We start from the raw sequence: 72,089 nt of genomic DNA, 5'->3' as shown, positions 1-72,089 counted from the left end.
CCCAGCGCCGAGTCCTGGAACACAGAGATGCAGACACACACTGCTCCAGCGGTGGCTCCAGGTGCGTTTCATTTAAAGGGTTGAAATCGTTAGCTTTGGTTTAATTCCTCTTTCGTCCCTGTTGCGCTCTTGATTCGTTGGCTATTCGGTGATAAATCTCGTTTGTCCACCTTTTCTCAATGAATTGTCGTCCCCCCCATTGTTCCCTTCGTCATATGCCGTGTGACTGGGCCATAACAATATTAACATGAATGGAATTGGGCAGGAAACTAGGAAATAAAATGAAAGACCTAAAAAGAGAACAGCAAGAAAATAAGACTAAACTAGAACAGAACACACTGTGGCTGAAGTATGAATACACAGAAAAGAAATAATCACAGTGAACTAAGACAAGACTTGAGTGACAAGAGTAAAGACAAAGAGAGGATCAAAGTGTGAAGCAGATGCAGACAGGGGTCAGAACGTAACAAAAGATCCAAACATGAGAGGACATGGGACCAGGCAGGGCCGGACCTGACAGCGTGACGGTGCTAGCAAGGTGTACCATTGACTGTACACTAACATGACTTATTCTTGTCCTTAACATGTTTGTGTACCTTACTATGTTTATTCTACCAAATACTTTGCATAACTGTGGTATGATTAAGATGATTCCTTCTGTGTTTTCATGCAGAAGTTAGAAGTTGACTAAACAGAATCCCATCAATATTGATCCCTGCTTCTTGATACAGTATACTCTTAAAATACATTGTGATCTTTCACTATCTTGTGGCCACATTGTGGAACACTTGGAATAAACCAGTTCTGGATTTATCCCACAAAGTGATTTTTGGTTGCCCTTCTTCAAAGTGACGGGCATTTTAGGTAGTAATCACTCACCTTGTCTTGCAGTATACAGAAATATACAACTCCTGGCAAAAATTATGGAATCACCGGCCTTGGAGGATGTTCATTCAGTTGTTTAATTTTGTAGAAAAAAAGCAGATCACAGACATGACACAAAACTAAAGTCATTTCAAATGGCAACTTTCTGGCTTTAAGAAACACTATAAGAAATCAGGAAAAAAAATTGTGGCAGTCAGTAACGGTTACTTTTTTAGACCAAGCAGAGGGAAAAAAATATGGAATCACTCAATTCTGAGGAAAAAATTATGGAATCATGAAAAACAAAAGAACGCTCCAACACATCACTAGTATTTTGTTGCACCACCTCTGGCTTTTATAACAGCTTGCAGTCTCTGAGGCATGGACTTAATGAGTGGCAAACAGTACCCTTCATCAATCTGGCTCCAACTTTCTCTGATTGCTGTTGCCAGATCAGCTTTGCAGGTTGGAGCCTTGTCATGGACCATTTTCTTCAACTTCCACCAAAGATTTTCAATTGGATTAAGATCCGGACTATTTGCAGGCCATGACATTGACCCTATGTGTCTTTTTGCAAGGAATGTTTTCACAGTTTTTGCTCTATGGCAAGATGCATTATCATCTTGAAAAATGATTTCATCATCCCCAAACATCCTTTCAATTAATGGGATAGGAAAAGTGTCCAAAATATCAACGTAAACTTGTGCATTTATTGATGATGTAATGACAGCCATCTCCCCAGTGCCTTTACCTGACATGCAGCCCCATATCATCAATGACTGTGGAAATTTACATGTTCTCTTCAGGCAGTCATCTTTATAAATCTCATTGGAATGGCACCAAACAAAAGTTCCAGCATCATCACCTTGCCCAATGCAGATTCGAGATTCATCACTGAATATGACTTTCATCCAGTCATCCACAGTCCACGATTGCTTTTCCTTAGCCCATTGTAACCTTGTTTTTTTTCTGTTTAGGTGTTAATGATGGCTTTCGTTTAGCTTTTCTGTATGTAAATCCCATTTCCTTTAGGCAGTTTCTTACAGTTCGGTCACAGATGTTGACTCCAGTTTCCTCCCATTCGTTCCTCATTTGTTTTGTTGTGCATTTTCGATTTTTGAGACATATTGCTTTAAGTTTTCTGTCTTGACGCTTTGATGTCTTCCTTGGTCTACCAGTATGTTTGCCTTTACCAACCTTCCCATGTTGTTTGTATTTGGTTCAGAGTTTAGACACAGCTGACTGTGAACAACCAGCATCTTTTGCAACATTGCGTAATGATTTACCCTCTTTTAAGAGTTTGATAATCCTCTCCTTTGTTTCAATTGACATCTCTCGTGTTGGAGCCATGATTCATGTCAGTCCACTTGGTGCAACAGCTCTCCAAGGTGTGATCACTCCTTTTTAGATGCAGACTAACTAGCACATATGATTTGATGCAGGTGTTAGTTTTGGGGATGAAAATTTACAAGGTGATTCCATAATTTATTCCTCAGAATTGAGTGAGTCCATATTTTTTTCCCTCTGCTTGGTCTAAAAAAGTAACCGTTACTGACTGCCACAATTTTTTTTTTCTTGATTTCTTATAGTGTTTCTTAAAGCCAGAAAGTTGCCATTTGAAATGACTTGAGTTTTGTGTCATGTCTGTGATCTGCTTTTTTTCCACAAAATCCTCCGAGGGCGGTGATTCCATAATTATTGCCAGGGCTTGTATAACTTGGCCCATCTCCAGGTGTAAGTCACTATGATTGGAAATTTGGAAAGGTCATTGCATTTGCACAGTGGTGTAGTCTACGTGGAACGCAGGTAGACGCCATCTACTCACCTAAAAAGACCTGGAATTTCCGTCTACCAACTTCAAATTGCCCCGGGGAACGTGACGGTGTCAATAAAATGAGCGCTTATTGACTGTAATTTTATTTTCTCCCTTTAAAAGACAGCCATCTCGCGTCCATCATTGCAGAGTGCACCGTATGTGTCCCATCCCCTCCCTCATGCTCGCTCTGCTAGATAAGAGTTTTAATTGGCTCATAGATAGATGGGGGCTGGGCTACCAGCTAATCAGCGCGAAAGCCGCACACAAAGAAGAAGAATACTAGAGAAAGTATCGATGGTGATTATTACGCGAAAAAATGAAAAGAAAACAGGCCTCGATTTTAGAATTTTTGGAAAATGTCTACCTGCTGCTTCAGGGCCAATTGATGAAGTTTGCACCCTGAGTGGAGGAGATAAACCTGGCGCTGTCTGTACTGCTGGTAAGTGGGCTATGACAGCTAGTTTTTTTATTTGTTCACTAAGCTAATGGGCCTTAAAACAGTCTAAAAAGCATTATTTTCAATAAGACGCGTTGTTTTTAGATACGTCAGAAGCGTCGCGTCAAAAGCTGAGCTAAACCGACGCTTCTGACGGGAGCGCGCATTGCCGGTTGTCGGCAGGCTGACACATCAAAGTTCAATCCAAACCAACTTTCGATGCTCTGAACTGTGACGTACCTTTGCGTTGTCCAATAGGAACGACGCGTCGGGCCAAAACACGGAAGACTAGTGGCAGAAACCACTGATCTGTTGGGAAAGTGTAGGAACACGGACCCACCACAGGGGGCGCAAATGAACGGACAATGGAGTAAGTCAAAATAACAACGCTTTACTGTTGTGAATGTGCACAACGAATACAACCAATTACAGAAATGGACAAAAGTCAATACACAAAGGTGTCGTGTGGGCAGGCTCGAAGATAGGAGACGCCTCTCCAAGGTAAGACCGGAACCACACGGCTTCCTCCGCCACAGGACCCTGGGAATACTGGAGCCGCCAAGTCCCGAACTCCCAGGTGGCCACTGCCTCCGCGTGTCGGACCTGGTACTGCTGGCGAGGGAAAAAGAACAGTTAGATGGGGGCGCGTTTGCACCCAGAACTCCGAACGGCAGGAAAGGTACCTCCACCTCTCGTTGGAACAGTAAACCAATAACTAGCTCAGTCAAAACTGTGTACTCAGTAGGCTTTGATATGTTACCTCTCTGGTAGAAACGATATCTCGGCAATGAGGTGGAGATGCCGTCCTGCTGATATACCCCACTGATGATTGCCGTCAGCTGTCTTAGGTGATGGGTGACAGCTGTCACCGAGGCTGCTCCCGTGAGGCGGCGGCGCCCTCTGGTGCCTGGAGCCCGCACTCCAGGCAGGGCGCCCTCTGGTGATGGAGGGCCAGCAGTACCTCCTCTTCAGCGGCCCACACAACATGATCTCTACAAAACAAAGGTGTCACAGGACTGTTCATTTATGGAGCAGTTTTCTGAAGAAAAATCCTTGGAAATGTTTTTTGTTGTTGTTTGTTACCTCAGAATTTCTGATTACTGTTAAAAAAAAAAGTTTAGAACAGTTGTAATTAAAATAGCTAAATTAATCAATAAATGGTTCTTTAGAAACCTTTCATCTGTAAATTATTTCAGATTAGATAATTTCTTGTTTAACATAAGGAACCTCGGACATTTATTTTTAGACAAAATAACATGGAAATTTGTACATTTTTTTAAGTCTGGTAGATTATTTATATCTCATTTCAACCAGAAAAACAGACACTGTAAATAAATAGAAATGTTTATTATAAATGCAACAGGAAATAATTTAACAGTGACTGCAGTGATTGTAAAGTAGGATTTCTGTGACATAAACCTCATGATAAATTTTTTTAATGGTCATTTCAACTTGTAATTTCGCCAAAATATGTAATTGCCTTTAATGTTGTTATCAGGACAGAGTCATTTCTAAAATATGAATTTGAGCACAATAAGTGGAGAGCTTCTACTTGTGCAAATGTCTTTTGACTTTGATTCGTGGACATTTTTAATGATCCGTTCATTTGTTGTTAAAATATAAAATGAAACAGCTTTTTAAAAAATAATAGAGATTTGCCTGTAATCTACAGATGTCTTTTGAGCTTAAGTCCCATTGGCTATTGGATAGTGTAGTTTTAAAATGACTGGAATTGGTAAGTGACATACATTGGTAAGTGACATACATCTCCGGTATTAATTGCATGGTTGTCTTCATACTATACTTTTGTGCCACTGATTTGGCCTACAGTGTTTTTGTCATGGGTTGAAAAGGTTTCTGCAAAGTAAAGCATCTACCATATTTTCATTGTTGTATGTGAATTTTCTGGGAGCTAGCTTCTGTCCTTCAGCCTAGCTGCTGTTTTAATGTAACTTAACGTATACTAATACTAGCTTGTTTATACTGGGTAGGTTTCCTTATGGACCACAAAGCCTACAGGTTCCACTCCCCTCTCTGGACCTGATGATGGACTGTCAACTTCAGAGATTGTGGTAGGAGGCATGAGGCTATGCAGCCAGTGCATGCTCATGTAGACCGGTGTGTTCTGTTTGTTTTTGTTTCTGCGTCTAAACTGTCCACAAACAACATGGGGGCATGCGGATTATATGAAGGGTGAATCTCGCAGCTGCTGAATTTGGCAGTACAGGCTCATATCCGGTACTAAATAGAGGGAGGAAAAGTGAACTCTTGCAATATACTTAGTTGGGAGGCAATAATCTGCTCCTTATTATTGTTAAGAGAACTTTTCTTTCTTAATAACAAGGAGTCACAGTCACTTTTTTTTGTTTTTTTTGTTTGAGTGACTGTGACTTAAAGTTGTCTTATTTACTGTTAAACAATACACAGTAGAATAGAATAGAATAGGCTTTATTGTCATTGTACAAGTGATACAACAAAATTGCAGTAGCTTGCATATGATACTTTTGGCTGGATTTAAACATTGTTTATTCCTGGTTTATGACCTGATTAAATTTCTTTGTTAAATTAGGTTTTCAGATGCCAAAAAATAAATGTATTTGAGCTTTGTATTTTTTAATCACTCTTTTAGATTTACTGTTGCAAATTACTTACTTACATTCTGACACATTTCTCACATTTATAGTGGCAAATATAGAATATAAATGATCAGATGGAAAGTATAGATCTATTTGTTGTTATGGTGTTAAAATGTTAATAACCGGAGCACATACGCACGGGGTTGATGACGGGCAAAAAACACAGTCTACCCACTTCAAAAATGTAGACGGCACCAGTACACTGAAGAATAGACAATTTGAACAATTTTGTTGGATAATCAAATGTTGTCCAACATGACAAATTCAACTGAGCAATCCGAGCTCAGGCTCTCTACCACAGGCCTGGGAGCTTGAGGGTACTGCACTCTTCTGGACCTGCACACCTTCAAACATGTTGTTGTCCGTTTGACTGCTCCAGTTTGTTCGGGGTCGCCACAGTGGATCTAGCCAGATCCGCATTGGTATTTGGCACAAGTTTTACATTGGATGCCCTTCCTGACGCAACTCCAGTTTTACCTGGAGAAACACACACAGCCTCTGGTGTTCTGAAGAGGGCTCCCATCTACATACTAATCAGGCCCCACGCTGCTTAGCTTCTGAGATCTGGCGGGATCAGGCTTAAGCCTGGTTCACATGGCAAGGTAATTAGGCCGATATAGGACCCGATCTTCCCCTACGACAATCTGAAGGATGCCCCTACAATAGTGATGACGCTAAAGATAATCTTATCAGATATTCCTGTCATGCATGGTGTATTAAGAGCACTCGGATCTGCTTGGAAGGACGTCAGGAGCACTTTGATCGCAAATTGGGGATATTCGACATGTTGGATTGTCTTGTCTTGGCCCGATATCGCAGTCTGTGTTGTGTCCCTCCAGCCACAAATGAGCACGCAGCCTGCTAAATGAGACGAGTAGCCAATCAGAAAGTGAGGTGACGGACGTACAGAGCGGAAAATAAAATCAAAACAGTTGTTCTGACTTGCCAGAAAGTCCAGTGGTAGCACTGTCTCCACTCCTTGAAAGAATGCTTTTTCTTTTTGTATCATCCCCCCCCCCCCGTTTTAAATAATCCACAAACTATCTCCGTCTGTTTATTCCGAAGTCATGTTTAATCTAGAGAGATTTTGTGAGATTTCCTGTCTGACATGGGAATGTTAGTGTGTGAAATCTGTTCGTGTGTGGTGTGTTGACTTCACCGTGTGGCTGAACACCACACACTGTATGACCAAATCTGTTAAATCTATATATATTTTTTTTATCTCCATGTGTGTGGTCTCTCAGGTTTTGGAAACCTACAGATAATTTTAAAATCCTGCTGTGTGAACCAGGCATTACACAGAGCCAGGTTTTGGACACCTGCTAGACATATTGCTGCCCCACCTCATTTAAGACATCAACCAACAACAACTGTACAACTGTAAGAAAATAGAAAAAAAAGACACATTGTCTTTTTTTCTATTTTCTTACAGTTCTTATTTTTTATTGTGTGTGTGTGTGTGTCAGATTTTTTTTTAGATCATGTGTATTTGTTTTTGTATTTTTATGGATGCTACAGGATATTTAAATTTCCTACAGGATGAATAAAATTCTATTTTATCTTGTAGAAGAGAAAAGCAGCTGGTGCAACACAGAAGTAGGTGCTGAAAATTATAAAGGTGCTGAAAACACACAAAAGAGATGCGAAAATCACATCTTCATGAAGACGTTTTTTATTTATAAGCTTTGATAAAATCATTTTAAATGCCACCCTGGTCTTTATAGTGACACCAAGGGCTCTGATATGCTTACAAGATTATGTAGTATGTCAAAAAAGAAAAACATCTCTCAGTCAGTTACAGACTGTCCCGCTACCTTGTGGCACATAAAGGCACATAAAATGCAGTAGGAGCTGTCTCCATCTAGTGGCCACATTGCACAGCACGTGAAATAAATCATGCAACTAATATCTTGGAACATGTAGAAACACTTTGCATTTAGTTCTTGTTGTTGTTTTTTAAGTAAATGAATGTTAAACAAGCCACAGAATCACTGAGATAACACAAACTGCAGCTTGAATGTAATCATTTTAAGCCCCCCCTCTTTCTTTTTGTGATCCGATGTCATCTGGTGTAGGGGATGCATGTGCTTTTTTATAGCTCTGAGAAAGAAAGTAAGAGAGTCAGTAATGTTCAAACGAAGATGTCAGGAAGCCACAAACTAACAATCTGCTTTTACCACGACTGAGCAGCCTCCTGGATGGACTCCCATCCATCCAGGGGTGGACAAGTGCTCACTCAAAGCCTGCTCACAGGCGAATGACGCAACCGACAGGCGTGAAAAAACTCACGCATGCGCACGAAGGTTCAAGCTTGGCTGATGCAATCACACCTGATTCAAATCCATATGGTTTTTGCAAAAAATAAAAGGTCCGATACTTTTTGGACAGACCTCGTATTCTCATTTTTAATGATGTTTTAAGATATTTGACCGTTATTCATCTCGTGATCTCATAAATCAGTCTATGACGCGCACATGGTCTGAACAGGTCGGTGCCGTCAGAACCACACGTGTAGAGAAAGTACAGGAGAGTAAAGGCAGCCCCAAGGTTTGTTTTTTTTTTTGTTTTTTTTAAACATGTTCACTCGGGTTAAATCCTCTCTCTCTGCTCCGCGCGCTCGTGTCTTAAGCTGCACTGATGGTTCACAGCAGAACGTTCAGGAATCTCACTGTGCCCTCACCTGCTCCCATCCCTCGCAGTCTGTAGCTAGTTGACTACGCCGCGCGCACCACCACACACACACACACACACACAGGCTTCCTTCGGTGTATACCTGCTCATTTAAACGGCTTTGAATAAGACGGCCACTGTTTTCATCGGCCTGTCTTATACAAAATTTGAACGTCCAAATGACGGCAGGATGGCTGCCTAAAACTATGAATTGTAGAGGAAAAACAAAGACATTAAAATAAAATAATGACTCGTCAACTACTAAATTAGTTGTTAATTATTTCAGTCGTCATCGTAGTCGTGACTAGTCGACTAGTCGTGGCAGCCCTACTTAAAACCGAAATGCATCCACACAGGGGCATGCTGGGAACATTTTTCAGTCCGGGAGTTTCATATCCAACCGGCTCCCAAAACCGCCAGCGCACAGCGATAATAAGAGTTCTGCGGTGGCATTTCAATCCAGCATTTATGTGCTGACTGGACTGTGAAAATTGGGGTGGCTTATAATAGAAAGTAAAAAGCTAGTTAGGTTAAAACAAGACGGTATTGTTAACTCACCATTTTTGGCCCTTTTTCAGCCAATTTTTCACAGTCCTGCGAGAATTTTTTGGGATCGCGCTCGAGTTTCAGCTTAATCGTGCGTCCCGCATCGTGCAGTTACATGGAGTACCGAAGCTGCGGTTTAACATCTCACGGCCACCTCCCGATGGGGAATCATATGGGCAGATGAATATCAACCGTTTGATATTTTGATCGGCCGTCGTGACTCGTGAGGGTTCCGCGCTGTTGAAGCAGCGCTCAGAGCGTCTACGTGCTGATTACTCGCGCACTGTGCTGTGTGCAACACCGGAGAGAGCAAACAGTGATCTCATGTAAAGTTCTTGTGTTTTTTTAATTTTTTTTATTGCGTTCCCTCGTAATAACCTAATATCATATTAAAGTTCATGCTATCAGCGCGCACAGTGAGTGGAATCAGGTGGGGGGAGACTGAACGTATATGCACGCGCACACACACACACACATATCAACATACATACACACACACACACACACACAGCAGATCAACAACAGGGATTCACGACAGATGAGGGAATAAGTTGCTTACACCTTGCGCAGCTGTTATGACTCCGTATGAAATAAAGTTTATTTATACAAGGTCTATTAGACAATAAACCGACCCTTTTATTTTGTTTTTTTAACTATATGGATTTGAATGATGTGCGATTCCACCAATCATGCTTGAACCCTCGTGCGCATTGCGTGAGTTTTTTCACGCGTGTCGGTGACGTCATTTCCCTGTGGGCAGGCCTTGAGTGAGATGTGGTCCCGCCCTCTCGGCTGAATTCCTTTGTTTCACATGCTGCTCGAGATGGCGCGCGTTGCTTATTAACATTTTTTCTGGACCTGTGAGGAATATCCGAGTGGACACTATTCGAGAAATTAAGCTGGTTTTCGGGTGAAAAGTTTAACGGCTGATGAGAGATTATGGGGTGTTTCTGTCGCTGTAAGGTCTTCCCACAGAGCAGGACGTCGTGCAGCGCTTCCAGGCGGCCGTCGTCGGCCTGTTTCGACCTGAAAACATCCTAATTTAAGGCTTAATTCACCCAGGACGTCGTGAGAGACAGAGAAGATTCAGAAGAGGCTGGCATGAGGACTTTATGCGGACATTCCACTGTTTAAAGGACATTTTTAATGAAAGACGTGCGCGCAAATTCGCCGAGTCATTTCCGTGACGACTCGGCGAATCTGTGTGCGCCGCGACAGGAAAAACACCTCCGTGTTGAAAACCATTTGTAAAATTCAGGCGGCTTTTGATGGCTTTCAACAAGTCAGTAACTGAGAAATTGTTTAACAGCTTGGGCATGTTCCAACTTGCCCGTTAAGGTTTCCAACAGAGGTGTTTTTCCTGTCGCGACCCCCCGCGGTCGGGTCCGGCCCGACATGCGACTCTGCCCGCACGTTCTTTCATTACAAAATGTCTGTTAACAATGGAATGTCCGAATAAACTCCTCATGCCGACTTCTTCTGAAAGTTCTCTGTTCTCTGACAACTTCCTGGGTCAACAGAGCCTGAAATGTGAATGTTTTCAACTTGAAACGGCGAGACGCTGCCGCCTCGAAGCGCAGATCGCCGTCAGGCGCCGTGGGCCATCCTTACGGCGACACTACCAGACCAAAATCTCTCATCAGCCGTTAAAATTTTTACAGAAAACCAGCCGAATTTATCGAATGGTGTCCACTCAGTTGTGCCTTAGAGTTTTGAAAAAATTTTGATCAAACAAAGCAGCAGTCTCTGAGCCATTCCTAAACAATGAAAAAAAACGACGAGAGGGTGGGCGACTCCTCACTCAAAGACTGCCCACAGGTGAATGACGTAACCGACAGGCGTGAAAAAACTCTTGCATGCCCACGAGGGTTCAAGCATGTCTGATGTAATCACACGTGATTCAAATCCATATGGTTTTTGAAAAAAATAATAAGGTCGGATACTTTTCTAATAGACCTCGTAGATTACAATTTGTTCATGTAAATGGGGAATCTTCTTCACAGACTAAGGTTGATTATGGAGTTCCACAAGGTTCTGTGCTAGGACCAATTTTATTCACTTTATACATGCTTCCCTTGTTATGAATGTTTGTTTTCTTTTTTGTCCTCTCATGAATCACGTTGCTGTGTGCTGTGTGTGCGCGCGCGCATATGCGCTCAGTCTCCACCCACCTGATTTCACTCACTGTGCACGCTGACAGGCATGAAATAAATTTCTTTTTTTAAAAAGAAGCGCGACCCCGACGTGTGGTTTTTGAAGGTACAATGTGAGCAGTCAGATCGCATCAGAGCATCGGGCCGTACAGCGTGAGAACATGAATCGTGCGCTCTGAACTTTTAAACCCTGCGGTTTTGTCGCACAGTTTGAGCTGGAGCTGAGTACAACGATTGAAAATATCGTACAGTGTCTGCCCAGCTAAGTCATTGTCTTTTTCTTTTTCTTAATCTAGCTTTTTCAGCTCCACCTGGCTTTTTTCTGTCCGTCTTTTTCTTCATGGGCCACTCCTCCTGTACTTGCTAGTAGCGCAAGTCCCATCTGAGTGCACAGGGCTTGGTTGGACTGAACTAACTGTAATGAATGCATAGGGGTGTTAAACGTGTAATGGGATGTCCCTGCCTCGGGCGTAGGAAAAGATAACGTTGCAAAAGAAGCAGTCTTAAGTTATTTTCTTATGAATTTTCGTGATTGTAAGACATTTATAACACTTAATGTCTTCTCTTTAAGATACAGCAGCCCAAGTGTCTTGCTGTGTAGCCTCACAGTGGTGGTCATATATGTATGTATATATTAACACCCCCTCAAAACGGCCCCAGATTGGACCAGCCCACCGGGAAAACTCTTGACTCTCCCGATTACCCAGCATGTGGTAGCATCCACAGCGTTGCCGTGGTACGTGGCTTTGGAACCAGAACCTCCTCGCTGTGCTTTAAACCCTCGAGATTAAAGCTGTTTATCGTGATAGATGTGTAGCAGTTGGTTCAGTGGATCTGTATCTTATACCAGATAGTGAATTTAGTGGTGATGTCACGAACTGGCCGACAGTGTCACACTGCAGTATTGTCTGATCTCTCTGTCTGTCTGATCTCTCTCAGCGCCACGGTGCCAAGCCTGTAAAGGTGAGGGTTCTTCACACCGACGGTAGCCAGAGTGCTCTTCCTGACGGTCTGTTTGGTTTGGGCCATATTAAAGCTTCCTTCAGATCTGCTGAGCCAGGTCCCAGGCGGGGATCTGAGCTGAAGCAAAGCCGCCCAGACCTCCCGATCCACACACACCTCCCCCAGCTCCTCCGGGGGAACCCCAAGGCGTTCCCAATCCAGCCGAGAGATGTAGTCCCTCCAACGTGTCCTGGGTCTTCCCTGGGCCTCCTCCCAATGGGACATGCTGTCATATGATGACAGAGGCTCACTTCCTCCCTGCCAAAGTAGCCTGTGGCAGCATGTAATCAGAATCAGAAGAAGTTTATTGCCATTGCCAATGAACAGGATTCACAGACTAGGAATTTGCTTTGATATAATGGTGCAACATTAAGGAGAGAGTAATATAAAATGCTAAGATAAAATATAAAATATGTGCCAAAATAATATGAAATATGAAAGGCTGTGTGCAGCAGAAGAACAGAAAAACAGTGCAGTGGGAGGAGTGCAATTAAAAACCAAAGTACATTGTCTAAAGTGACCCGTGATAAAATGATAAAGTGACAGAGTTAAGGTTAAGGTGATTGAGTTATGAGGTGTTCATGAGTCTAACGGCAGAGGGGAAGAAACTGTTCTTATGGCGGGAGGTTCTGGTCCGGATGGACCGTAGCCTCCTGCCCGAGGGGAGTGGTTTGAATAGACTGTGTGCAGGGTGAGAAGGGTCGGCTGTGATCCGACCTGCTCGGCCCAGAGTAAAGTAAAGAGGGTAAACTACCAAGTTGGCATTTGGAAAAAGTCACACATTTCATTGCCTGAATTACCAACCCCTTCTGAAGCAAACGGCTGGGAGATGAAAGATGGGCATTTGGAGCCTCTGTGGACTGATGAGGAAATACTGCCAAAAAGTCTTGTAGACATTTATATTGATGAAAACACTAGTGACTCTGATGAAGATATTGACCAGGCACAAGAAGAGGCATATGATGACTTTGAAGATCTTTATGATTAATATAGTTTTGCCCAAGTCATGCTTTTATTCATATGCGTAACTACTGTATAATAATTATGTTCTATTTTTTATAGTTACCATAGCATTTTGTTCAGTAACCTTTTATGCAGCTGTATTCACTTTAATTGTGGGCAGCATAGTGTTTAGAGTAAGAGATGCAAACACAATGCTCTATTGTCAGGATGTAAAACGTGTTATGTGGGCCGCTGAAGAGGAGGTACTGCTGGCCCACCACCACCAGAGGGCGCCCTGCTTGGAGTGCGGGCTCCAAGCACGAGAGGGCGCCAGACCCAGAAGAAGTGACAGCTGTCATTCATCCTCTGCACCAGCTGTCACTCGTTCATCATCATCATCATCATCACCATAAAGGCCGGACTGCAACTCCACCTCCTCGCCGAGAAATCGACTACTGAAGAGGTAATTTCTCTGCTGACTCATACGTTGTGTAATAATCTGAACTTCTGTTCTGTTCTAGCCGTTTTCCTGGTGTTTTCCTTATCTGTGGGATTGGCGTTTGGTGTGACAGCGACGGCTTCGCCTCACACCCCAAACCAGATAAGTGGTTAATCAGGAGCTGCACAAGTGTGTGATTGGAGGTGGAGGAGCTCCCTCCTAACTGTGTGCAGACTGTGGATTACTGAGTGTGCGGACTCACACTCATTCATCTTGTCTCTGCTTTCTGCCAGCAGTACCAGGGTCGACAGCCGAAGACAGAGGCCACCTGGGGACTCGGGACTTGGCGGCTCCGGTGTTCTTCAGACCGTTGGTGGTGGAAGCCGTGTGGGACGCGGCTTCTCTCTCGTCGGGGGTCTTCTATCTTCGAGCCTGCCCATACGTCACCTGGTGTTAATTGACTTTGCAAATTTGTGTAATTAGTTGTGTATTATCACAACATTAAATTGTTACTTTTTGGCTTATTCATTGTCCGTTCATTTGCGCCCCCTGTTGTGGGTCCGTGCTACGACACCTTCCCAACAAAACGTCTGATATTGCTTACACAGAACCTCTGTCTATTAAAAGCTATTGTCAGTATAATAAATAATCTGTATTTACATGGCAGCCATATTTAATTTGTTCATAAATGCTTTTCATTTGAATGGTTTTGTCATTTATAAAGTGATGAGAACAGCAGTAATAAAAAGTCGCGGTGGAGCCGCATGGCGCAAAGCAACGCCGTGATGATGAAGCCTTCCAGGACATGTTGGGGCATGTCCAGCTTATGCACAATCACAATCGGATAATCACACGACTGAAAAGCAACCGGAATCCATCTGAAATCCACCTGAAAGCCGTCCTGTGAGACCAACACCGAGGTGGTTTTGTCCCGCGTAATTAACGGCTCCGTGGCGCATCACTCCTCTTTTCTTTCCATGAAAAAAAACTCCTGTAACAGTGGAATGTGCCGTTCATTTCTAAACTGGATGCTGTCTTGATCCGGTATGTAGTCTGACTAGCACAGGAATTGTGAAAAGACGTGGACATCAGCACTTTTTTGGCACGTTAAGACAGACGTGCAGAGGAATTCCTCGAGTCGCGGTGGAGCCGCATGGTGCAAAGCAACGCTGTGATGAAGCCTTCCAGGACATGTTGGGGCATGTCCAGCTCATGCACAATCACAATCGGATAATGCAACTGGAATCCATCTGAAATCCACCTGAAAGCCGTCCTGTGAGACCAACACCGAGGTGGTTTTGTCCCGCGTAATGAACGGCTCCGTGGCACGTCCCTCCGCTTTTCTTTCCATGAAAAAAAACTACATTTTGGATATTATCTGCATCCAGATCTGGATTCTGGATCAGGATTTCACTTTGTAGACTTTTAAGGATTACGTCAAAACTACTTCACAGATTTTTAACGGATTTTCACCACAGATAGATATTAGAGCCAGGGAAGACTCCATTAAATTTTGGAGGTGATCCGGATTCTGGATCCATTTCACTTCTGTAGGATTTGAAGGACTATGCCAAGATATCTGGGAATGGAAGACTCCACTGAATTTTGGAGGTGATCCGGATTCTGATTCTAGCTCTGGATTTATTGGGAGTATCCAGATCAATATGCAGGTTCTTCAACAGAAAGATACGACATCATGACGTAAACCAAGATCAGAAGACACGATTTTGTTTCAGCTTGTGAATTAAATTTCAGATTGCACCAGTAGCAGTATGCAATTATTGCATTGTGTTGTGGAGTAAGATAAGATAAACTTTATTGATCTCACAGAGGAGAAATTCACATGTTACGTCAGCTCTTAAAAAACACACAAGATGGGTGCAAGTAGAGGAAAATGTTCATCAAGCCGCATGTGCAAGGATAAGCAATAATAATAATAATAATAATACTTGTAACAGTACAATAAAATAAGAAAATTAGGTAGAAATAGAATATGTATGTATGTATATATATATATATATATATATATATATATATATATATATATACACACACACACACGCATACACATATACACACACATACCTATATACATATGCATAAATATATGTACGTAACATATATAAGTACATATGCAATGAATTCAGATCCCGGTAAAGTCTGGGTCACGATGTGAATCCCATATCCTTTTATTTTGAGTCCACGGCAACCCTTGGTGGATGGCAAGAAATCTCCGATTGCTCTTGTTTATTTATTTAATTTGGTGGAGGGAGCATGGTGTTTTAAGTGGTTTGCGCCCTTGTTTCATGTGAATGCTTCCGCAGAGGAGAGACGCTGCGCTCCGGCAGGCAGAGAGACACCAACCTATTCAACATTTCTGGCCTCTAGGACCGGCTGTGAATCAAAGATAATCTTCAACAGGGTGACACTGTGACTCTGCAGTTTCAGGAACTCAGTGAAAGAAGTCTCTGTGGCATTCTGTCACTGATCTATGATTAAAAATATTATAAAAACAGAGTTCAGAGCAATGAAACATCCATGGACTCCAGAGGGTTAATGAAATATTATTTCTGTAAGGGCCCTAAAACCGTAACCTGAGGTGCCTCACATCCCATTATGCAATGCATTGGTGTTATAATAGCAGCTGTTTGTGTGCATTGTTTGGTTGCTAGTGTGATAGTTTTATTTTGTGTTTTATTATGTGGTACTTCTTTTCAAAATATCACTGTCTTGTTCTTGAGAAGCATGTTGCACCTCAATGACTCCCTCTTCTTCCTGTGAGTCAGAAGAAATTGTGCTGCTCCCATGTGACTTGGGGTCCCTGGCCTTCAGCACTGTCAAGCCCCACACATCAATGCACCCTTGGTGTTTGCACAGGTTGATTCTGCCAGAAATTTGACACTCCAGCCATTTGTGACCATGAAGAGGATTGGATTTATGGCTTTTCTGGCACTTGCATGAATTATGATATGATTACATTTCCCCTTAACGTAACTGGAATGGAAGTGAACTCTTCAGAAAATACTCCCCTGGAATTCCAGTGAGCATCAACAAGTGCTGAAAAGTGTTAAAAGATTGACTGTAGCTTTGAGGGGCACCACCCGGGGGCTCTGGTTTTCAAAGCCAAACCTTTAGTGAAATCCAGACAGTAACTATTGACCATGATGTCGTACATTCCACATCTCACCTCATCATCTGTGCAACATTATGATCTGATTTAGGATACCTTCACCTTCATGCAAACATGTATTAACATCTGATCAGACATAATACTAAGTCCCTTCGGCTGCTCCCTTGTTTTGCACTCAGGGCCGCCACAGCAAATCCAAGGTGGATCTGCATGTTGAATTGGCACAGGTTTTACGCCGGATGCCCTTCCTGATGCAACTTCACATTACATGGAGAAATGTGGCAGGGGTGGGATTTGAACCCAAGCTGAACTGAAACCAAGCGCATTAACCACTTGGCCACCACCCCTGCTATCTGATCAGACGTAATAATAATTCTAAAACAGATCAGAATCAAATTTATTGCCAAGTAAGTACTCACATACAAGGAATTTGATCTGGTGTGCATAAATAATAACTTGAATAGTTTATATATATATATATATATATATATATATATATATATATATATATATATATAGTTATTTAAATTAAGATCCTATTGTCTTATATACAATTTGTACATGTTCAATCAAGCCCATCTCTTTTGTCACATGATAATTTCAGGACCACAATGGAAATAAACGTTTGTGCTTTATTGTGTTATCCGTATCACATTGATACATTCACCTCTGTATGTTTATTGCAGAATAAACTCAGTCAGTCAATCATAAACAATATTTTACTTGTGTTTTAATGGCGAATGCATGAGAGCGTGCCTGTGCGCATACATACCTTTGACTGTGTGTGATGCGCGTGCACGCCGACGTCTGTGAGATGTCTTGTAAATGACTCCAGAGGTGTTATTGGATTACCAAAATAGCATTTTCAGTTTTAGAAGTGTTTATTTGTTGGTAGCTTTTACATAATATATGAGAAACATGTTAGATGTACTGAGAAATTCAGCGGAGTTAGCAGCCTGTGACATCACCACGCTAATGTCCGCTCGATGTCTTGTGCCACCTCACCCCAATAACATGAATACATGTTGTTACTATCTGCCTTATGCTTTAGAACAGGGGTGGCCAAGTTCGGTCCTCGAGAGCCACATTCCTGACACTCTTAGTTGTCTCCCCGCTCCAACACACCTGAATCCAATGAAAGGCTCATTAAAAGTCTGCTAACGAGTCTTTCATTGGATTCAGGTGTGTGTGGAGCAGGGGAGCCAACTAAGAGTGTCAGGAATGTGGCTCTCGAGGACCGAACTTGGCCACCCCTGCTTTAGAACCTCAGTGCTTCAAAACAAAGATACAAAAATTCTTTCATCCATCTTTCTGTTCAAGTCCTAAACTCTAACACAGGAAGAAGTAGCTCTGGTCCCTTTGGTTATATGACCATTTATTATTTTTCATTTAATTAATTAATTAATTTCAATTTCGATTTATTCCATTTTATTTCATTTATATAACACCAAATCAGCACAGCTGCCTCAGGGCGCTTCACACAAGTAAAGTCTAACCTACTTATATAAGATATGAAAACATGTTAGATTTACCCAGAAACACAGCGGAATAGCAGCCAGCAAAACCAGTCATGAGTCACAGTGCCTCTCTATTCTGACTGGCTGTCATCCCCCCCCCCCCCCCCCCCAAAAAAAAAGTGGATTAGCATGAGTAGGAAAAAATAGGAAACAGAATGTGATCTTTGACCTCTTAAAATTAGTTTAAAGTTATCCTCTTTGAACTTGTCCAAGGTCTTGTCCTAAGAATGTTCCCCATGAATTTGAAGACTGTGGCAGTAATAGGACTGGACTTACACTGAGTACAGGACAGACGAGAGACAGACGGGCAGACAAACTCAAAACTTTCGCAATACCCGATGGCCACATTTTGATGGCCTCGAGTAAATTTAATTAAAGCAGGTCTATTGTTTCAATCAAAAACTAAAAGAGAGAAAACAATCTTGCATTGACCACTAAGATGAGGTTTAAACCTAAACAGACCAGAGACTCATTTCAGACAACAGCAGGAATTGTTACTGTGTCAGACCGCTGATGTTCTGTCTGCACGCCGTCTGCAGACGTGATGATCAGACTAAGCTGCAGACACAACAGAAGCAGCAGCACACATCTGTCCATGGCTGAAAGAGTGACGAGTTTGACAGCTGCATGTTGTTTTTATGCCAACTGACTGATAATGACAAAAGACACACACACACACACACCCCCTCCTTATCAAAAAGCAATATGTGGCCTTGGCAGAAGAATAATGCTCTCTGAGTGCCTTTTAGTTACCTCCGCCAAGGAGGTTATTGTTTTCGGTCACGTCCGTTTGTTGTGTTGGTTTGGATTGTTAGCAGGATTACTCAAAAAATCCTCAACGGATTTCAATTAAATTTTTACCGGGGTGTATTTTGGCCTAACTTAGAAGTGATTAAATTTTGGTAATGATCCGGAACACGATCCAGATCCAGTAATTTTTTTAAGGATTCTTTATCATTGCAGGATAGGGGCAATTTCAACATTTTTGCATTAAACTTCATGAACACGGGCCACAAAGGCTGAACAAAATTAAGTTACGACACCAACAATAATTTAGCATTTGTTTCTCCTAATTGATAAACTTGTTGAAAAAAAAAAAAAAACGTGTAGTTCATGCAGTTTCTCTTTATAAATACTTTGCTGAAGATCTAAGGGTTTAACCTCTGGGGCAGACGCCATTGATACAATGGCTGAGACCAGCTTTACTAAATTATAAATAACTTTTTTAATGATATGAGATAGAAACTTACTTTTTTTTTTTGCTGAAAAGTTGCTTCTTGGACTTTCAAGCCACCGTCCACCAGCTTTGTACTCCTCATAGAAGCTGTGTGATGACGTGTGCAATGTGAGTGTCTAATCGAATTGTTCACCGTACATGTTTTCCAAAATCCAATCGTAAGGCAGATTCACCTCACTGACACACCAAAGATTGTTTTTAGGAGTGATGTTTCACTAGTTGGCCCATTTGAAGAGCCCCCTGGCTGCTTCAATGCGCCCTGCGCTATTACGCACAGCGAAAGTGAAAGTGAGCAGACGGAGAGCCTCTCATACAATCTCAGAAATGGTAAATGAACTGCATTTATATAGCGCTTTTCCATCTGCATCAGATGCTCAAAGCACTTTACAATTATGCCTCACATTCACCCCGATGTCAGGGTGCTACCATACAGCGCTCACCTACACACCAGGAGTAATAGGGGATTAAAGGCCTTGCCCAAGGGCCCTTAATGATTTTCCAGTCAGGCGGAGATCTTCTGGACTCAAGCCCAACACCTTAACCACTAGACCCCCCCTCCATAACCTCATGTGCTCAAACAGAGTGTGTGCGTATCAGGATTGCTCGACTACTTTTCCTGTGAATGTTACTGGATAAGCCTGTGGCAAGCTCTCTCGCTCCGGCGTAAAGCACTGTTTACCATATCAATGGAGCGAGGGGGGGAGGCCGCTCCTCAAACTGAATGAGCGTCGAAGTGTGGAATGTTGCTTTCAGTGCAGGAGAGAACAACACACAGTCAACTTCATAGAAGGAGAAGTTTGTGATGTGACCTTTGTGTAATAGCAGACAGAAATTGCTTTGAGATGAAGACAAACAAACACAAATGCACATTTTGAACAATATATACAAAATGGTCTATGCGTTTTGTTTGTCTTCATCTCAAAGCAATTTCTGTCTGCTATTACACAAAGGTCACATCACAAACACACAGTAAACTTCATAGAAGAAGTTTGTGATGTGACCTTTGTGTAATAGCAGACAGAAATTGCTTTGAGATGAAGACAAAACACATAGACCATTTTGTACAGTAGTGGTCAGAATAATATTAGTGCTATGTGACTAAAAAGATTAATCCAAGTTTTGAGTATATTTCTTATTGTTACATGGGAAACAAGGTACCAGTAGATTCAGTAGATTCTCACAAATCCAACAAGACCAAGCATTCATGATATGCACACTCTTAAGGCTATGAAATTGGGCTATTAGTAAAAAAAGTAGAAAAGGGGGTGTTCACAATAATAGTAGCATCTGCTGTTGATGCTACAAACTCAAAACTATTATGTTCAAACTGCTTTTTTAGCAATCCTGTGAATCACTAAACTAGTATTTAGTTGTATAACCGCAGTTTTTCATGATTTCTTCACATCTGCGAGGCATTACTTTTGTTAGTTTGGAACCAAGATTTTGCTCGTTTACTAGTGTGCTTGGGGTCATTGTCTTGTTGAAACACCCATTTCAAGGGCATGTCCTCTTCAGCATAAGGCAACATGACATATCCAAACTGTTCCATGATACCTGGTATGCGATATATAGGCCCAGCACCATAGTAGGAGAAACATGCCCATATCATGATGCTAGCACCACCATGCTTCACTGTCTTCACTGTCAACTGTGGCTTGAATTCAGAGTTTGGGGGGTCATCTCACAAACTGTCTGCGGACCTTGGACCCAAAAAGAACAGTTTTACTCTCATCAGTCCACAAAATATTTCTCCATTTCTCTTTAGGCCAGTTGATGTGTTCTTTGGCAAATTGTAACCTCTTCTGCACATGTCTTTTATTTAACAGAGGGACTTTGCGGGGGATTCTTGCAAATAAATTAATAAGACCTGGATTAATCATTTTAGTCACATAGCACTACTATTATTCTGAACACTACTGTATATATTGTTCAAAATGTGCATTTGTGTTTATTGTTTGAACCTTTTTGTTGTACAGTCTTTCACACAAGAGCCCAAATTACCTTTATAAAGTGTCAAAACAGTTGTTTATTTAGTTTGCTATGTGTTTTGGATAAATGTGTGTGGAAAATTATTTTCTACTTTAATTTTTCCTTTCTTGGTTCCGGGTTCAAATCCCACTCATGCCACATTCTCCATGTAATGTGGAGTTGCGTCAGGAAGGGCATCTGGCGTAAAACCTGTGCCAATTCAACATGCAGATCCACCTTGGATTTGCTGTGGCGACCCCGAGTGCAAACAAGGGAGCAGCTGAAGGGACTTACGTACTTTTTCCGTTCTTATTTCTGATTGTAAACCTTTATTACACTTATAAAACACAACTATAGCATATATATTTTGGTTGTCCTGAAAAAAAAAAGACAAAACTTGATTATGGGATGCAGGGAGAGCTTGTTACAGCAATAATAAAACATTTATGCCAGGCAGTTGAACTGTCCAAAAAATGCCCGCGGACCCCAGAGGTTAACCACTGAATCTGAAACTGACGGTAGATGCGTGAAACAATGTGGAATAAGTCTCTTGCCAAAGGGTATTCCATGTGGCGTCAGTGATCCTATGGCCTTGGGGGAAGGTTTGCGCTCTCCAAGGCTTGTAGCTTTTTTTTTTTCCCTAAGGACTGAGAGATGCAACCATGGTGGAGGAAGGGCCAAATGTTTACCGGGGTACAGGAAGCTGCCACTGCAAACTAGCTTTTGGAAAATAAATCAGATTACGTGAAATTCAAAGCCACATCTTCCAAGACAACACCATGTTCTGCAACATTCAAGAGTCAGTCTGCCCATATTGGGCTCACATTCTCAAGCGAAACCAATCAGACTGAAACAACTTTATAAGGTGCCTTTTGAGAGAAACTCTCAAAGACAAAGAGCTCAGACGTGCATATGTGGATGTAAGTACCAGTGTTGCCGCAGTTACTTTGAAAAAGTAATCCATTTACTGATTACTCCTTGAAAAAGTAACTTACTTTACTGATTACTCAATTGGAAAAGTAACTAAGTTAGATTACTAGTTACTTTTTTAGTTACTTTCCCCAGCTGCCAACAACAACCCCCTGCCATCTCAACATGACAATGAATACTTGTTTTGCCAAACTCACTTTATAGTCACCCTTTCTTGACTTCAATGAAAATAAATACTTGTTTTATAAAAAGTAAAATAAAGACCTCTTTCTTGACCTCATATTTAACTGTTGACAGCACTGTAACAGTAAAACTTGCAATTTCTAACCTACATTGTTTAGAAATGTAACAATTAAATTCTTTCTAACATTTTCTAACATTTAAATTCTCTCTAAACATTTTACTTGTCGAAATTAGTATTAGTTTAAGTATATTAGTAGTTGTAGTAAAAAAAAAGGCTTAAAAACTGACCTTTAATCTAGGGGTGTTGTGGGGGGCACATCCCTGCCCCCCGCCCCCATTCCATCTGGATTCGCCCCTGCATTGGCGTTTAAGCACAAAGAATGGATAACTTATTTATTCAGGAAACATGACCAGATTTACAGGTAGAAAGTTTTATTGCGTTTTCACATCATGTTGTCCTCAGAAAGAGAGTTTAGGTGCATTTGAGTGGAAAATAATGTTAGTTGTTGACGCATCGCGGAGGATCAGTGTTTTATAGCAGCAGATACGGAGCAGCTCGGAGAAAAAAATAGCATAAAAATGTCTTGTAAAGCTCAGTGCAGGTGTGGGTTTCTCAACCGCGGTTTAAGAGTAAGGACGAGTCGTAGCTGCTGCAAAAAACCACGAATGAAAAGGCTCGCAGCCCGCTTAAAGTGGCATTCAGTCAAACCCCTACCTCCTGCCCACGGACCAAGTTTAATGCTGCTATCGACCCACAATGCAAAAATAATAGTAACGCACAGTGACTTGGAGAAGTAACTTTAATCTGTTTACTGATTTGGAAAGATTAATGCGTTAGATTACTCGTTACAAAAAAAAAATAGTGGTCAGATTAGAGCATCACTGGTACAGATATTGACTGCAGTACACTACATGCAACATGTTTTCCAGTGTACTGGATAACACCATATTGTACTGGAAATGGATGCTCCTGCAATCCCACGTGAATTCATCTTCATAGATGAGGCTGGCTTCAACCTAGCAAAGACCAGAAGAAGGGGAAGAAACAACAATGGCCACAGAAGCCATTATAGATGTTCCTGGCCAACGTGGTGGGAACACCACAATGTATGTTGCCATCTCCATTATAACATGGTGTCCCTCCACCGTCATGCCAACCTTGGACCATACAACACAGCCCATATTCCTCACATTTCTGGACAGAGTCCACAACATTCTCATACCACCAGAGCATATGAATGATGCAGACCATCAAAGAAAACCAGTATGTTGTAGTATGGGACAATGTGAGCTTTCATTGTGCAGCCCCAGTCCAAAATTGGTTTGCTGACCACCCACTGTTTCTTGTGCAATACCTCCCACCATACTCACATTTCTGAACCCCTATAGAAGAGTTCTTTCGGCATGGTGGTGGTAGGTATATGACCGGCAGCCCTATGTATGCATTCCTTAGTGCAGGCTATAGAAGAGGCATGTGATGAAAATGATGCGGGTGCGATTCAGGGATGGATAAGGCGCTTCTTCCCTCGATGTCTGGCAGGGAATATTTGCCTGCGATGTGGACGAGGCGTTGTGGCCAGACCCAGCTGTGCAGCAAGATGCTGCCTAATTAGTTTTGTTGCCTATATTTTTTCTGCAATTTTCTTTTTCAGTTTATTGTTTTTATTTTTTGTGAGCATATTTTTTTCATTCTAGTGTAAATATATCTGCTGTGCATATGTTGCACTGTCCTGTTTGGGGAAAAATAACATGTTTCAACAGCATGTGTGTATCTGCAAATATTTCTGTACATGTGAACAATCTGAAGAATTTTCTACAAGTTGGACTATTTTAGGCAAGCATACTAAAGATGAGAGTGCTTTACATTATGCCAACAATGTGTAGTTGGTTACACAAAAATCTGGTTAGATGCATGACGTGTGTGACACTTGGTGCAAAAGTTGGATTTTGACAATGCGATATGCAGGTTTGGTTGCAGTGCTTCATTTTGCAGGCTATAGGAGTTATTTCGCAGTTTGGGTGTGGTTTTGTGAATAGTGTTAAGTATTTTGATAAAACCACACTAGGTTGCAAAATTGTGTTTGTGCAATTGGAAAAAACTAGTGTTTTCAGCTGAAACCATGAAAATATGAATTTATAAAGAATCCACTATCAGCATCACACACATTGATAGATCTGCTTCCTTCCCTATCCTCTGAGACAACATGCTGCACATCAGCAAAGGTTTCAACACACCGAACTGTGCAGAAGTTTTAGCCAGGCTTGAATTTGTGTAAAAATTTCAGGTCCAAAGTTTCCCCCCTTTAAGAAAATCATATAAAATGTCTAACTGGCTTTATTTATGGGGAAAAGAAAGGGGGGGGGGGACTTGAAATGTGACTAATCAAGGAATAAACCTTGTTAGCAAGTCCCTTTGGCGACTCACTTGTTTGCACTCAGGGTCACCAAGGCAAATCCAAGGTGGATCTGCATGTTGAATTGGCACAAGTTTTATGCTGGATGCCCTTCCTGATGCAACTCCACATTACATGGAAAAATGTGGAAGGGGTGGGATTTGAAGAGTTAGTTTGAAGAGAAGAGGTGTGTTATTGTATAAGGAAGTCTGGAGTGGCAAATAAGTATGTAAGGGTGGTGCAGGACATGTACAAGGATAGTGTGAGAGCAGTGAGATTCACAGTAGGAATGACAGCTACATTTCAAGGGGGAAGTGGGAATACATCAAGGATCAGCTCTGAGCCCTTTCTTGTTTGCACTGTGATGGACAGGTTGACAGACGAGATCAGACAGAAGTCTCCATGAACTATGATGTTTATAGATGACATTGTTTATTGTTTAAAAGATTGCTGTACTCTCAGTACAGATTGTCATCTGTAGTGAGAGTAGACAGCAGGTTGAGATGAGGCTGGAGAGGAGTAGATACACTCTGGAGAGAAGGGGAATGAAAGTCAGTTGGAGCAAGATGAAGTCTGTGTGTGAGTGAAGGGGAGCCTGTGGAATAGTGTGGTTGCAAGGAGTTGAGGTGGTGAAAGTGGTTGAGTTTAAATACTCAGATCAACTGTTTCAAGTAATGGAGAGTGTGGTAGAGAGGCGAAGAAGAGAGCCTGGAGTGATTCATAGAATAATAGTAATAGAAGATAATCTACAAGAGTGAAAAGGAAAGTTGGAGACAAAGTCAGAGACGTCATATTCAGATGGTTTGGGCACGTCCAGAGAAGACAGACAGGGTGTATGTACTGAGAGAGGAATGCTGAGGATGGAATAGGAGAAGTAGAGGAAGTCCAAATCTTTGTGAGACCTGGACTCTAACCAGTATCCTCAGGCCCACAATGGACATTGTTGGTGTGAGATTTCTCTAGAGAACTGGTACAGCTTTTGTTAATTTTTGTGAAATGATTGGTCAGTTTGACTACGAGTGGAAATGTTGTCATCTTAAACCACTAAAATATTGCAGCATTAAGGATTAAGGCAATTAATTAAGGTAATTGTAACTTGGGTTTCACACACATTCAAAGATTATCTGACTGTTTTAAATGATTTCACTTCAAACTTTCAGTTAAAACCAGCTGAAATAACTTTTATGTTTATCAAGAGTTAGACTGACACACCACCATGTGGCACATAAAGGCACATAAAATGCAGTAGGAGCTGTCTCCATCTAGTGGCCACATTGCACAGCACGTGAAATAAATCAGAAACACTGCATTTAGTTCTTGTTGTTTTGTTTGTTTTATTTTTAAGTAAATGAATGTTAAACTAATTCACTTTGTTTGTAGAAAACAAAACATCCAAAATGTCATGAATTGCTGGCTATTTTACATTGTCTCGTGATCTGCAGGAAAACAAGCCACAGAATCACTGAGATAACACAAACTGCAGCTTGAACATAATCATTTAAAGCCCCTCCCCTTTATTTTTGTGATCTGATGTCATGTGGCGTAGGGGATGGATGTACAATGACGACTTTATTGCCCTGAGAAAGAAAGCGAGAGAGTCAGTAATGTTCAGACTAAGATGTCAGGAAGCCACAAACTAACAATCTGCATTTACCATGACTGAGCAGCCTCCTGGTAGGAATCTACATCCTTTAGAAGAACTTTGGTCCCGACCTTTTCTTATCTGCAACAGAATTAAAATAATTAAAAACCTGCCTGTCATTCAGTCACACTGTGAAATGTGATTGTTTGATTGTTTCTGTGCAAACTTGAACCTTCCATCATATTTAAACCTTGTGTGTATCTTTAAGCAGACTAAAATAAATATCCTCCAAATGTTGGCATGTGGTTAAAGTGTGACCTTGGCGTGCGACCTTGACCAGCATAGTCCCATGAGGGGTTTTGTACGATGTCTAACAGTTTAGCGTGGTATTTCATGCATATGACTTTGAACTTCCACACGCATGTGCATCGGACATTAGGCTTTGAACAACAATGATAGGTACAAAGTAAATTTCCTTTTTTACCCGAGAGCATCAAATATGGCCATCAGGTATTGCGAAGGCTTTGCGTCTGTCCGTTTGTTCGTCTGTGCTCAGCATAAATCCAGTCCTATTACTGCCACAGTGTTCAAATTCACAGGGAACATTCTTGGGACACAGAACATGGACAAGTTCAAAGATGGTGAACCTTGACATATTTTAAGAGCTATTTTAAGAGGGTAAAATGTCACATTCTGTTTCAATCTGTTCAGTTTAGTTTTTGAGTGGGGGGGAGATTTATTGCCATGTAAGTACTCGCATACAAGGATTTTGATCTGGTGTGCATAAATACACTCAACAAAAATATAAACGCAACACTTTTGGTTTTGCTCCCATTTTGTATAAGATGAACTCAAAGATCTAAAACTTTTTCCACATACACAATATCACCATTTCCCTCAAATATTGTTCACAAACCAGTCTAAATCTGTGATAGTGAGCTCTTCTCCTTTGCTGAGATAATCCATCCCACCTCACAGGTGTGCCATATCAAGATGCTGATTAGACACCATGATTAGTGCACAGGTGTGCCTTAGACTGCTCACAATAAAAGGCCACTCTGAAAGGTGCAGTTTGTTTTATTGGGGGGGATACCAGTCAGTATCTGGTGTGACCACCATTTGCCTCATGCAGTGCAACACATCTCCTTCGCATAGAGTTGATCAGGTTGTCAATTGTGGCCTGTGGAATGTTGGTCCACTCCTCTTCAATGGCTGTGCGAAGTTGCTGGATATTGGCAGGAACTGGTACATGCTGTCGTATACGCCGGTCCAGAGCATCCCAAACATGCTCAATGGGTGACATGTCCGGTGAGTATGCCGGCCATGCAAGAACTGGGACATTTTCAGCTTCCAAGAATTGTGTACAGATCCTTGCAACATCGGGCCGTGCATTAGCCTGCTGCAACATGAGGTGATGTTCTTGGATGTATGGCACAACAATGGGCCTCAGGATCTCGTCACGGTATCTCTGTGCATTCAAAATGCCATCAATAAAATGCACCTGTGTTCTTCATCCATAACAGACGCCTGCCCATACCATAACCCCACTGCCATCATGGGCCACTCGATCCACAACATTGACATCAGAAAACCACTCACCCACACGACGCCACACACGCTGTCTGCCATCTGCCCTGGACAGTGTGAACCGGGATTCATCCGTGAAGAGAAGACCTCTCCAACGTGCCAAACGCCAGCGAATGTGAGCATTTGCCCACTCAAGTCGGTTACGACGACGAACTGGAGTCAGGTCGAGACCCCGATGAGGACGACGAGCATGCAGATGAGCTTCCCTGAGACGGTTTCTGACAGTTTGTGCAGAAATTCTTTGGTTATGCAAACCGATTGTTTCAGCAGCTGTCCGAGTGGCTGGTCTCAGACGATCTTGGAGGTGAACATGCTGGATGTGGAGGTCCTGGGCTGGTGTGGTTACACGCGGTCTGCGGTTGTGAGGCTGGTTGGATGTACTGCCAAATTCTCTGAAACGCCTTTGGAGACGGCTTATGGTAGAGAAATGAACATTCAATACTCGAGCAACAGCTCTGATTGACATTCCTGCTGTCAGCATGCCAATTGCACGCTCCCTCAAATCTTGCGACATCTGTGGCATTGTGCTGTGTGATAAAACTGCACCTTTCAGAGTGGCCTTTTATTGTGGACAGTCTAAGGCACACCTGTGCACTAATTATGGCGTCTAATCAGCATCTTGATACGGCACACCTGTGAGGTGGGATGGATTATCTCAGCAAAGGAGAAGTGCTCACTATCACAGATTTAGACTGGTTTGTGAACAATATTTGAGGGAAATGGTGATATTGTGTATGTGGAAAAAGTTTTAGATCTTTGAGTTCATCTCATACAAAATGGGAGCAAAACCAAAAGTGTTGCGTTTATATTTTTGTTGAGTATAATAAGGTGTGAGGGACACCACATTTACTGACTGTACTAATGTTAGTCACAAAACCTACTGTACCTCAGGAAATGTGCTGACGAGCGTGAGACCTCACCCCCTCCTCTTTCACAGACCATGGCATCAAAACCTGGTACGGTCTCTGCATCCAAGATGATGAGATGGCTCTCGAGACGACGATCTCACCCGTCTGGTCACAAGGTCGAGTCTCCGGCAAATACACACTGTGTACTCCAGACTTAAATGCAACCATGCCCCAATCCATGTAGATGCACCACAGCTGTGAGTCCTGACGAGCTGCACATGACCAGCCTCAGGTGATCAGGGTGAGGTCCTGATAGCTCAGCCACACAGCAACTCAGTCCTGAACGCAAGCCACCTGGAAGGAAAAACAAAAGACAGAACAGAAGACAGAAACAAAAGGCAGCCAGGCACCCCCAGCCATACAACAGTTCTTTGGCAAATTGTAACCTCTTCTGCACATGTCTTTTATTTAACAGAGGGACTTTGCGGGGGATTCATGCAAATAAATTAGCTTCACACAGGCATCTTCTAACTGTCACAGCACTTACAGGTAACTCCAGACTGTCTTTGATCATCCTGGAGCTGATCAGTGGGTGAGCCTTTGCCATTCTGGTGATTCTTCTGTCCATTTTGATGGTCGTTTTCCGTTTTCTTCCATGCGTCTCTGATTTTTTTTTGTCCATTTTAAAGCATTGGAGATCATTGTAGATGAACAGCCTATAATTTTTTTGCACCTGCATATAAGTTTTCCTCTCTCCATTCAATTTTTTAATCAAACTACGCTGTTCTTCTGAACAATGTCTTGAACGTCCCATTTTCCTCAGGCTTTCAAAGAGAAAAGCATGTTCAACAGGTGCTGGCTTCATCCTTAAATAGGGGACACCTGATTCACACCTGTTATTATTGTGAACACCCCCCTTTTCTACTTTTTTTTTTTACTAATAGCCCAATTTCATAGCCTTAAGAGTGTGCATATTATGAATGCTTGTGTTGTGTGGGCCGCTGAAGAGGAGGTACTGCTGGCCCACCACCAGATGGTGCCCTGCCATGCGGGCACCTTTTTGCCCTGAAGAGGGCGCACTGGCCTGTTGGCCTCTTTTGGCACCACCAGGTGCGCACCGTTAGGCTGTCAGCTGTTTTTCATCATCATCAGCCACACCATAAAAGCCTGGGAGAGACACCATAACTCTGCCGAGTTATCAGCTTACCTCACAGGTAAACCAACTCAGCCTTTTGTGCCGTACGCACATTCGTTGTTACTGAAGTCTTTGCAATTGTTATTTGTATACTTGCAGGTTGTAGCTGGGTTTGTTGGAAGTTTGGAGGAGCTGGCGTCTCCACTCCTCACTTCTTATTTACTAAGTATAACAATTGACACTGCACGTTTTCAAGTTTTCCTCTGCACTCTGGGAGTTATTGGATTTTTCCCGCAGGAGGTTTACTGTGTTTGCTGACTGTTTGCTGAGTGTACGCACACCCACGTTAATCTGTTTTTGCTCCTGCCAGCAGTACCGGTCCGACAGCCTTGAATGGTGGCCACCTGGGGTTTCAGGTCTTGGCAGTTCTGGTGGATTGCGGACCTCCGGCTGGTGGTGGGACTACGTGGGTCCCGGCTCTTCTCTGGATAGGCGTCTCCTACCCTTGGGCCTGCCAACGTGTCACCATTTATTACTAAATTGGACTTTGCATATTTGAAACCTTGTTTGCACCTTTGCATAATAAATTGTGATTTATTCGTATCCTATTGACCGCTCATTTACGCCCCCTAACGTGGGTCTGTGCATTCACTTTCTCAACAGCTTGGTCTTGTTGGATTTGTGAGAATCTACTGAATCTACTGGTACCTAGTTTCCCATGTAACAATAAGAAATATACTCAAAACCTGAATTAATCTTTTTAGTCACATAGCACTACTATTATATATATATATATATATATATATATATATATATATATATATATATATATATATACGAGGTCTGTGAGAAAAGTATCCGACCTTTGTCGGATGCTTGTCCTCTGACACTCCAAAACGGAGGTGTTCTTTGTCTTGCTCCATCAGCGAATCCGTCGTGACGCGCGAAGCCTCCGCGCGGCTTTCCATGACAAAATCTCTTGTTAAAAGTGAAATCTGCCGGAAAATGGCTGATGTCCAGCTCTTGTGATAACCAGAGAAATTGCACACGACGGTCCTGGATCCATACATCCATCCGTTTAGAAATGATCTGGTGGTTTCTGCCTGTCGATTGCGGCTCGGAGCGCGGCGCGCCGTGCGCCATTGTGGGCCGTCCTTAAAGCGGTAGTAACACTCGTTAATCTCTGTGAAGCCCATAAAATTTTCACCGAAAGCCATCTGAATTTTCCGAATGGTTTCCAGCTGCCTGTCTCTAACAGTTTCTGAAAAAATTATGATGGAACAAAGCCCAAATCATTCCGCCATTTCCTCGCAATGAAAAAACGACGAGAGGGGTGGACCAGTGCTCACTCAAAGCCTGCCCACAGGTGAATGATGCAACCGACAGGCGTGAAAAAACTCACGCATGCGCACGAAGGTTCAAGCTTGGCTGACGTAAAAACATATGAATCAAATCCATATATTTTTTGCATAAAATAAAAGGTCGGATACTTTTCTCACAGACCTCGTGTGTATATATATATATATAAGTTTTGTAATTTACATTAAGATTCTATTGTCTTATATAAAATTTGTTCATGTTTAACCAAGCCCATCTATTTTGTCACGTGAAAATTTCACTAAGGTGTCAGGAAGCCACAAAATAACAATTTGCTTTTACCAAGACTGAGCAGCCTCCTGGTTGGAATCCACATCCATGTGAACATTTGTCCTGATCTTTATTCACTTGCAACAGAAACAATAATTAAAAACCTGTCATTCAGTCACACTGTGAAATGTGATTCTGTTTGATCATTTCTGTGCAAACTTGAAGCTTCCATCATATTTAAACCTTGTGTGTATCTTTAAGCAGACTAAAATAAATATCCTCTAAATGTAAGCATGTAGTTAATTTGACCTTGGCGTGTGACCTTGACACAAACATTCCCATGAGGAGTTTTGTATGATGTCTAACAGTTTAGCGTGGTATTTCATGCATATGACTACACGCATGTGTAGCGCGCATTAGGTTTTGAACAACAATGATAGGTACAAAGTGAATTGGGGTATTTTAAGAGGTTAAAAAGTCACATAGAGCTGCACCGTGACGTCACAGTCTGGTTGCTTGCTGCAAACTCTGTTTCATTTGTGTGTAAATATAAACTCTTTGTCATATATTGTGTGAAAGCTAGCAAGAAATATACAGATCTAAAACTGGAAATGCTGTTTCTGGAACCAAATGACACCTGTGAAATGATTTAAAAGACATTTAGTGCCTGTACGTCTGCTAACCTGCTCTTTTGAAAACCTCATTTTCATATATTATGTAAAAGCTAGCTACAAATAAACACTTCTAAAACTGAAAATGACATTTTTGTAACCTGATAACACCTATATATATATATATATATATATATATATATATATATATATATATATATATATATATATATACACGCAACAAAAATATAAACGCAACACTTTTGGTTTTGCTCCCATTTTGTATGAGATAAACTCAAAGATCTAAAACTTTTTCCACATACACAATATCACCATTTCCCTCAAATATTGTTCACAAACCAGTCTAAATCTGTGATAGTGAGCACTTCTCCTTTGCTGAGATAATCCATCCCACCTCATAGGTGTGCCATATCAAGATGCTGATTAGACACCATGATTAGCGCACAGTTGTGCCTTAGACTGCCCACAATAAAAGGCCACTCTGAAAGGTGCAGTTTTATCACACAGCGCAATGCCAGAGATGTCGCAAAATTTGAGGGAGCGTGCAATTGGCATGCTGACAGCAGGAATGTCAACCAGAGCTGTTGCTCGTGTATTGAATGTTCATTTCTCTACCATAAGCCGTCTCCAAAGGTGTTTCAGAGAATTGGGCAGTACATCCAACCAGCCTCACAACTGCAGACCACGTGTAACCACACCAGCCCAGGACCTCCACATCCAGCATGTTCACCTCCAAGATCGTCTGAGACCAGCCACTCTCGAACAGCTGCTGAAACAATCGGTTTGCATAACCAAAGAATTTCTGCACAAACTGTCAGAAACCGTCTCAGGGAAGCTCATCTGCATGCTCGTTGTCCTCATCGGGGTCTCAACCTGACTCCAGTTCGTCGTCGTAACCGACTTGAGTGTGCAAATGCTCACATTCGCTGGCGTTTTGCACGTTGGAGAGGTTCTCTTCACGGATGAATCCCGGTTCACACTGTTCAGGGCAGATGGCAGACAGCGTGTGTGGCGTAGTGTGGGTGAGCGGTTTTCTGATGTCAGTGTTGTGGATCGAGTGGCCCATGGTGGCGGTGGGGTTATGGTATGGGCAGGCATCTGTTATGGACGAAGAACACAGGTGCATTTTATTGATGGCATTTTGAATGCACAGAGATACCGTGACGAGATCCTGAGGCCCACTGTTGTGCCATACATCCAAGAACATCACCTCATGTTGCAGCAGGATAATGCACGGCCCCATGTTGCAAGGATCTGTACACAATTCTTGGAAGCTGAAAATGTCCCAGTTCTTGCATGGCCGGCATACTCACCGGACATGTCACCCATTGAGCATGTTTGGGATGCTCTGGACCGGCGTATACGACAGCGTGTAGCAGTTCCTGCCAATATCCAGCAACTTCGCACAGCCATTGAAGAGGAGTGGACCAACATTCCACAGGCCACAATTGACAACCTGATCAACTCTATGCGAAGGAGATGTGTTGCACTGCATGAGGCAAACGGTGGTCACACCAGATACTGACTGGTATCCCCCCCCAATAAAACAAAACTGCACCTTTCAGAGTGGCCTTTTATTGTGGACAGTCTAAAGCACACCTGTGCACTAATCATGGTGTCTAATCAGCATCTTGATATGGCACACCTGTGAGGTTGGCTGGATTATCTCAGCAAAGGAGAAGTGCTCACTATCACAGATTTAGACTGGTTTGTGAACAATATTTGAGGGAAATGGTGATATTGTGTATGTGGAAAAAGTTTTAGATCTTTGAGTTCATCTCATACAAAATGGGAGCAAAACCAGAAGTGTTGTGTTTATATTTTTGTTGAGTGTATATATATATATATATATATATATATATATATATATATATATATATATATATATATATATATGGAGAGAGGGGGGTGGGTGGTTTTTCTGCATCATTATTGAACATGTACAATTGTGTGTAAGACAATGGGCTCTTAATAATTACTTAAACAACTGCTAATTATAAAGAACACAATGCTCATACGGCTGAGGGTATTTTAGCATTGTGTTGTATTAATTATGTTCGCCAAGGACGTAATAAAATCATCACTGTTTATTTATTTGTCTGTCTGTCTGTCTGTCTCTTACCAGTATTACATAAAAACTACTGTATGGATTTTGATGAAATTTGCACCACAAATAGATATTACGCCATGAAAGACTGAATTTTGGAGGTGATCTGGTGTCACAGACCAAGCGGTCCTCCCCTAAAAATTGGTCCACCCTACCTCCACTGCACATGCGTCATTTCGGAGCTCAGCACCTCGTCTGAGACGGAGTCTCTTCACCCAAAGCGATCAAATGGATTAATGGGATTATTAACCATCAGATGACAAGGTAAAACCTCTTAAATCATTCTAAAGTCAGTTTTTAGCAGAAACGAAACCATTTTAAGCAGAAACAAGGCGATAATCGGTGACGCTATGAAATGACTGAAGCGCAGTGAACGCATCAGCTAGCAGCTCATGTAGCTGCTGCACTCAGATCGCTTCCTCCATCTTTTATTATGAACTAATGCTGAATTTATGTGGAAATGATTGTTGTACAAAAGCTTCAGATATCTGTCGCTGTGATAGATGATGACTGGGGTGCAGTTTTAAGCAGAAACGAGGTGATAATCGGTGAACCGCGGCTAATGACGCATGCGCATTGAAGGCAGGGTGGACCGATTCTTCGGGTGACCGTTCGGTTGGTGACACCGGATCTGGATTCTGGATCAAGATTTCACTTTATATAGGCTTTGAAGGATTACATCAAAAGTACTTCACAGATTCTCACCAAATTTGCACCACACAGACAGATATTAGACCATGGAAGACTCCACTGAATTTTGGAGGTGATCTGGATCGGGATTGGTGATGTCAGAAATCTCAGATTGCTCTTGTTTTTTAAACTCAGATGATCTGCCCTGTTGTTGTCAGTGATGTCATAACAGTGCTGGCTGAGGAAAACATGGGACATGTGGGAATTTGGCTGAAAAATACAAAAGACTACACAAAATCTAAAATATTTATTTATTACGTGCGCCAAGGACATAATAAAATAATCTGCGTTTATTTATTTGTCTGTCTGTTAGCATGATTATGTCAAGACTGCTGCACGGGTTTTGATTAATTGGAGGTGATCCGGATTATGGATCAAGATTTCACTTTAGGCTTTCAAGGATTACATCAAACAAACAAACAAACAAACAAAAAAACACTTAATAGATTTTCACCAGGCATTGATGTTAGGCCTTGGAAGACTCCATTACATTTTGGAGGTTATCTGCATCCGGATTTGGATTCTGGATCAGGATTTCACTTTGTCGACTTTTAAGGATTACGTCAAAACTACTTCACAGATTTTTACGGACGTTTCACTACAGACAGATATTAGGCCATGGAAGACTCCATTACATTTTGGAGGTGATCTCAGTTCTGGATCCATTTCACTTTCTATAGGTTTTGAAGGATTATGCCAAGATATCATGGCATGGAAGACTCCACTGAATTTTGCAGGTGATCCGGATTCTTCTTCTGGCTCAGGATCTATTGGGAGTGATCCAGAGCAGTATGCAGGTTCTGCAACAGAAAGATACAACATCATGACGTAAAACCAAGATCAGGAAGACACGATTTTGTTTCAGCTTGTGAATTCAATTTCAGATAGCACTATTGTGATCAGTTGGACCATTCTGGATCAGTATGCAATTATTGCATTGTGTTGTGGAATCCAAATCGCAGTAAAGTCCAGGTCACGGTGTGAATCACATATATTTTATTTCGAGTCCTCTGCAACCCTTGGTGGATGGCAGAAATCTCTGATTGCTCTTGTTTATTATTTATTTTTGGAGGAGGGAGCATGGTGTTTTAATTGGTTTGTGCCCTTGTTTCATGTGAATGCTTCCGCAGAGAGACACTGCACTCTAGCAGGCAGAGAGACACCAACCTATGTCAACATTTCTGGCCTCTAGGACCGGCTGTGAATGAAAGATAATCTTCAACAGGGTGACACTGTGACTCTGCAGTTTCAGGAAGTCAGTGAAAGAAGTCTGTGTGACATTCTGTTGTAGATCTATTATTAAAAATATTATAAAAACAGAGTTCAGTGCACTGAAACATCCATGGACTCCAGAGGGTTCATGAAATATTATTTCTGTAAGGGCCCTAAAACCGTAACCTGAGGTGCCTCACATCCCATTATGCAATGCATTGGTGTTATAATAGTAGCTGTTTGTGTGCATTGTTGGATGCTAGTGTTGATGGTTTTTATTTTGTGTTTTATTATGTGGTAACTTCTTTTCAAAATATCGGTGTTCTTGTTCTTGAGAAGCATGTTGCACCTCAATGACTCCCTCTTCTTCCTGTGACTCACGGTAACATTTTTATGAAGGAAATTGTGCCGCCCCCATGTGACGTAGGGTCCCTGGCCTTCAGCACTGTTAAGCCCCATGCATCAATGCACCCATGGGTGTTTACACAGGTTGATTATGTCAGAAATTTAACACTCCAGTCAATTGTGACCATGAAGACGATTGGATTTATGGCTTTTCTGGAACTTACATGAATTATGATATGATTACATTTACCTTAACGTCACTGGAATGGAAGTGAACTCTTAAGAAATACTCCACTGGACTTCCAGTGAGCATCAAGTGCTGAAAAGTGTTAAAAGAGTTGACTGTAGCCTTGAGGGGCACCACCCGGGGGCTGTGGTTTCAACGCCAAACCTTTAATGAAATCCAGCAGTAACTATTGACCATGATGTCGAAATTTCCACATCTCACCTCATCATCTGTGCAACATTAGGATCTGATTTAGGATGCCTTCACCTTCCTGCAAACGTGTAATCACATCTGATCAGACATAACAATAATTCTAAAACAGATCAGAATCAAATTTATTGCCAAGTAAGTACCAGTGGCGGATGCTGGTCTTTCAAGGAGGGGAAGCTCAATTTCGTGCAGCTCAATTTCATTATGTGCAGCTTGCTACCTAACTAGCTTGCTAGCTGGGACTGGCGCGAGGCTAGTGTGAAGTGTGTCCGCCTGTGAGTGCTTTGTGACGGTGGAGGAGCTCAGCAGCACCCGCTGCTCGGTAGGGACAGAAACTGCGGTAGAAGTCAGAAAGAGTGATAGAAGTCAGTCTCCAAACACAAGCAGCTACAAAAAAAAAACAAAAAACACCAGAAATAGAAGCTTGATTTGTCGCTAGTCGTTTTTAACAAAGAAAATGCCGCTAAGAGGATTAGGAAAGTCTACGGTTCAACTCAGAATGAAAATTAAAAAATGCTCCCACGGATGTTTACACCAAAAGATCGCTCATTCGCTCATTTCGCTGTCAATCAAAAAGGGATTTAGCCTCAGACAGATCATCCAATCATCATGCAGAAGCTGAGCGTCCGGGCCAGCCGAGGCCAGCCCACTGCCCCATAGACCCCCAGAGACGCTGAGCGTCCGATGGGCGGGACAAAGCCCAGCATTTATCCAATGACTCGTCTCATTTTGCTGCACTCTTTGCTTTGCTATTGAACTCTGTGGACGTCCACACTGTTTAAAGCACTGTGAAACTGCGGGGTTGAGTGAGAGGAAAGCCGCGTCGTTACCAGTGATAAGAAGCTGATTCTGAACAAAAGTTGAGTGCGTTGTAGCGCATATTTAGTCAGTGACATGTACACACAACAGTATATATTTGATCACTTATTTTCTGACATTTTAGGCGAAGCTGAGCTTCCCTTGCAGTCTTAGAGCAGTCGCCTCTGGTAAGTACTCACATACAAGGAATTTGATCTGGTGTGCATAAATAATAATTTGAAAAATAATAATTTTGTGTATGTGTATATACATACAGTACACACACACAACACACACACACACACACATATATATATATATATATATATATATATTTTTTTTTTTTTTTTTTTTTCTTATCTACATTGAGATCCTATTGTCTTATATACAGTTTGTTCATATTCAATCAAGCCCATCTATTTTGTCATGTGATAATTTCACTAAGGTGTCAGGAAGCCACAAACTAACAATCTGCTTTTACCCAGAATGAGCAGCCTCCTGGTCGTAATGCACATCCGTCTGAACGTTTGTCCCGATCTTTCTTCATCTGCAACATAAACAATAATTAAAAACCTGCCTGTCATTCAGTCACTCTGTGAAATGTGATTCTGTTTGATCATTTCTGTGCAAAGTTGAACCTTCCATCATATTTAAACCTTGTGTGTATCTTTAAGCAGACTAAAATAAATATCCTCTAAATGTAAGCATGTGGTTAAAGTTTGACCTTGGCGTGTGACCTTGACCAACATATTCCCATGAGGGGTTTTGTACAATGTCTAACAGTTTAGCGTGGTATTTCATGCATATGACTATGAACGTCCACACGCATGTGCAGTGCGCATTAGGCTTTGAACAACAATGATAGGTACAAAGTGAATTTCCTTTTTTACCCGAGGCCATCAAATACAGACATCAGGTATTGCGAAGGCTTTGCATCCGTCCGTTTGTTTGTCTGTGCTCAGCATAAATCCAGTCCTATTACTGCCACAGTGTTCAAATTCACAGGGAACATTCTTGGAACACAGAACTCGGACAACTTCAAATATGGTGAATCTTGACATATTTTAAGAGGTTAAAGGTCACATTCTGTTTCAATCTGTTCAGTTTAGTTTTTGAGTGGTGGGGGTGACAGCCAATCAGAGTAGAGCTCCACTGTGACGTCACAGTCGGGTTGCTTGCTGAAAACTGTTTCATTTGTATGTAAATATAAGCTCTTTGTCATAAAGTATGTGAAAGCTAGCATACACTTGTAAAACTGGAAATGCTGTTTTTGGAACCAAATAACTGAAATGATTTAAAAGACATTTAGTGCCTGCACGTCTCCTAACTTCTGCTCTTTTCAAAAGCTCATTTTCCTATATTATGTAAAAGCTAGCTACAAATAAACACTTCTAAAACTGAAAACGATGTTTTTGTAACCTGATAACGCATATATATATATATATATATATATATATATATATATATATATATATATATATATATATATATATATATATATATATATATATATATATATATATATCATACAGTAGTGTTCAGAATAATAGTAGTGCTATGTGACTATAAAGATTAATCCAGGTTTTGGGTATATTTCTTATTGTTACATGGGAAACAAGGTACCAGTAGATTCAGTAGATTCTCACAAATCCAACAAGACCAAGCATTCATGATATGCACACTCTTAAGGCTATGAAATTGGGCTATTAGTAAAAAAAAAAAAAGTAGAAAAGTGGGTGTTCCCAATAATAGTAGTGTGGCATTCAGTCAGTGAGTTCGTCAATTTTGTGGAACAAGCAGGTGTGAATCAGGTGTCCCCTATTTAAGGATGAAGCCAGCACCTGTTGAACATGCTTTTCTCTTTCAAAGCCTGAGGAAAATGAGACATTCAAGACATTGTTCAGAAGAACAGCGTAGTTTGATTAATAAGTTGAATGGAGAGGGGAAAACTTATACGCAGGTGCAAAAAATTATAGGCTGTTCATCTACAGTGATCTCCAATGATTTAAAATGGACAAAAAAACTATAGTGTGCATATCATGAATTGAACATGAATTGAACATATCATGAACACTACTGTAATTAATATTTTACTTGTGTTTTAACAGCGACTGCAGGAGGCCGTGCCTGTGCACATACATGAGCTTTTGAAAAGAGTGTAAGTTACCTTTGACTGCGTTTGATGCGTGTGCACACTGACGTCTGTGAGATGTCTTGTAAATCACCCCATTGGTGTTATTAGGTTACAAAAATAGCATTTTCAGTTTCAGAAGTGTTTATTTGTTGGTAGCTTTTACATAATATATGAGAAACATGTTAGATGTACCCAGAAATGCAGCGGAGTTAGCAGCCTGTGATGTCACCACGCTAACGTCCGCTAGATGTCTTGTGTCACCTCACCCCAACAACATGAACACATGTTGTTACCATCTGCCTTATGCTTCAGAACCTCAAGTGTTTCTAAACAAAGATACAAAAATTCTTTCATCCCTCTTTTGGTTCAAGTCCTAAACTCTAACAACAGGAGAATTTCAATTTATTCAATATTATTTCATTTATATACAACCCCTGGCAAAAATTATGGAATCACCAGCCTCAGAGGATGTTCATTCAGTTGTTTAATTTTGTAGAAAAAAAGCAGATCACAGACATGACACAAAACTAAAGTCATTTCAAATGGCAATTTTCTGGCTTTAAGAAACACTATAAGAAATCAGGGAAAAAAGTTGTGGCAGTCAGTAACGGTTACTTTTTTAGACCAAGCAGAGGGAAAAAAATATGGAATCACTCAATTCTGAGGAAAAAATTATGGAATCATGAAAAACAAAAGAACGCTCCAACATATCACTAGTATTTTGTTGCACCACCTCTGGCTTTTATAACAGCTTGCAGTCTCTGAGGCATGGACTTAATGAGTGACAAACAGTACTCTTCATCAATCTGGCTCCAACTTTCTCTGATTGCTGTTGCCAGATCAGCTTTGCAGGTTGGAAGCCGAGGTCCGAGGCCGGTGATTCCATAATTATTGCCAGGGGTTGTAGCACCAAATCACAGCAAAGCTGCCTCAAGGCGCTTCACACAAGTAAGGTCTAATCTTACTTAAGATATGAGAAACGTTAGATTTACCCAGAAACACAGCGGAACACAGTGCCTCTCTATTATGACTTGCCCCCCCACCCCAAAATAAGAAACAGAATGTGATCTTTTGACCTCTTAAAATTAGTTAAAGTTATCCATCTTTGAAGTTGTCCAAGGTCTGTGTCCCAAGAATGTTTCCTGTGAATTTGAAGGCTGTGGCAGTAACAGGACTGGACTTATGCTGAGCACAGTCATACAGACAGACAGACAGACAGATGAACTCAAAGCCTTCGGAATACCCGATGGCCTCGAGTAAAGCAGGTATGCTGTTTCAATGAAAAAATTAAAAGAGAAAAAAACAATCTTGCATTGACCACTAAGATCAGGTTTAAACCTAAACAGACCAGAGACTCATTTCAGACAACAGCAAGAATTGTTACCGTGTCAGACGACTGTTGTTCTGTCTGCACGCCGTCTGCAGACGTGATGATCAGACTAAGCTGCAGACACAACAGAAGCAGCAGCACACGTCTGTCCATGGCTGAAAGAGTGAGGAGTTTGACAGCTGCATGTTTTTATGCCACCCGACTGACAATAAGGAAACACACACACACACACACACACACACACACACACACACACACACACACACACACACACACACACACACACACACACCTCCTCATTGAAGCAGAAGAATACGCTCTGAGTGCATTTTAGTTATGTGAATGGGTTTAGTTTGACCTCTTCACTTTAGAGTCCTTTCAGCAAAGGACACAACAAATTTGACTTGATATATGAATCAAAAAGTAGTTATTAGCAGAAAGTAAACAGTTTCTGTTCATGTTATACCTACCTATTATTTATTTATTTATTTATTTATTTATTGGTGTGCATGGTCAAGGACTTAATGTATTTTCAGCTGAAACCAAACACACACACACACACACACACACTCATCTTCAACCGCTTAGTCCAATTAAGGGTTGCGGGGGCTGGAGCCTATCCCAGCAGTCATAGAGTGCGAGGCGGGGTACACCCAGGACAGGACGCCAGTCTGTCACAGGACCACGCTGAAACCACAAAAATATGAATTTATAAAGAATCGACTATCAGCATCACACACGTTGATAGATCTGCTTCCTTCCCTATCCTCAGAGACAACAGGCTGTGCATCAGCAAAGGTTTCAACACACCGTACTGTGCAGAAGTTTTAGCCAGGCTTGAATTTGTGTAAAAATCCCTTACCAAAAAGTAGTACATGCAAGTATGTTTCAAGTATACTTCCAGTTTACTTTTTATATACTTATCAGTACTATTTTTTGGTAAGGGATTTCAGGTCAAACGTTTCCCCCCTTTAAGAAAATCATATGAAATGTCTAACTGGCTTTATTTATGGGGGAAAGAAAGAAATAAAACCTCAAATGTGACTACTCAAGGTATAAACCTTCTTAGCAAGTCCCTTCAGCTGCTCACTTCTTTGCACTCGGGGTCACCACAGCAAATCCAAGGTTGATCTGCATGTTTTTTTCAATTTATTTCAATTTATTTTCATTTATATAGCGCCAAATCACAACAGAGTTGCCTCAAGGGGCTTCACACAAGTAAGGTCTAACCAAACCCCAGAGCAGCAGTGGTAAGGAAAAACTCCCTCTGAGGAAGAAACCTCAAGCAGACCAGACTCAAAGAGGTGACCCTCTGCTTGGGCCATGTTACAGACATAAATTACGGAAAAATTCACAAAAGGGATATACAGGAAAAGCTGTTGGTGCACAGGACAGGAGGGTCTCCAACACAAATACCACACCCATCTCTGGATGGAGCTGCACCTTAAACAGAGAGAAAAAAACAGAATCAGGCATCAGAAAGACAAGAAATACTGTATAATTTGTCAGCATTAAACAACAATAAAATAGGAAATACTAAGGTGATCGCCGGCCACAAGCCCTAAGCTTCACTAAAAGACCCAGAATTTAGGTAAAGTTGAGGCCGCAGCCCGCTCCAATTACTAATAAATGAATTAAAAGAATAAAAAGCGTAGAACTATGCTATGCCAGTATGCTAGCCATACGAAAGGGAAAATAAGTGTGTCTTAAGTCTGGACTTTAAAGTCTCTACAGAATCTGACTGTTTTATTGACGCAGGGAGATGGTTTCACAGAACAGGGGCACGATAAGAGAAACCTCTGTGACCCGCAGACTTCTTATTCACCCTAGGTACAGAAAGTAGTCCTGCACCGTGAGAACGCAAAGCCCAGGCCGGTACGTAAGGTTTAATTAGGTCAGCTAGGTAGGGAAGTGCCAGTCCGTGAACAATTTTATAGACTATTAGCAGAACCTTAAAATCTGATTTCACTGGAACAGGAAGCCAGTGATGGGATGCCAAAATGGGTGTAATTTGGTGGAATTTTCTGCTTCGTGTCAAAAGTCTGGCTGCAGCATTTTGAACCAATTGGAGAGCCCTAATGCTGGACTGCAGTAAACCAGCAAATAGAACATTGCAGTAGTTCAGTCTAGAAGAGATAAATGCATGTATCAAGGTCTCAGCATCAGCCATAGACAGGATGGGATGACATGTTGAATTGGCACAAGTTTTACATTGGATGCCCTTCCTGATGCACATTACATGGAAAAATGTGGAAGGGGTGGGATTTGAATATTTGAGTGAAGTTTGAAGAGAAGAGTTGTGTTATTGTATGAGGAAGTCTGGAGTGGCAAATAAGTATGTAAGGGTGGTGCAGGATATGTACAAGGATAGTGTGACAGCAGTGATTCGCCGTAGGAATGACAGCTGCAATCAAGGAGGAAGTGGGCATCAAGGATCAGCTCTGAGCCCTTTCTTGTTTGCACTGGTGATGGACAGGTTGACAGACAAAATCAGACACAAGTCTCCATGAACAATGATGTTTACACATGACATTGTTTATTGTTTAAAAGACTGCCGTACTCTCAGTACAGATTGTCATCTGTACTGAGAGTAGACAGCAGGTTGAGATGAGGCTGGAGAGGAGTAGATATGCTCTGGAGAGAAGGGGAATGAAAGTCAGTTGGAGTAAGATGAAGTCTGTGTGTGAGTGAAGGGGAGCCTGTGGAATAGTGTGGTTGCAAGGAGTTGAGGTGGTGAAGGTGGTTGAGTTTAAATACTGGGATCAACTGTTCAAGTAATGGAGAGTGTGGGAGAGAGGTGAAGAAGAGAGCCTGGAGTGATTCATAGAATAATAGTAACAGAAGATAATCTACAAGAGTGAAAGGAAAAGTTGGAGAAAAATTCAGAGACGTCATATTCAGATGGTTTGGGCACGTCCAGAGACTCCACATCTTTGTGAGACCTGGACTCTAACCAGTAACCTCGCACCAACAATGTCCATTGTTGGTGCAAGATTTCTCCAGAGAACTGGTACAGCTGTTGTTAATTTTTGTGAAATGATTGGTCAGTTTGAGATACTGAAATTACATTGTGATGGAACTTCACGTACAACACTACCGCTATGTGGCAAACGTCTCTCAGGATGATCCGGTTCACAGGGGCCTCAGGTGAGGGGGGTTGTCCGCATATCACCTAGCTGCAAGAAGTGAGGAAGGACGGTGCAATTCAGAATCCACGGTGCTTCCATCGTGTGGTGGATACAGAAGTGACTGATCTGTGTTTGCCTGATTGAAGTGGATTTTTCTGAAGGGTCATTGGATATCCTGGGCTGAATTACATATGATAAAATGCAGAGAATCGTGTGGAATCTGTATGAAACTACGAGTGGAAATGTTGTCATCTTAAACCACTAAAATATTGCAGCATTGAGGTAATTAATTAAGGTAATTGTAACTTGGGTTTCACACACATTCAGCGATTATCTGACTGAGTGTTCTGTTTTAAAAGATGTTGGTGTTATATGGCTGGGGGGGCCTGGCTGCCTTTTTGTTTCTGTCCTTTGTTTCTCCTTCCAGGTGGCTTGCATGTGGGACTGAGTGGCTGTGTTGCTGAGGTTATCAGGACCTCACCCTGATCACCTGCGGCTCGTCAGGACTCACAGCTGAGGTGCATCTATATGGATTGGAACATGGTGGCATTTAAGACTGGAGTATGCAGTGTGTATTTGCGAGAGACTCGACCTTGTGACCAGACGGGTGAGATCGTCGTCTCGGGAGCCATCTCATCATCAATGGATGCAGAGAACGTCCAGGTTTGATGCACGGTCTGTGAAAGAGGAGGGGGTGAGGTCTCACGCTCGTCAGCACACTTCCTGAGGTACGTTAGATTTTGTGACTAACATTTATACAGTCAGTAAATGTGGTGTCCCTCACACCTTTATTATATTGAGCTGTATGTTAGTCATGTATCGACTTCCACTGCAGTGGAGTTTTGTGAACTGGATGTTCCATGCCTGCAGGTTGGGAAGTTGATTAGTAATCAAGCCAGGAAGTGTTTGCTGTTTGTACACCTTTAAGTGTTCTCTCTGTGTGTAGAGTGTGGACTCACATAATGGTTCCTTCTTTCACAGACTCGGTTTGTTGCGGCCACCTGGGGGGTGTCGGTGGGGTCCTTGAGTCCGAACAGCTTCTGGCTCCGGACCGTTAGCGCTGCTGGGAGCGCACCACGCCAGACCGCACTTTGTTTTTTATGTATCACTGTTATGTGTCGGACGCAGCTCGGAGAACCGACCAGCGTTTGAAAGACCCAGTATGAAATAAGCAGAGCACAGTACAAAGGCTAACTGAATTTAATACATAACAGTGATACATAAAAAACAAAGTGCGGTCTGGCATGGTGCGCTCCCAGCAGCGCTAACGGTCCGGAGCCAGAAGCTGTTCGGACTCAAGGACCCCGCCGACACCCCCCAGGTGGCCGCAACAAACCGAGTCTGTGAAAGAAGGAACCATTATGTGAGTCCACACTCTACACACAGAGAGAACACTTAAAGGTGTACAAACAGCAAATACTTCCTGGCTTGATTACTAATCAACTTCCCAACCTGCAGGCATGGAACATCCAGTTCACAAAACTCCACTGCAGTGGAAGTCGATACATGACTAACATACAGCTCAATATAATAAAGGTGTGAGGGACACCACATTTACTGACTGTATAAATGTTAGTCACAAAATCTAACGTACCTCAGGAAGTGTGCTGACGAGCGTGAGACCTCACCCCCTCCTCTTTTACAGACCGTGCATCAAACCTGGACGTTCTCTGCATCCATTGATGATGAGATGGCTCCCGAGACGACGATCTCACCCGTCTGGTCACAAGGTCGAGTCTCTGGCAAATACACACTGCATACTCCAGTCTTAAATGCCACCATGTTCCAATCCATATAGATGCACCTCAGCTGTGAGTCCTGACGAGCCGCAGGTGATCAGGGTGAGGTCCTGATAACCTCAGCAACACAGCCACTCAGTCCCACATGCAAGCCACCTGGAAGGAGAAACAAAGGACAGAAACAAAAAGGCAGCCAGGCCCCCCCAGCCATATAACAGTTGGAACAGTTGGAATGACATTTCTTCTGACTGGGGGCTTTTTATGATGTTTCTTTTTGATAAGATTTGATTTAAATCATTTTATTTCCCCCTGGGACTTTATAGTGACACCAAGGGCTCTGATATGGCTTACAAGATGATGTAGTATGCCAAAAAAGAAAGTAAAAATCATCTCTCACTTTTTGGTGTTTTGAAGTTACAGACTGTTGGGCCACCTTGTGGCACATCAAGGCACATACGAGGTCTGTCAATAAAGTAACGGCTCTTTTTATTTTTTTCAAAAACTATATGGATTTCATTCATATGTTTTTACGTCAGACATGCTTGAACCCTCGTGTGCATGCGTGAGTTTTTCCACGCCTGTCGGTGATGTCATTCGCCTGTGAGCACGCCTTGGGATGAGTGGTCCCGCCCCCTCGTCGGATTTTCATTGTCTGGAAATGGCAGAATGAAAAGGACTTTTTTTCCATCAGAATTTTTTCAGAAGCTGTTAGAGACTGGCACCTGGAAACCATTCGAAAAATTTATCTGGCTTTCGGTGAAAATTTTACGGGCTTCACAGAGAATAAGGTCTGTTACTACAGCTTTAAGGACCCCTTTAAGGACGCTCGGCGCGCTGCACTCGGCGCGCTGCGCTCCGAGCTGCGATGACGCGGCACAAGCCACCAGACCATTTCTAAACGGATGGCTCTGTGAATACGAGACCACCGTGTGCGTTGCTTTGGAAGCGAGACAAAGGAACACCTCCGTTTCTGCGTGTCAGAGGACAAGTTTGGACATGTCTGTCTCGGCTTTCAATGCTTACCAGTCCAGTAAGTATCAGTGAAATTGTGGAGAGCTGAACATGTCCAAACTTATCCACTGACACGCTGAAACGGAGGTGTTCTTTGTCTCGCTTATCAAGCAAATCGGTCGTGACGCGCGAAGCCTCCGTGCGGCGTTCCATGACAAAATCTCTGGTTAAAAGTGAAATCTGCTGGAAAATGGCTGATGTCCAGCTCTTGTGATTACCGGAGAAAGAGCACACGACGTCTCGTATCCACAGAGCTATCCGTTTAGAAATGATACAGTGTTTTGTGCCGCGTTGTCGCAGCTCGAAGCGCGGCGCGCCAAGCGTCCTTAAAGGGGTCCTTAAAGCGACAGTTAACAGTCCTTATTCTCTGTGAAGCCCGCAAAATTTTCACCAAAAGCCAGATAAATTTTTCGAATGGTTTCCAGGTGCCAGTTTCTAATAGCTTCTGAAAAAAATCTGATGGAAAAAAAGTCCTTTTCATTCCGCCATTTCCAGACAATGAAATTCTGACGAGGGGGCGGGAGCACTCCTTCCCAAGGCGTGCTCACAGGCGAATGACTTCACCGACAGGCGTGGAAAAACTCACGCATGCGCACGAGGGTTCAAACATGCCTGACGTAAAAACATATGAATGAAATCCATATAGTTTAAAAAAAAAAATAAAAAGGACCGATACTTTACGGACAGCCCACGTATTTACACACAAAGCAGAGTTTGCAGCTAGCTAGACCAGCCTATGACTTCACCACACTAATATCCGCTAATGACTTCAGAGGTGGGTAGGTAGGTTTCAAAAACAGCATTTTCAGTTTTAGAAGTTCTTATTTCTCACTAGCTTTTACAGAATATGTGAGAAATATGTTTTTAAACACATAAAGTGTTTTTAGAGAGACCTACCACTGATGTCATGGCACTGCTCTACTCTGATTGGCTGTCAGCTCTGACACTCAAAAAAAAAAAAAAAGGAACAGAGTGACACCGACTTTTTAATGTCTTAGAATACCTCTTAAAAAAGGTTATGGTTAGCCATCTTTGAACTTGTCCAAGGTCTGAATGGTCCCTGTGAATTTGACAGCTCTGATCACTGTCAGGAGAGACTCCTGAATAACCTATCTCCTTTACAGATCATCAGAGAGCCAGTGTTGAAGTGTGTCTATATAAGTGTATGTATATACACTCAACAAAAATATAAGCGCAACACTTTTGGTTTTGCTCCCATTTTGTATGAGATGAACTCAAAGATCTAAAACTTTTTCCACATACACAATATCACCATTTCCGTCAAATATTGTTCACAAACCAGTCTACATCTGTGATAGTGAGCGCTTCTCCTTTGCTGAGATAATCCATCCCACCTCACAGGTGTGCCATATCAAGATGCTGATTAGACACCATGATTAGTGCACAGGTGTGCCTTAGACTGCCCACAATAAAAGGCCACTCTGAAAGGTGCAGTTTTGTTTTATTGGGGGGATACCAGTCAGTATCTGGTGTGACCACCATTTGCCTCATGCAGTGCAACACATCTCCTTCGCATAGAGTTGATCAGGTTGTCAATTGTGGCCTGTGGAATGTTGGTCCACTCCTCTTCAATGGCTGTGCGAAGTTGCTGGATATTGGCAGGAACTGGTACACGCTGTTGTATATGCCGGTCCAGAGCATCCCAAACATGCTCAATGGGTGACATGTCCAGTGAGTATGCCGGCCATGCAAGAACTGGAACATTTTCAGCTTCCAAGAATTGTGTACAGATCCTTGCAACATGGGGCCGTGCATTATCCTGCTGCAACATGAGGTGATGTTCTTGGATGTATGGCACAACAATGGGCCTCAGGATCTTGTCACGGTATCTCTGTGCATTCAAAATGCCATCAATAAAATGCACCTGTGTTCTTCGTCCATGACAGACGCCTGCCCATACCGCCACCATGGGCCACTCGATCCACAACATTGACATCTGAAAACCGCTCACCCACACGACGCCACACATGCTGTCTGCCATTTGCCCTGGACAGTGTGAACCGGGATTCATCCGTGAAGAGAACACCTCTCCAACGTGCCAAACGCCAGCGAATGTGAGCATTTGCCCACTAAAGTCGGTTATGACGACGAACTGGAGTCAGGTCGAGACCCTGATGAGGATGACGAGCATGCAGATGAGCTTCCCTGAGATGGTTTCTGACAGTTTGTGCAGAAATTCTTTGGTTATGCAAACCGATTGTTTCAGCAACTGTCCGAGTGGCTGGTCTCAGACGATCTTGGAGGTGAACATGCTGGATGTGGAGGTCCTGGGCTGGTGTAGTTACACGTGGTCTGCAGTTGTGAGGCTGGTTGAATGTACTGCCAAATTCTCTGAAACGCCTTTGGAGACGGCTTATGGTAGAGAAATGAACATTCAATACACGAGCAACAGCTCTGGTTGACATTCCTGCTGTCAGCATGCCAATTGCACGCTCCCTCAAATCTTGCAACATCTGTGGCATTGTGCTGTGTGATAAAACTGCACCTTTCAGAGTGGCCTTTTATTGTGGGCAGTCTAAGGCACACCTGTGAACTAATCATGGTGTCTAATCAGCATCTTGATAAGGCACACCTGTGAGGTGGGATGGATTATCTCAGCAAAGGAGAAGTGCTCACTATCACAGATTTAGACTGGTTTGTGAACAATATTTGAGGGAAATGGTGATATTGTGTATGTGGAAAACGTTTTAGATCTTTGAGTTCATCTCATACAAAATGGGAGCAAAGCCAAAAGTGTTGCGTTTATATTTTTGTTGAGTGTAAATCAAAATACGTAAAATCCATTACTGTAGGCCTATAAGAAATTAGGAAAATAAAAAAAAATCAATCATCTACAGTAAAGAACAAAAATCTTTAGTAGGCCTATACTATAAGAGTATAGAGTACAGTAAGAGTACAGTACAATTGATAGTCTCTCTCTCTCTCTCTCTCTCTCTCTCTCTCTCTCTCTCTCTCTCTCTCTCTCTCTATATATATATATATATATACAGGGGTGTGTGTGTGTGTGTGTGGGGGGGGGTAATGGGTACTATGCATCCAGGGCCCAGAGCATGGGGGGTGCACAAAAAACTGACAAATACATTTTTGTGTTGCATGTTATTAATGTCCATTCAATTCATGTTGTAAAATAATATAATTTGAATGAATGTATAAATGTTGCAAAACATAATTCTGCTCTAACAATAATATTGAAAGATCTCTGAGGGCCCTTCCCATCCCTGCACAGTTGTACAATGGTTAGTCCAGGCGCACAGGCGGCACTCTGCCACACACACACACACACACACACACACACACACACACACACACACACACACACACACACACACACACACACACACACACACACACACACACACACACACACACACACACACACACACACATCCCAAATGGGACCTGACAGAAAGAGGAGGTGTTTTGTAGAGCTGAAACAGCTAATCGATTTAATCGATTATTAAAATAGTTGTCAACTAATTTAGTCATCGATGAGTTGTTAAATAACTTTGTTTTACCGCAAATGTTTCGTTTCTTCCATATAAATCAACCGTTTCTGCAGCACGGCTTTGCTTTGAACCTTAAACCAATCGAAGCAGTGATTCGCAGATTGACGCTTTGTCGATTCATTGTTTTATTTAGCTTTATCTTAATTTTTCCCCACTAAAACCCCGAAAAGCATATGTCTGTGAGTAATATTTACCTTTTTATGTTAATCTGACCTGTTATGGTCTTCTGAAACAGTTGATAGATGTATTTTATAACTTAAAAATGGGGCCGATGCTAACACGTTAGCATGTTTATGGTGTTTTCAATGTTAAAGTTTGTTTTCTGTATAATAATTCTTAAAAGACTTGACTGTAGCCTTGAGGGGCACCACCTGGGGGCTCTGGTTTCAACTCCAAACCTTTAGTGAAATCCAGCAGTAACTATTGACCATGATTTCAAACTTTCCACATCTCACCTCATCATCTGTGCAACATTAGGATCTGATTTAGGATACCTCCACCTTCATGCAAACGTGTAGACAAACAAGAATACATGTTAAGAATGATGGTGACAGAATATGAACATGTATTGATCACATTTTTTGCCAGTTCTCCTGAGCGGTGTAGTAGAGCAATTTCTGTTCCCATTGGCTGTATTGATCATAACCTGATCATAATTGTATTAGCCGTGATGGTAGGTAGACCTGCACCCACAGTAATATTCAAGAGGTCATATAAAATGTTTAATAATGAGAAATTTGTTGATGATGTGAAAGCCATTCGCTGGTCTGAGGTGTTATCTATTCAGAACCCCAAAATTGCACTTTCAAGATTTAATAGCCTATTCCTGCCTTCAGTTGAAATTTATGCTCCTTTGAAGAAGTTTACTGTCAGGAACATCGCCACACCCTGGTTGGATGTCAAAATTAAAGACTCTATTAAAATGAGAGATCAGATGAAAAAGACGGCGATTGTAAAAGGAAATAAATTTGATTGGGATTGTTATCGTAAAATGAGGAACTCTGTCTCTAACCTGAATAGAAAGAAAATGAAATTTTTTTTTGAGGATTGAGTGTTATGTGTCGACGCGGGTTGAGGAGCGGACCTGCGTCTGACGGAACCCAGCGCTAAAATAACCAGAAAGCGGTTCCAATAACAAAACAATTTATTTTTCCACCCTCTGGTGCATAACAAAGTGTATGAACAAAAAATGCGTCAGTCTGGTGGAGTGAAGGCTGGCATGCTCTCCAGCGCCTAAAAGGATCGAGGCCCGGCGCTTCTGGACCCACGTTTACCGCCAAACACCCTCCAGGTGGACACAACAAACCGACTCTCTGCGAAGGATAGAAAAGGTGAGGTAAGTCAGCAGCTACAACCAATATCCTTCAAAAGGCACACACTATCAGCAACACATTCAGGTCTGTATTTAAGCTTTATGTAAATGAGCAGCTTCTCACAACAGGTGGAGGATCACCAGTCCGCACGCCACGGCAGTGAGAAGCGAGCTGCACAATTCTCATCACAATTCAAATATACTGTGTAACAAAATACCAAGTTACTATCAACAATTAGTCAAACAATTAATCACCTCTGATGTGTGCTGACAGCATGTGTCCCTCACCCTTCCTCCTTCACAGGCACGATGTGTCAAACCCAGGCGCGGTCCTCAGCGTCTCACAAACGAACATCACAAGGTCGAGTTCCCGGCAATTCTGCTTGAATCACACATGGCTTAAATGCAGAACGCCATCTCATTATCTGCTTCAGCTGAAAGTCTTTAAGGTTGCACGTGAGCACTATCCACAGGTGCTGCACATAACGTTGATGAGGGTGAAGGACTCTTCTGCCAGCACCTTCTCCACAGACGATAAATCAGTTTGCATACCACCTGGAGAGCAAAGAAAAGAAAAGAACACCAAAATATCCAGCCACACCCCCCCCAACACACAACATTGAGTTCAGAAAGCAGGAACTGACAGTAGAAAATATGGAAGATTTGAATCAGTTGACTGGTAGGAAAAACAGAATCAATCCATCCTTTCTTGAGATAGATAATAAATTCATAACAAAGCCAGTAGATATAGCAAATTAGAGAAATTAAGAGAGAATATGCCTAATCTAAGTAATGTTGAATCCTATCTAGTGATAAAAAATAAGATTATGGATTGTAAAAACATCAGGTTTAAATTTGAGAAAATAAGTACAACTAAGGTAAATGAATTGCTAAAATCGTGTAAAGACAAGCCACCTGGTGTGGACGGTCTTGACAGTAGGCTTCTCAAACTAGCAGCTAATTGTATTGCTCCTGTTTTAGCCCATATCATAAACCTCAGTTTTACTTGTAATACATGTCCACAAGTGTGGAAACAGGCTAAAATTATCCCACTACAGAAAAATAAGAAACTTCCTTTCTGAGCTTTAAATAGTCGACCCATAAGTATTTTACCTGTGTTAGGAAAAATTACAGTCTATTGTATATGAACAAATTAATAACTATTTTTCTTCTAATAACTTAATCACTGATTTTCACTCCAGTGCCACGGCTTTGACTCATATGTCGGATGATTGGCTCAAAAGAAGAACACAGTTGGTACCGAGTTTCTCGATGTCTCTGCTGCTTTTGATATCATTGACCATGATTTGTTACTGAAAAAACTTGCTTGTTATGGTTTTGAGCTATCAGGTCTGACTTGGTTCTATAGTTACCTATCTAACAGAACACAGACAGTGTTTTTAATGGCAGCTTTTCTAACAGCAGGAGGGTATTATGTGGAGTGCCACAAGGTAGTTGCCTCGGTCCATTATTATTTACAATTTTCATGAATGATTTACCATATATTTTACATAAAGCTAGTATAGTGATGTATGCAGATGATTCAACCATTTATACATCAGCACGCTCACGCAATGATCTTGAAACTGTTTTAAATAAATATGGAATTGCATTGTAGTTGAGTGGGTAACATCTAATAAGTTAGTGTTAAATATAGAAAAGACTAACTGTATGGTTGTTGGATCCAGTTGTGCTGTTATGAAAAACCCCATATTAAACATTAAGATTAATAATATGATAATAAATCAAGTACATGAGACCAAGCTGCTGGGTGTAGTGGTACATTCAAAATTATATAAAACATATAAATAATATTTTTGTTAAAATGGGCAGGGGTATATCAATTATGAGAAGACATGCAAGGTTTCTAAGTTGTACTACAAAGAATTATGCTATTAATGCATTACTATTAGTATATCTGGACTATTGCCCAGTAGTTTGGTCAAATGTTACTGGAGAAATGATAAATAAATTACAGATTATTCAGAATAGGGCTGCTCGTATAGCACTTAAGTGCAGTTATAGGACAAATATCACAGTGCATAAAAAATGAAACTGGCTGTTAGTCAAAGACAGACTTTTATATTCACTGATCATTTTTGCCAGAAAGATTATTGTCACTAAGTTACCTTGTACTTTGTTTAGGAATTTTTCTTTTCATTCAGAAAATCATACTTGCAGAACCAGACATGTTGAAGTGGGAAACTTTACGTTACCTGTAGGTAAAACCAATGCCATCAAGAACACTGTCATATTTGGGGGTATGAATGAATGGAATTTATTACCAGATCACATTAAACTCACTGCAAATTAATTTTTTTTAAACTTCTGAAACAGCATTTATTGGTATAAGGAGTAATCTGAGTCAAACCTTTAAACATATATAGATGATGATTAATTTGATTTGATTTTTATTCTTTGGATTTTTATTTTTATTTTATTTTATTTTATATATATATATATATATATATTATTTTATTATATATGTCAGAACGGGTGGGTGCCGGGCACCCGAAGCGGCTGGACCCACAATGCAGACTCCCACATCAGGTTCACGTGTAAAAGCAAACATCGTCTTTATTTCAGGCTGAGGTACGGTACACAGGTGATCAGTCAGCGGAGCGGAGGTTCAAGCAGAGTCAGGCAAAAACGCAGTCATATTCAGGCAGGGTTCAGAAGCACGAGCAAACATGGACATCAGGGATGACGCAAAAAGCGTAGTCAAAAACAGAGCAGATTTCAAAACACATGGCTAGGCAAAAAAGGACTGGATACGAGAGCTAGGATGTGTACTAACGACGACAAACTGACAGTGAGCTGTGAGACTGTGATGGTTTAAATAAGGGGCAAACAAATTAGGGTGATGTGAAGCAGGTGCGTGGAAGTCTCTGGAAGGGGGCGTGACCGGGGGAGCCAAAGGTTGTGCAGAGTACAAGATAGTGAAGGAAGGAAAGCACAGAGTGAAGTGAAGTAACAAAGACACGTGAGCTGGAGCAAGAGTGGGAGTGAATGAAAACACAAAGCAGACATAAACAAGGTGGGAAACAAAGACATGGGGCAGGTGCAGGGTGTGGAGTGAACATAAGTAACCGGGCGTGAGACAAGGAACAAAGACATGATGGGAGGTGCGGAGTGGAAACAAAATGACAAAAACAGAACAGAGCTAAATTGGAAATCATGGTCAGAATATAATGCAACAACAGGAACCATAATCAAACATGAGCATGAGAACAAAAGCAAGTAGAACTGAACAGGGAATCAATACAAAGCAAAATTAAACAGGAACAAACAAAAATCAAAACCAGATATAAAAGTACACAGCCAACATATACAGAACAAAGCTAAATAATAAACAATGAAAACACATACCGGCTGAACAGAACTAGAACAGAACTGGACATTGGCTAAAGTATGAAAAGTAATAAAATGACAAGAAAAACATAGCCGAATAACTCATGATAAGAATAAAAAACTAATACATCAAAGCTGGGGCTGGAGATGAGCCAAAAGGGGATCCAAAATAAGGACTAAGACCTAGACCCAGGCCAGGCATGACAATATATATATATATATATATATATATATATATAATAACAATTCAAGTTATTATTCATGCACACCAGATCAACTTCCTTCTATGTGAGTACTTACTTGCCAATAAATTCGATTCTGATCTGTTTTAGAATTATTGTTATGTCTGATTGGATGTTATTACACAGTAAAATATACAGTAAAATGTACTCTGCCAGGATAACATTTGGCCCCAGTCCAAATACAATTAAATACACTCTATTATAGAGTGAAATCAGCTCTACCGTCTTGTCAAATCACATTTTATACTCCAGTAAGAGTCATTCACAGCACGATAGAGTTGATTTTACCCTGTGATAGAGTATAAACTCTATTTGGACTGGGAACAAATGTTATCCTGGCAGACTATAAAATTTACTGTGTACGCTCTCTGAGTGCCTTTTAGTTATGTGAATGGGTTTAGTTTGACCTTGTCACTTTAGAATCCTTTCACCAATGGACACAACAAATTTGGTGTGGTACATTAATCAAAAGTAGTTAGCAGAAAGTAGCAGAAAGTATACCATTTTTGTTCATATTATACCTGTTTACTATAATAATAATTCTTATTATTATTTTGTGTGCATGATCAAGAAATTAAAGTGTTTTCAGCTGAAACCACTAAAATATGAATTTATAAAGAATCCGCTATCAGCATCACACACGTTGATAGATCTGCTTCCTTCCCTATCCTCAGAGACAACATGCTGCACATTAGCAAAGGTTTCAACACACCGTAGTGTTCAAAAGTTTTAGCCAGGCTTGAATTTGTGTAAAAATTTCAGGTCCAAAGTTACCCCTTTAAGAAAATCATATGAAATGTCTAACTGGCTTTATTTATGTGGGAAAGAAAGAAAAAAAAACATCAAATGTGACTAATCAAGGTATAAACCTTATTATCATGTCCTTTCGCCTGCTCCCTTGTTTGCACTCGGGGTTACCACAGCAAAAACGAGATGGATCTGCATGTTGAATTTGAAGTTTTACGTTGGATGCCTTTCCTGATGCAACTCCACATTACATGGAAAAATGTGGAAGGGGTGGGATTTGAAGAGTTGAGTTTGAAGAGAAGAGTTGTGTTATTGTATGAGGAAGTCTGGAGTGGCAAATAAGTATTTAAGGGTGATGCAGGATATGTACAAGGATAGTGTGACAGCGGTAAGATTCGCAGTAGGAATGACAGCTGCATTCAAGGGGGAAGTGGGAATACGTCAAGGATCAGCTCTGATCCTTTCTTGTTTGCACTGTGATGGACAGGTTGACAGACGAGATCAGACAGAAGTCTCCATCGTCTATGATGTTTACAGATGACATTGTTTATTGTTTATTTAAAAGACTGCTGTACTCTGCTGAGACTAGACAGCAGGTTGAGATGAGGCTGGAGAGGAGGAGATATGCTCTGGAGAGAAGGGGAATGAAAGTCAGTTGGAGCAAGATGAAGTCTGTGTGTGAGTGAAGGGGAGCCTGTGGAATAGTGTGGTTGCAAGGAATTGAGGTGGTGAAGGTGGTTGAGTTTAAATACTCGGATCAACTGTTCAAAGTAATGGAGAGTGTGGTAGAGAGGTGAAGAAGAGAGCCTGGAGTGATTCATAGAATAATAGTAGTAGAAGATAATCTACAAGAGTGAAAGGGAAAGTTGGAGACAAAGTCAGAGACGTCATATTCAGATGGTTTGGGCACGTCCAGAGGAGACGGACAGGGTGTACTGAGAGAGGAATGCCGAGGATGGAACAGGAGAAGTAGAGGAAGTCCAAATCTTTGTGAGACCTGGACTCTAACCAGTAACCTCAGGCCAACAATGGACATTGTTGGTGTGAGATTTCTCCAGAGAACTGGTGCAGCTGTTGTTATTTTTTGAAAAATGATTGGTCAGTTTGAGATACTGAAATTACATTGTGAGGGAACTTCAGGTACAACACTACCACTATGTGGCAAACGTCTCTCAGGATGATCCGGTTCACAGGGACCTCAGTGTTGACAAAAGGTGAAGGGGTTGTCCGTATATCACCTAGCTGTAAGAAGTGAGGAAGGACCAGTTGGTGCAATTCAGAATCCACGGTGCTTCCATCATGTGGTGGATACATAAGTGACTGATCTGTGTTTGCCTGATAAGTGGGACTTTTCTGAAGGGTCAGTGGATATCCTGGGCTGAATTACATATGATGAAAGGCAGAGAATCGCATGGAATCCATATGAAACTACGAGTGGAAATGTTGTCATCTTAAACCACTAAAATATTGCAGCATTAAGGGTTAAGGTAATTAATTAAGGTAATTGTAACTTGGGTTTCACACACATTCAGCAATTATCTGTGTTATCAGTGTTCTGTTTTAAATGATTTCAGTTCAAACTTTCAGTTAAAACCAGTTGGAATAACTTTTTTATGTTTATCAGAAGTTACAGACTGTTACGCCACCTTGTGGCACATAAAGGCGAATACATTGTGAAAGTGAAATAAATTGTGCAAATAATTATCTTGGAACATGCAGAAACACTTTGCATTTAGTTCTTGTTGTTGTTTTGTTTTTTTGTTTTTTTTTTTTAAGTAAATGAACGCTAAACTGATTCACTTTGTTTATAGAACCCCTGGCAATAATTATGGAATCACCGGCCTCGGAGGATGTTCATTCAGTTGTTTAATTTTGTAGAAAAAAAGCAGATCACAGACATGACACAAAACTAAAGCCATTTCAAATGGTAACTTTCTGGCTTTAAGAAACACTATAAGAAATCAAGAAAAAAAATTGTGGCAGTCAGTAACGGTTACTTTTTTAGATCAAGCAGAGGGAAAAAAATATGGACTCACTCAATTCTGAGGAATAAATTATGGAATCACCCTGTAAATTTTTATCCCCAAAACTAACACCTGCATCAGATCAGATCTGCTCATTAGTCTGCATCTAAAAAGGAGTGATCACACCTTGGAGAGCTGTTGCACCAAGTGGACTGACATGAATCGTGGCTCCAACACGAGAGATGTCAATTGAAACAAAGGAGAGGATTATCAAACTCTTAAAAGAGGGTAAATCATCATGCAGTGTTGCAAAAGATGTTGGTTGTTCACAGTCAGCTGTGTCTAAACTCTGGACCAAATACAAACAACATGGGAAGGTTGTTAAAGGCAAACATACTGGTAGACCAAGAAAGACATCAAAGCGTCAAGACAGAAAACTCAAAGCAATATGTCTCAAAAATAAAAAAATGCACAACAAAACAAATGAATAACGAATGGGAGGAAACTGGAGTCGACGTCTGTGACCGAACTGTAAGAAACCGCCTAAAGGAAATGGGATTTACATACAGAAAAGCTAAACGAAAGCCATCATTAACACCTAAACAGAAAAATACAAGGTTACAATGGGCTAAGGAAAAGCAATCGTGGACTGTGGATGACTGGATGAAAGTCATATTCAGTGATGAATCTCGAATCTGCATTGGGCAAGGTGATGATGCTGGAACTTTTGTTTGGTGCCGTTCCAATGAGATTTATAAAGATGACTGCCTGAAGAGAACATGTAAATTTCCACAATCATTGATGATATGGGGCTGCATGTCAGGTAAAGGCACTGGGGAGATGGCTGTCATTACATCATCAATAAATGCACAAGTTTACGTTGATATTTTGGACACTTTTCCTATCCCATTAATTGAAAGGATGTTTGGGGATGTTGAAATCATTTTTCGAGATGATAATGCATCTTGCCATAGAGCAAAAACTGTGAAAACATTCCTTGCAAAAAGACACATAGGGTCAATGTCATGGCCTGCAAATAGTCCGGATCTTAATCCAATTGAAAATCTTTGGTGGAAGTTGAAGAAAATGGTCCATGACAAGGCTCCAACCTGCAAAGCTGATCTGGCAACAGCAATCAGAGAAAGCTGGAGCCAGATTGATGAAGAGTACTGTTTGTCACTCATTAAGTCCATGCCTCAGAGACTGCAAGCTGTTATAAAAGCCAGAGGTGGTACAACAAAATACTAGTGATGTGTTGGAGCGTTCTTTTGTTTTTCATGATTCCATAATTTTTCCCTCAGAATTGAGTGATTCCATATATTTTTTCCCTCTGCTTGGTCTAAAAAAGTAACTGTTACTGACTGCCACAATTTATTTTCCTGATTTGTTATAGTGTTTCTTAAAGCCAGAAAGTTGCCATTTGAAATGACTTTAGTTTTGTGTCATGTTTGTGATCTGCTTTTTTTCTACAAAATTAAACAACTGAATGAACATCCTCCGAGGCCGGTGATTCCATAATTTTTGCCAGGGGTTGTAGAAAACAAAACATCCAAAATGTCTTGAGTTTTTTTTTTAATATGCTGGCTATTTTACATTGTCTCATGATCTGCAGAAAAAGAAGCGACAGAATCACTGAGATAACACAAACTGCAGCTTGAACGTAATTTTAATCCCCCCATTCATTTTCGTGATCTGATGTCATGTGGCCTGGAGGATGCATGTGATGGCTCTGAGAAAAAAAGCGAGAGAATCAGTAATGTTAATGTCAGACTAAGGTGTCAGGAAGCCACAAACTAACAATCTGCTTTTACCAAGCCTTTGCATTCTCCTGATCGGATTCCACATATGGGTGAAAAACGTTTGTCCTGATCATTCTTCACCTGCAACAGAAACAATAATTAAAAACCTGCCTGTTATTCAGTTACACTGTGAAATGTGATTCGGTTTGATCATTTCTGTGCAAAATTGAACCTTCCATTATATTTAAACCTTGTGTGTATCTTTAAGCAGTTCCTCCAATTAACTTCAATAAATATCCTCTAAATGTAAGCATGTAGTTAAAGTTTGACCTTGACCAACATATTCCCATTCAGGGTTTTCACGTATCCCATAATCCCTTGCGCGCCAGAGAGTCGCTGCAGTCAAAACAACATAGAAAATCCACATGATGGCAATTGTAAATGAATATTATACTACAAAAATGTAATTTTTTATGCTTTTCGTCATGTTAATAAGAGACTGCATGCATGATACCCTGAAAACTTGCTAAAACAATTATAACGAATAATCTGTGTCTGCTACGTTTAATCTGCGTGGAATTTAATAAATGCAAACCAAATTTCAGACATATTATATATATTAGTCTGGAACAAAGAGGACAAACAGTGTTGTCAAAAACAATTTTCAAGATGTTAAAGAGCAAACTTCATTTTCCCCCAGAACGACATGATCAGGAAGCGAGCGTAGCTCACAGCAGCTCCCACTGAAAATAACGGAGAGACAGCCTGTGATTCTCCCATGTTTACATAAAACAAATGCAATCACAACGTCTAAAAACCCAGAGAATATATTCATGAGAGTTTTAGGAACAATATGAAAATAGTTTTATGTTGCGATGTTAATGCTGTTGTCCGTGTCCGCGAAGCCTCTGCTCCTCTTTCCATGACAAAAACTGTAACAGTGGAATGTGCTGTTCATTTCCAAACTAGACGCTGTGTTTTATCCGGGACGTCGTCTGACTAGCACAGGAATTGTGAAAAGATGTGGACATCAGCACTTTTTCGGCACATTGAGACAGACGTGTGGAGGAATTCCGCGCATCACGGCGGTGCCGCATGGCGCACAGCAACGCCGTGATGAAGCCTCATGGGACATGTTCTGGCATGTCCAGGCACATCCACAATTTCTCGGATAATCACTCGATGGAAAAACCACCGACAGCTGTCTGAACGCCATCTCAAAGCTGTCCTATGAGACCAAAACGGAGGTGGTTTTGTCTCGCTCCAGTAGCGAATCCATCGTGACGCGCGAAGCCTCCGCTCGGCTTTCCATGACAAAATCTCTTGTTAAAAGTGAAATCTGCCGGAAAATGGTTGATGTCCAGCTCTTGTGATAACCAGAGAAATGGCACACGATGGTCACGGATCCAGACAGCCATCCGTTTAGAAATGAAATGGTTGTTCAGCCTGTCGATGGCTGCTTCGGAGCGTGGCGTGCCCCACACCCGCTGGGGGCTGTCCTTAAAGCGACAGTAACACTCCTTATTCTCTACCAAGCCCGTAACATTTTCACCGAAAGCCAGATACATTTTTCTAATGGTTTCCAGCTGCCAGTCTCTAACAGTTTCTGAAAAAATTCTGATGGAAAAAAAGCCCAAATCATTCCGCCATTTCCTGACAATGAAAATCCGACGAGGGGGCTGGACCACTCCTCACTCAAAGCCTGCTCACAAGTGAATGACGCAACCAACAGGCGTGGAAAAACTCACGCATGCGCATGAGGGTTCAAGCTTGTCTGACGCAGTCACACGTGATTCAAATCCATATGGTTTTTGAAAAAAATAAAAAGGTCGGATACTTTTCTAATAGACCTCGTGTATATATATATATATATATATATATATATATATATATATATATATATATATATATATATATATATATATATATGTATATATGTACATATATATATATATATATATATATATATATATATATATATATATATATATATATATGTATATATGTACATATATATATATATATATATATATATATATATATATATATATATATATATATATAAGAGGTGGGGGGGGGGTTCTGCATCGTTATTGAACATGTACAAATTGTATGTAAGACAACTAGTTTTTAATAATTACTTAAAAAACTGCAACTTATAAAGAACACAATATTCATATGGCCGAGGGTATTTTAGCATTGCGTTATATTTGTTATTACGTTCTTCAAGGATGTAATAGAATCATCACCATTTATTTATTTGTCTGTCTGTCTGTCTGTTAGCAGGATTACATCAAAACTACTGCATGGATTTTGCCAAAATTTTCACCACACATAGATATTAGGCCATGAAAGTGAATTTTGGAGGTGATCCGGTGTCGCAGACTGAACGATCCACCCCTAAAAATTGGTCCATCCTGCCTCCGCTGCAGATTCATCATTTCGGAGCTCCACACCTCGTCTGAGATGGTGTCTTTTCACCCAAAGCGATTAAATGGATTAATGGGATTATTAACCATCAGATGACAAGGTAAAACCTTTTAAATCATTCTCAAGTCTGTTTTTAGCAGAAACGACACCGTTTTAAGCAGAAACGAGGCGATAATCGGTGACGCTATGAAATGACCAAAGCGCGGTGAACGCATCAGCTAGCAGCTTGTGCAGCTGCAGCACCCTGATCGCTTCCTCCATCTTTTATTATGAACTAATGCTGAATTTATGTGGAAATGATTGTTGTACAAAAGCTTCAGATATCTGCCGCTGTGATAGATGATGACTGGGGTGCAGTTAAGCAGAAACGAGCTGATAATCGGTGAACCACGGCTAATGACGCATTCGCAGTGAAGGCATGGCGGACTAATTTTTTAGGGTGACTGTTCGGTTGGCGACACCGGATCAGGATTCTGGATCAAGATTTCACTTTATATAGGCTTTGAAGGATTACATCAAAAGTACTTCACAGATTCTCGCCAAATTTGCACCACACAGATGGATATTAGACCATGGAAGACTCCACTGAATTTTGGAGGTGATCCGGATCAGGATTGGCGGATGTCAGAATCTTGGATTGCTCTTGTTTTTTAAACAAGGATGATCTGCGCTGTTGTTGTCAGTGATGTCATAACAGTGTGCTGGCTGAGGAAAACATAGGACATGTGGGAATTTGGCTGAAAAATACAACCCCAATTCCAATGAAGTTGGGACGTTGTGTAAAATGTGAATAAAAACAGAATGCAATTATTTGCAAATCCTCTTCAACCTATATTCAATTGAATACACCACAAAGACAAGATATTTAATGTTCAAACTGATGAACTTTTTTGTTTTTGTGCAAATATTTGCTCATTTTGAAATGGATGCCTGCAACACATTTCAAAAAAGCTGGGACAGTGGTATGTTTACCACTGTGTTACATCGCCTTTCCTTCTAACATCACTCAATAAGCATTTGGGAACTGAGGACACTAACTGTGAGTGTCATGATTAGGTATAAAAGGAGCATCCCTAAAAGGCTCAGCCCTTCACAAGCTTAGATGGGGCGAGGATCACCACTTTGTGAACAACTGCATGAAAAAATAGTCCAAAAGTTTAAGAACAATGTTTCTCAACATTCAATTGCAAGGAATTTAGGGATTCCATCATCTACAGTCCATAATATAATCAGAAGATTCAGAGAATCTGGAACTTTCGACATGTAAACAGCAAGGCCGAAAACCAACATTGAATGACCTTGACGTTCGATCTCTCAGGCGGCACTGCCTTAAAAACCGACATCATTGTGTAAAGGATCTTATCGCGTGGGCTCAGGAACACTTCAGAAAACCATTGTCAGTTTACACAGTTTATCACTACATTTACAAGTGCAAGTTAAAACTCTACCATGCAAAGCGAAAGCCATACATCAACAACATCCAGAAACACCGCTGCCTTCTCTGGGCCTGAGCTCATTTGAAATGGACAGACGCAAAGTGGAAAAGTGTGCTGTGGTCTGATGAGTCCACATTTCATATTGTTTTTGGAAATCATGGACATCGTGTCCTCTGGACAAAAAAGGAAAAAGACCATCCAGATTGTTACCAGCGCCAAGTTCAAAAGCCAGCATCTGTGATGGTATGGGGGTGTGTTAGTGCCCATGACATGGGCAACTTACACATCTGTGATGGCACCATCAATGCTGAAAGGTACCTCCAGGTTTTGGAGCAACACATGCTGCCATCCAAGCAACGTCTTTTTCAGGGACGTCCCTGCTTATTTCAGCAAGACAATGCCAAGCCACATTCTGCACGTGTTACAACAGCGTGGCTTCATAGTAAAAGAGTGTGGGTACTAGACTGGCCTGCCTGCAGTCCAGACCTGTCGCCCATTGAAAATGTGTGGCGCATGATGAAGTGCAAAATACAACAACAGAGATCCCGGACTGTTGAACAACTGATGTCATACATCAAGCAAGAATGGGAAAGAATTCCACCTACAAAGCTTCAACAATTAGTGTCCTCAGTTCCCAAATGCTTATTGAGTGTTGTTAGAAGGAAAGGTGATGTAACACAGTGGTAAACATACCACTGTCCCAGTTTTTTTATAATGTGTTGCAGGCGTCCATTTCAAAATGAGCAAATATTTGCACAAAAACAAGAAAGTTTATCAGTTTGAACATTAAATATCTTGTCTTTGTGGTGTATTCAATTGAATATAGGTTGAAGAGGATTTGCAAATTATTGTATTCTGTTTTATTTACATTTTACACAACGTCCCAGCTTCACTGGAATTGGGGTTGTACAAAAGACTACGCAAATTTTAAATATTTATTTATTACGTCCGCCAAGGACATAATAAAATAATCAGCATTTATTTATTTGTCTGTCTGTTAGCAGAATTATGTCAAAATTGCTGCATGGATTTTGATTAATTGGAGGTTATCCAGATTATGGATCAAGATTTCACTTTAGGCTTTAAAGGATTAGGTAAAACAAACAAACAAAAAAACAAAAACAAACAAAAAACAAAACAAACATAAAAAACTACTTCATGGATTTTCAATAGATTTTAACCACACATTGATGTTAGGCCTTGGATGACTCCATTACATTTTGGAGGTTATCTGCATCCGGATTTGGATTCTGGATCAGGATTTCACTTTGTAGACTTTTAAGGATTACATCAAAACTATTGCAGAGATTTTTATGGAATTTTCACCACAGACAGATGTTAGAATAGAATAGAATAGAAATTATTATTATCATTGTACATGACACCAGAAAAAAATACCGTGCATGACAATGAAATTAAAAACAATCTCTTAAAAGCACATTTAAAATAAATAAATAGAATAATAAATAACCCTAAAAGTTTCAGGATGTCATTGAAAGAAGTCTCTGTGACATTCTGTCGCTGATCTATTAATAAAAATATTATACAAACAGAATTCAGTGCACTGAAACATCCATGGACTCCAGAGGGTTAGTGAAATATTATTTCTGTAAGGGTCCTAAAACTGTAACCTGAGGTGCCTCACATCCCATTATGCAATGCGTTGGTGTTATAATAGCAGCTGTTTGTGTGCATAGTTGGTTGCTTGTGTTGATAGTTTTTATTTTGTGTTTTATTATGTGGTACTTCTTTTCAAAATATCACTGTTCTTGTTCTTGAGAAGCATGTTGTCCCTCAGTGACCCCCTTTTCTTCCTGTGAGTCACCATAACATTTTTATGAAGAAAATTGTGCTTATTGTCTTATATACAATTTGTACATGTGCAGTCAAGCCCATTTATTTTGTCACATGATAATTTCACAAGGACCACAATGGAAATAAGTGTTTGTGCTTTATTGTGTTATCCGTGTCACATTGATACATTCACCTCTGTATGTTTATTGCAGAATAAACTCAGTCAGTCAATCATAATGTTTTACTTGTGTTTTAATGGCGTCTGCAGGAGGCCGTGCCTGTGCACATACATGAGCTTTTGAAAAGAGTGTAAGTTACCTTTGAGTGTGTGATGCGTGTGCACGCTGACGTATGTGAGATGTCTTGTAAATCACTCCAGAGGTGTTCCCATATGGAAAAGAAATAGAAAAAAACTTACAAGAAGCTACATCAATTCCAGTAATAAATCTTTATGTTTGACATGTGTTGTTCTTATAAGTCTTAGTTTGATATTACACATATCTACTAAGGACTCTGTGTGTGGAATTACTGTCATATATTGTTCTTTTAAGTTCCCAATTTATATAAGTTACATATTGTACAAATTTACTAAGGAACTTATATCTGGTTTGACTGTCACATGTGTTAGTTACAAGTTCCACATAGAACATATACAACCTTTAGCAGATTTATCTATATCTTTTCCATATAGGTTATTAGATTACAAAAATAACGTTTTCAGTTTTAGAAGTGTTGGTTTGTTGGTAGCTTTTACATAATATATGAGAAACATGTTAGATGTACCCAGAAATGCAGCGGAGTTAGCAGCCTGTGACGTCACCACGCTAACATCCGCTAGATGTCTTGTACCACCTCACCCCAATAACATGAACACATGTTGTTACCATCTGCTTTATGCTTCAGAACCTCAAGTGTTTCAAAACTAAGATACAAAAATTCCTTCATCCCTCTTTCTGTTCATGTCCTAAACTCTAACAACAGGAGGAAGTAGCTCTGGTCCATTTTGGTTATATGACCATTATTTATTTGTCATTTTATTTATTAATTTACGTATTTATTTCAATTTCAATTTATTCAATTTTATTTCAGTAATATAGCACCAAATCACAGCAAAGCTGCCTCAAGGCGCTTCACACAAGTAAGGTCTAATCTTACTTAATAAGATATGAGAAACGTTAGATTTACCCAGAAACACAGCGGAATTCACAGCAAGTGAAACCAGCCAGTGATGTCACAGTGCCTCTCTATTATGACTTGCCCCCCCACCCCAAAATAAGAAACAGAATGTGATCTTTTGACCTCTTAAAATTAGTTAAAGTTATCCATCTTTGAACTTGGCCAAGGTCTGTGTCCCAAGAATGTTTCCTGTGAATTTGAAGGCTGTGGCAGTAACAGGACTGGACTTGTGCTGAGCACAGACAGAGAGACGAACTCAAAGCCTTCGGAATACCAGATGGCCTCGAGTAAAGCAGGTATGCTGTTTCAGTGAAAAAATTAAAAGAGAAAAAACAATCTTGCATTGACCACTAAGATCAGGTTTAAACCTAAACAGACCAGAGACTCATTTCAGACAACAGCAGGAATTGTTACTGTGTCAGACGGCTGTTGTTCTGTCTGCACGCCGTCTGCAGACGTGATGCTCAGACTAAGCTGCAGACACAACAGAAGCAGCAGCACACGTCTGTCCATGGCTGAAAGAGTGAGGAGTTTGATAGCTGCATGTTGTTTTTATGCCAACCGACTGACAATGAGGAAACACACACACACACACACACACACACACACACACACACACACACACACACACACACACACACACACACACACACACACACACACACACGCACACGTATCCCTCCTTATAGTAAAGCAATATGTGGCCTTGGCAGAAGAATACGCTCTCTGAGTGCCTTTTAGTTATGTGAATGGGTTTAGTTTGACTTCTTCACTTTAGAGTTCTTTCAGCACAGGACACAACAAATTTGACTTGATACATTAAACAAAAAGTAGTTATTAGCGGAAAGTATTCTATTTTATTTATTTATTTATTTTTTGGTGTGCATGGTCAAGGAATTAAAGTGTTTTCAGCTGAAACCAAACACACACACTCATCTTCAACCGCTTAGTCCAATTAAGGGTTGCAGTCCCAGCAGTCATAGAGTGCGAGGCGGGGTACACCCAGGACAGGACGCCAGTCTGTCACAGGACCACACTGAAACCACAAAAATATGAATTAATAAAGAATCTGCTATCAGCATCACACATGTTGATAGATCTGCTTCCTTCCCTATCCTCAGAGACAACAGGCTGTGCATCAGCAACGGTTTCAACACACCGTACTGTGCAGAAGTTTTAGCCAGGCTTGAATTTGTGTAAAAATTTCAGGTCCAAAGTTTCCCCCTTTAAGCAAATCATATGAAATGTCTAACTGGCTTTATTTATGGGGGAAAAGAAAGAAAGAAAACCTCAAATGTGACTAATCAAGGTATAAACCTTCATAGCAAGTCCCTTCAGCTGGTCACTTGTTTGCACTCGGGGTCACCACAGCAAATCCGAGGTGGATCTGCATGTTTTTTCAATTTATTTCGATTTATTTTTATTTATATAGCGCCAAATCACAACAGAGTTCCCTCAAGGTGCTTCACACAAATAAGGTCTAACCTTACCAAACCCCAAAAAACTCCCTTTGAGGAAGAAACCTCAAGCAGACCAGACTCAAAGGGGTGACCCTCTGCTTATGCTACAGACTTAAATTACAGAACAATTCGCAAAATGAATACACAGGAAAAGCTGTTGGTGCACAGGACAGGAGGGTCTCCAACAGAAATACCACACCCATCTCTGGATGGAGCTGCACTGTTGTGTGGGCCGCTGAAGAGGAGGTACTGCTGGCCCACCACCACAAGATGGCGCCCTGCTTGAAGTGCGGGCTTCAAGCACGAGAGGGCGTTGGCTTTGCTGGAGGTGACAGCTGTCATCAATCAACACAAGCTGTCACCCATCACCACCACTACAAAGACCGGACTGCAACTCCACCTCCTCGCCGAGAAATCAACTACCATTCAGGTAAATTCTCTGCTGACTAACACTGCGTGTGTAATAACTTGGACTTCTATTGCAGCCGTTTTCCTGGAGTGTTGCCTTATCTGGAGGATTGGCGTTTGGTGTGACAGCGACGGCTTCGCCTCACACCCCAACTCAGATAAGTGGTTGACCAGGAGCTGCACGAGTGTGTGTGATTGGAGGTGGAGGTTTTCCCTCCTTTACTTAATACAGACTGTGGGATTACTGAGTGTGCGAACTCACACTCATCTGGACTGTCTCTGTTCTCTGCCAGCAGTACCGGGTCTGACTGCTGAAGACAGCGGCCACCTGGGGCGCAGGGCTTGGCGGCTCCGGTGTTCTTCAGCTCCGTTGGTGGTGGAAGCTGTGTGGGGATCCGGCTCTTCTCTCTCCAGGCGTCTTCTATCGTCGAGCCTGCCCACACGTCACCTGGTGTATGATTGACAGTCCACCATATTGTTATTGTTTGTACGTTGTTGTGTGATTCACAACATTAAATTGTTACTTTTTGGCTTATCCATTGTCCGTTCATTAACGCCCCCTGTTGTGGGTCCGTGTCACGTCACTTTCACAACAGGATTTCTCAGCCAGCGTCATGGATCCCGAGGGGCGTCAACCATCGCTTGAACAGCCAATGGGAGAGCGAGGTGCACAGGCAGGAGGCGTGTTGGGTGAGCTGCAGCACATCTTAACCGCCTTTGCCGCTCGGTTGGACTTAGTTACCGAGCAGAGCAGTGTTCTCAATCGCAGGATAGAGGCTCTCACCGCCCAGGTGGAAGCGCATGCTCAGGGCGCTGCTGCAGCACCTCCTCCTGCTGACCGTGTGCCAGAAACAGACATTCCGCTGGTCGTTCAACGACCCCCCCCACCTTCCCCTGAAGCATACATAAGCCCTCCGGAGCCGTACGGAGGCTGTGTGGAGACGTGCGCGGACTTCTTGATGCAGTGCTCGCTCGTCTTTTCACAGCGTCCCATCATGTACGCGTCAGACGCCAGCCGGGTGGCTTACGTTATAAACTTGCTTCGAGGAGAGGCACGCGCCTGGGCTACGGCGCTTTGGGAGCAGAATTCACAGCTCCTAACGGTTTATACAGAGTTTGTGAGGGAGTTCCGACAGGTGTTCGACCACCCTCATAGAGGCGAGACCGCTTCAAGTGTGCTGCTGTCGATAAGACTCCGCGCCGCCTTTGTAAACGGACTGTCTCTGGTCCTCAAGGAGCACCTGGTGGCGAAGGACGAGCCGCGGGATTTAGATGGGCTTATCGACCTGGTTATACGGTTAGACAACCGATTAACAGAACACCGACGGGAGCGAGACGAAGGGCGTGGTCAGGCACAAGCCGTCCCTCTTCCTCCCGGGTCTGAAAGGGAGCCGACTTCCCCACGCTCCACTGCCAGGGCTCTCCACGTGACAACAGCTCCCCCTGCTGACGTTGCTATGGAAACGAGCAGGGCCAAAAAACCATCAGATCAGAGACAAAGGAGGCTGATCCGTGGAGAGTGTTTTCTCTGCAGCTCTACTGAGCACACACAGAGAATGCCCCAAACGATCAAAACAGCAGCACTCGTCCTTAGAGACTGGGCTAAGGGTGGTTCACAATACCCACGCGGGGAGACCCCGTAAATCTGCACGAATCCCAGTCATGATCCTGAGTGAGGATTTAACCCTTCACGCCCCAGCACTGGTGGACACGGGGTCGGAGGGAAATCCGCTGGATAGCAGATGGGCAAAGGAGGTTGGGCTCCCTCTAGTGGCCTTACCGTCACCATTGTCGGTGCGGGCACTAGATGGCACCCTTCTTCCACTAATCACACACCAGACTCAGCCAGTGACATTGGTGGTGTCTGGGAATCACAGGGAGGAGATTGTGTTTTATGTAACACCTTCTACCTCCCGAGTGATTTTGGGTTTTCCATGGGTGTTAAAACACAATCCCCGGATTGATTGGCCGTCTGGGGTTGTGGTTCAGTGGAGCGAAACCTGCCACCGGGAGTGTTTAGGATCCTCGGTTCCACCCGGTGTGACAGCTAAGGAGGAGGTTTTAGTCCCCCCCAATCTGGCGGCGGTGCCAGCCGAGTACCACGACCTTGCTGACGTCTTCAGCAAGGATCTGGCACTCACGCTGCCCCCGCACCGTCCGTACGATTGTGCCAGTGATTTGATACCGGGCGCTGAGTACCCGTCCAGCAGGCTGTACAACCTCTCACGTCCGGAACGCGAATCAATGGAGACCTACATCCGGGACTCGTTAGCTGCCGGGTTGATCCGGAACTCCACCTCCCCGATGGGTGCTGGTTTCTTTTTTGTGGGCAAGAAGGACGGCGGACTCCGTCCATGCATTGATTACAGAGGGCTGAACGAGATCACGGTTCGAAACCGATACACGTTACCTCTGTTGGATTCAGTGTTCACGCCCCTGCATGGAGCCCAAATTTTCACGAAATTGGATCTTAGGAATGCTTATCACCTGGTTCGGATCCGGGAGGGAGACGAGTGGAAGACAGCATTTAACACCCCGTTAGGTCACTTTGAGTACCTGGTCATGCCGTTCGGCCTCACCAATGCGCCCGCGACGTTCCAAGCATTGGTTAATGACGTCTTGCGGGACTTCCTGCATCGGTTTGTCTTCGTATATCTAGACGATATACTCATTTTTTCTCCGGATCCTGAGACCCATGTTAAGCATGTACGTCAGGTCCTACAGCGGTTGTTGGAGAACCGGCTGTTTGTGAAGGGCGAGAAGTGTGAGTTCCACCGCACTTCTTTGTCCTTCTTGGGGTTCATAATCTCCTCCAACTCCGTCGCCCCTGATCCGGCCAAGGTTGCGGCGGTGAGAGATTGGCCCCAACCAACGAACCGTAGGAAACTACAACAGTTCCTCGGTTTTGCAAATTTCTACCGGAGGTGCATCAAGGGCTACAGTCAGGTAGTTAGCCCCCTGACAGCCCTGACCTCCACAAAAGTCCCCTTCACCTGGTCGGATCGGTGCGAAGCCGCGTTTAGGGAGTTGAAACGCCGGTTCTCAACTGCACCAGTTCTGGTGCAGCCCGATCCCAAGCGCCAGTTTGTTGTTGAAGTGGATGCCTCTGACTCAGGGATAGGAGCCGTGGTATCCCAGAGCGGGGAGTCCGACAAGGTTCTCCATCCATGTGCCTACTTTTCCCGCAGGTTGACCCCAGCTTGAACGGAACTATGACGTCGGCAATCTGGAACTTCTTGCGGTGAAGGAGGCTCTTGAAGAGTGGAGACACCTGTTGGAGGGAGCATCTGTACCATTTACGGTTTTCACGGACCATCGGAACCTGGAGTACATCCGGACC

The 72,089-nt window shown here is 41.9% G+C and overlaps 1 long non-coding RNA gene across 1 annotated transcript; it reads right to left on the bottom strand.

Annotated features, from left to right (window-relative positions):
• Positions 1 to 35,262: 35,262 nt before the first annotated feature.
• Positions 35,263 to 41,487, bottom strand: LOC117521956. The gene is made up of 4 exons (XR_004564101.1): positions 41,340 to 41,487; positions 38,303 to 38,368; positions 37,036 to 37,084; positions 35,263 to 35,830 (listed from the first exon to the last, which is right to left on the bottom strand). It is a non-coding gene; the product is annotated as an uncharacterized LOC117521956 (long non-coding RNA).
• Positions 41,488 to 72,089: the final 30,602 nt, after the last annotated feature.

Source organism: Thalassophryne amazonica, chromosome 12 (genome assembly GCF_902500255.1).
Source record: "Thalassophryne amazonica chromosome 12, fThaAma1.1, whole genome shotgun sequence".
Taxonomy (NCBI): domain Eukaryota; kingdom Metazoa; phylum Chordata; class Actinopteri; order Batrachoidiformes; family Batrachoididae; genus Thalassophryne; species Thalassophryne amazonica.
The sequence above is the reverse complement of the archived record's forward strand: the minus strand, read 5'-3'. Positions and strand labels throughout refer to the sequence as shown.